Genomic DNA, 72,089 nt, shown 5'->3' on the forward strand with positions numbered 1-72,089 from the left:
GCACTTTTCATACATAAGTTTAGGCAGGATAATAGTAGGATGTGCAAATAGATTAACTCTGTGATTGCAGGCTCCAACTATTATGGCCTATTGTGATTATATGTGATTGGACCCTCAGACATGTCGAGGGCATTTTATATGTGTGCATGATTGTAATTATTAAATACAGTAGGAGCTGTATTAGTTATTAAGATTTTACATTCGATTCAATCTAGATTACATGTACATTCCTTCGTAGAATATAGGATCGATAAATGTAAAATTTTATTTTTATCGCGGATCGTATCCTTGCAAGGCGTGGTACTGATTGAGCACCGGAGGTGCAGTGGAAAAGTATGATGGACGCAACGACGTAAACCCTTTGGCGGTGGCTAGGGTTGGCGGCATACGGAGGACAGCTATGGATGAGGCCATAATAGTTGGAAAATTAGTTTTCATATTTATTGTCTTTTATGCTGTGTGTGCTTGTGTTTGTGTGCTTGTGTGCATGTTAAAATTTCTTGTCTCTAAATAACTAAGTGTGAGAGGAATTTTATTTAAATTCCACGGTCTCCATTACTAGTTTGTAAGTGATGCATTCAAACTTGCGTGTTGGCTCTGAGTGCCTTCCTCCACAATGGATGAGTTTGTTTGTGGATCACTAGATCAAACTTCCTTACTGGATGGTAATAGGAAATTATTTAGGAGCATGTGATCTTCTCCAACTGAAGGGGCACAATCCTATTTAATGGACTAAGTATCAAGTATGATATACACTTAGGCACATTTAATAGTATCCTCCCCATCGGAGTCACTACTATTATTTGTGTGATCGAAGAAAAATCAACTATTAATTTGTCATAAAGTTAGGTTGACAAGATAATAAAATTAATGGGTAAAACCTCCTCTTACAAATGTTTGAATTTGTGTACGTCCACACTAACGTAGCATACAAAATTCACGGTGTTTGAGGTAATTTTATTTATCATAAAGTTAGGTTGACAAGATAATTAATGGGTAAAACCCTCCTCTTACAAATGTTTGATTTTGTATATGTCCACACTATCATGGCATATAAAATTCACGGTGTTTGAGGTAATTTTATTTGTCATAAAGTTAGCTTGATAAGATAATTAATGGGTAAAACCCTCCTCTTACAAATGTTCAAATTTGTATACGTCCACACTATCGTGGCATACAAAATTCATGGTGTTTGAGGTGTTGGTGAATTTAAATGATATTGTTTGAGAAATCAATATTATTTTAAATTCTAAGGTTTTGACCAAATATTTGATCGAAGACAGACCAACTATTAATTTCATTTGTCATAAAGTTAGGATGACAAGATAATAAAATTAATGGGTAAAATATCCTCTTACAAATGTTTGAATTTGTATACTTCCACACTAACGTGGCATACAAAATTCACGTTGTTTTGAGGTGTTGGTAAATGATATTGAGGAATCAATATTATTTTAAGGTCTTAACCAAATATTTTGTGATTCTTAGGATTTCAAATGTTTTTCAATCCCCTAGCTGTTATATTAGAGAATACACTTACAAAGTCCCAATTTGATTGGAAAAAAAAAAGTAGACTGTCCTCGTAAAATCGAGAACAATAAATGTGTATTCTATTCATTAGTTGTTGAAACATGTTTAGTGGTGTTATCTACCGATACCTGGTGTGTAGATATGGGAGCCACTTATCATGTCTGCAATTCATTGCAGGGGTTCCAGGAAACCCGACGATTAAATGAAAGGGAAATCACCGTCTACATGGGCACTGCTACAAAAGTAGCAGCTATTGCAGTGGGAGATGTTTATAGGAATAAAACATTGATTTTGAGAAATTGTCTTTACGTACCAAGTTTTAGAAAGAACTTGATTTCAGTTTCTAAACTATTCAAGGATGGATATTATCTCTCTTTTGATAACAAAGTTGTTATCAAGAAAAATAGGGAAGTTATCTGTTCTGGTACGTTGGTTGGTAATTTATATAAATCTAATATCTCCCATAATGTAACAAATGGAAATGAATAACACATCTTCGAACTCTAATAAGAGAAAGCAACCTTTGGAAATGAACCAAGCATATCTTTGACATTTAAGGCTAGGTCATATTAACTTGAGTAGAATTCAAAGGTTAATAGCCGATGGACTTTTGGGTTCATTGGTGGTGGAAAACTTTCCAACCTGCGAGTCTTGCTTGGAAGGAAAAATGACCAAGAGACCTTTTAAGGCTAAGGGGTATAGATCCAAAGATGTGTTAGAATTGGTTAATTCTGATTTGTGTGGACCTATGACTATCCAGGCAAGATGTGGTTTCGAATATTTCATCTCTTTTATAGACAACTATTTGAGATACGGGTACATTTACTTAATGCGCCGTAAGTCTGAGTGCTTTGATAAGTTCAAAGAGTACAAGGCTGATGTGTAGAAACGTCATGGTAAAAGTATCAAGACACTATGGTCTGATCATGGTGGCGAGTACCTCTTAGGAGAGTTTAGGAGTTACTTATCAGAGGTTGAGATTCAATCCCAACTGTCTTCATCTGGTACACCCCAACAGAATGGTGTGGCAGAATGAAGGAATAGGACTCTTATGGAAATGGTTAGATCAATGATGAGTTATTTAAAATTACCAAATTCATTTTGGGGATATGCTCTGGAAATAGCAATGTACATTCTGAATATGGTGCCTTCTAAGTCAGTACTCTCTACTCTCATAGAATTATGAAATGAGTGTAAGCCTAGTCTGAAGCATATTCGGATTTGGGATAGTCCAGCACATGTGTTGAAGGGAGACATTGATAAGTTGGAATCACATACAGAAGTTTGCTTGTTTGTGGGTTATCCTAAAGGAATGAAAGGTGGTTTATTTTATAGTCCTAAAGATCATAAGGTCATTGTTAGCACCAATACCCAATTTTTAGAAGAAGACTATGTAATGAACCATAATCCCATGAGTAAAATTATTCTTGAGGAAATTAGAGAAGACGCATCTAATTTAGTACCAACGGTACAAGATGAGATACCACAAGAAACTGCAACATGTGTCACAAATGATGTACGATTGCAAGAAGTGTCTCGTCGTAGTGGGAGGGTTGTTAGGCAACCTGATAGATTCATATTTTTGGGAGAGTCTTCCGACTTGATCCCTGGTGAACATAAACTTGATCCCAGGATATATGATGAAGCACTCCAAGATAAAGATGCAGCATCTTAGCAAAGTGCAATGAACTCTGAAATAGAATCTATGTATTCTAATCAGGTCTGGGAGCTTGTAGAACCACCAAATGATGTAAAAGTCATTGGGAATAAATGGGTCTACAAAAGAAAAGGAGGGACAAATGGGAAAGTGGAAACTTTCAAAGTAAGGCTTGCTGCAAAAAGGGGAATCGATTATGAGGAAACCTTTTCACCAGTAGTCATGCTTAAGTCTATCTGAATTTTATTTTTATCTATTATTGCTCATATGGATTATGAGATTTGGCAAATGGATGCCAAGACAACTTTCCTTAATGGAAGTTTTGAAGAAAACATCCATATGAAGCAACCAGAGGGATTCATTGCAAAGGGCAAAGAGCATCTTGTATGCAAGCTCAATCGGTCTATTTATGGACTAAAGTAAGCTTCGAGATCTTGGAACATCCAGTTTAATGAAGTTATCCAGTCTTATGGATTCATTCAGTGTCCGGATGAGTCTTGTGTATACAAGAAGAGTGGCGGAAATGTGGTGGTATTTCTTGTACTATACATTGATGATATTTTGCTCATTGGTAACAATGTCAAAGTATTATCAGACGTAAGGGTATGGTTGTCTAAACAGTTTGATATGAAAGACTTGGGAGAATATGGACATATTCTTGGGATCAAAGTAATAAAGGATCACAATAAAAGAATGTTGTCCTTATCCCAAGTTTCATACATCGATACTATCCTAGCTCGTTTTAGCATACAAAACTCCAATAAAGGTTTCTTACCTTTTTCAGCATGGAGTACCTTTATCTAAAAGAAATATCTCCTAAGACATCAAAGGAGATAGAGGATATGAAGGCAGTTCCTTATGCTTCGACTGTAGGGAGCCTAATGTAAGCAATGTTATGTATGAGACCGGATATCTGTTTTACCATGGGCATGGTTAGCAGATATCAAAGTAACCTAGGACAAGGACATTAGACTAACGTAAAACATATATTGAAGTACCTGAGAAGGACTAGAGATTATATGCTGGTTTACTAGGCAAATGATTTGCACCCTGTGGGTTACACGGATTCAAACTGATAGGGACAATAGTAAGTCGACATCGGGGTTTTGTGTTTATTTTAGGAGGTGGAGCCATAATAATGGAGAAGTGTTAAGCAGAAATGCATTTCAGACTCCGCCATATAATGCTGAGTATGTGGCAGCCTTTAAGGCAGCCATAGAAGATGTATGGCTCAGAAACTTCATTATGGACTTAGATGTGATTCCAGGTTTGCCCAAAATTATTATAGTTAATTTTGATAATAGTGGTGCAGTAGCAAACTTGAAGGAACCACGAGCCCATAAGGCAAGTAAACATATAGAGCGCAAGTACCACCTAATACGTGGAGAGGTTGTTGTCGCCAAGATTACATCAGTAGATAACCTGGCATAACCTTTCTCTAAGGCCTTTCAAGTGAGAGCTTTTGATGGGCATGTTGAGAGGATGGAAATCAGATGTATGGCAGTATATATGGCAACATAGTCTTTTAGTATAAGTGGGAGATTGTTAGGATGTATACTAAAAGCCTAGATTTTTGTAAACATTTATTTTAAAATAAGAATCAAATTGGTCAAATGTCTACATTTATGTTAAATGTAGTTGCCCATTTAATTTATATTATAGATAACATGGTGTGTAGTGCCACACAGAAGATCATGTTATCCGTTCCTTATAAATTATAAATAGTAGATCACAACTAAGATGGAATGGGACAAACCATTGGAATTGTTATAGTGTAATTTGATATTAGTCTATCTTAACTATAAAATTACACTAGTACACTATGTGTGTATTGAATAGGACCATTTGAGGTTGTTTCTTTTTATACTGACTACATAAAAGAACAAAACCTCTGTTATTATGGATGTGCGTACTCTTAATCCTGATATAATAACAAGCACGTATACTTAGTATTTATTTCTTTGATTTATCAATGGGTGAGATTTAGTTCGATAAATCAATAGTCCCGATAAGTTGGGAAATGATATTATTTATATGGTGTGTTGTTGATTATAGAAGAAAACTGTGTCCTAGTAATCTAGGTTGATGATGTCCCCTTGAGGAGCTCATAAGGATTATCATGTAAACCCTACAGGTGGACTTCGTCCAGCAAGATAATAAAGTTGAGTGGTACTACTCTTGGAGCTAGATATTAATTAAGTGAGTTGTCAGTAACTTATTTAATTAGTGGACATTCGATATCTTAAACACAGGGAGACTAATGCACTCATGATAAGAAGGAGCCCATAATGTAATTTGGGATTGGTGTGGTAGTTCAATAATAACTCTTTAGTGGTATGAGTTATTATTGATGAACTTGAGTTGGGTGTTTGGGGCAAACACAAGAAGCTCAAGCTCATCGGGAGACCAAAACTAATTTCTCCTCGCGGTCCCTGTTGTAGCCTCTATAAATCCTTGTATCCATAAAGTCCACTTCTTACCCAAGTAATGGGTCGAACGCATCCTTTCTTGGAGCAAGTGGGGTCGGCCAAGCATTATTTGGAGCCCAAGAGGTGGCCGGCCCCAAGCACATCTTGGTGTCCAAGATGTGGCCGGCCACATAAGTTAAAAGGAAGTTTTAATTTTTGTTTAAAACTTTCCTTTTTAGCGGCCACATGAATAATAAAAGGAGTTTTTAATTTTATGTAAAAATTTACTTTTATAGTCATCCTCATGGTTTTAAAAGAGAGTTTTATATTTTTAAAATCTTTCCTTTTATAGCTATCTACAAAGGATTAAAGAGAGATTTTAATTTTGTTAAAGCTTTCCTTATTTGTAGTTATCTAAAAGAGAGATTTTAATTTTTGATAAAACTTTTATTTTTTGTAACCATGACTTAAAAAGAGAAGTTTTAATTAATCTTTCCTTTTTTTATAGTTGTCTACATGTTTTAAAAGGGAGAGATTAATTTTAAAACTTTCCTTTTGTTGCCATGTACAATAGGAAATTTAAAAGAGAGAGATTTTAATTGTTGTTAAAATTTGCTTTTTTAAAGGGAGCCCATAAATAAGGAAGTTTTAATTATGTTTAAAACTTTCCTTTTTTTTGCCATGACCAAGGATTATAAAAGAAAAGGAGAGGGTGCCTCATGAGATAGACAACCTAAGCCTTGCCTCCTCTCTTCCTTGTGGCCGGACCTCTCCCTTCCTCTTCTCACTTTGTTTCTTCTCTTAGGCTGGCGGCACCATCTTCTTCTCTTCCCTTTCTTCTTTCTAAGGTTGGCACCTATCTCATCTTGGTGGCCGAAACTTGAAAAGAAAAGAAGAGATCCATGGTGGCCGGTTGTTTAGAGGGGAAGAAGAAGAAGAAGGAAATTTCCTATTTTGTCTTTCCTTGGTGGCTCGATTTTCTTGGAGGAGAAGAAGTGGTTTGGGTGGATTTCATCTTGGTAGATCGTCGCCCACACGACATCCAAGAGGAGGAGAGGAATACAACAGAAGATCAAGAGGTTATTAGCTACAAAGAAAGGTATAACTAATTAATGGTTTTCGCTTCGAATTAATTAGTTACTTTTCTTTGCATGAATTCTGAAACACCAACACAAGAGGCCAACGATTTTATTTTTTGATTTCGTGCTATCAATTTTGTATTTCGATTTGTGTTTCAATCTTGTGTTTCTATTATGGTCTCTGTAGTTAAACCTAGGGTTATTGTAAGAAGTTAAATATCCAATTTCTTTGAAAGGCTTTGTCTATGAAGTGGTGGATGATCCCATAACCAAGAAGGCCTAATATCTCACCATGTTTAACCTGGAAGCCAATCTTTGAAATAGATATTTAATTAACTTTTGTAATGTGGTTTAACTTAGGAAGATCACATCGATTAAACTTGGAGTAAAAATGTTAAGTATCGTTTTCAATCCAAGTTTAACTTCTGAAGAGCAACTTGGATTAATAATATTATGCATCGTTTGCAATCCAAGTCTAACTTCAGTAGAGCATATGGGTAGCTAGGTTAAGTTCTGTGCTTGTACAAATTTTTGTACAAGGGAAATAGAACGGTGTTCCGAGTAGCAACCAACAAAACTCTCCTCCCAATCGATCCACTGATCGATTGGGATGCTGGGTTTTTCGCGCAGAAGCCCTCCCAATCGATCACCCGATCGATTGGAAGCCTCCAATAAATCGAGCGATCGATTGGAGCGCTGGAGAATTGAGACACATGTTGAATCGATTGAACAATCAATTCAAATGATTTCTAAGAGCTTAGAGGCACTCTAGATCGATCGACCAATCTATCCAAAGCCTCCCCAATCGATTGGGATCCGATCGTTAGCGCTGGATAAAGCTATTGCGAGCGTTTTCTTCAACAGTCTTCTTCGCCCGATTCTTCTCCGATTCACAGCAATTTCTCCACAAAGCTCACCGCTAGATCTTGAAGCTTCTTGGAGCAAGGTGTTCTTGCAGTTCCAAGGTCAAGAGGCATTCCAAACAAGAAGGGGAAGCTAGCTAGTATTTACTGTGTAAAATCTTGTAAGGTTTACTTGTATTTTGCTTCTTCTTTTCTTCATATTTTTTGTGAGTTTGTGCGAGGTTTCTCCACCTTCTGCTGTGATCGAGAAGGAGTGTTTTCGTAGTGGAGAGTGTGTGTCATGTGTGGATCCTTGGATTAGTCACCTCTTCTTGAGGTGGATACCAAGTAAATCCTTGAGTTAGCGTTGTAATTTTGTTTCTTGTATTTTCTGCTGCATATCATCACCAAGAAGTAAGCAACGACGAGCTATTCACCCCCCACCCCCTCTAGCATATTTCAACCCTAACAATTGGTATCAGAGCGAGGTCGCTTTTCACCGGAATCATCGTCGGAAGGGGCAACAAGGCTAGAGGATGAAGAAGTTTGAGCAAATTTCGTCAAGCAAAAGATTCTATCAAGAGCTCAACTTTAAATGGAATTCAGAGATGGATTCGGAATTGACACGAGGGTGCCTCCACCATTTACAATGGCGAGCTTCAATTCTTAGAAATCAAGGATCGAAAATTTTCTTATGATGGAGATAGAGCAATGGTTTGCTCTAAGGAAGGTTTTAAAGCTCCAAAGAATTCAAAAGGCAAGATCCTCAAGAAGAGCAAATGGAGTCAAGAGCAAATCCAAAGGTGCGAGGCAAATGACAAGGTAACCAAATTATTGGTTAGTTTATTACCTAGCACAATTCTATGTAAAATTGGAGAATTTAAAGATGCAAAAGAATTGTGGAACAAATTGGCAAAGATTCATGAAGTCCCCTCTACTGTACCAAATCAAGAAGAATCCAAACAGGGTGGTTCAGTGGATCAAGACCAAGAGGACTTGGAAGTTGAGAGATGCTCAATTTCCAAAGAAGAGGTCCAAGAAGCTTCGTCTTCAATGGAATGCAACGAAAAGGGCAAAGAGAGAGCATACTCTTTGTTCCATGTACAAGATGAAGATGAAGAAGTCTCCACCTCTAGGATTGAGGGGGAGCAACCCTTGTTGACATCAGATCAAGAAGAAGGAAAAGCTTCTACATCCGAGTCAAGTGGAGAAGAAGATGATGCATCCTCCAAAAATCAAGAGACATCAAATGGAGGATCAAGTGTCATCCCTACATGCGAAAGTAAAAATATTTCAATTAAAAATAAAAATCATATTATATGTTTTTAGTGTAGGGAACATGTGCACTACAAGAGTAAGTGCCCTAAGTTGGCCAAGAAGAAGGGTCAAGTGGCACCTAAGGGCAAGGAGAAGCCCAAAGAGACCGTTCCCACAATAAAGAAGAGCAAGGAGCAGATTGTGTGCTTCTCGTGTCATCAAAAAGGACATTATCAGAGTCAATGTCCGAAGGGGAAGAAAGTGGTCAAAGCTAAAGGAGGAAGCACAAGTCAAGGGGGAGCTTCCAAGGTAAAACCGAAGGTATCATTTATTGAGTCTACCCCTTTAAATAATGGTAAAAATCATGCTAGCTCTAATTTATTTCATTTTAATGCTATTTACCATAAAAATAGAAAGCAAGATAGCATTAAGGAAAAACATGTAGCTCTTCATGCTAAAACTACCACACTGAAGGTTAGGAAGGTAGATAAAATTTTAGGCAAAAACTCTAAGGATTTTAGTTATAAGCCTAAAAATAAAAATGCTCAAGGACACAATGAAAAACCAAAATCTAGGGATTTATGGAAAGAAAATCAAGTCTTGAGGTCAAGGCTTGATAAAATAGAAAAGACCCTAAAAATGATGGAAAATATCCTAAAAGGGCAAAAAGAGCATAAAATAGGTCTAGGAGCACATAAGCCATCCAATGGCCATAGGGGTTTGGGATAAAAACCTAAACCAAGAAGGATGTGCCTTCTTATCATAGGGTTCCATATAGCTATGGAACCAACCCTAGGTCTAGCGGTCAAGTCAAGGATACAAGGGAAGTTATCCCTAGGAGTATCTTTGCAACAACAAATGTGACTAAGACTTCTAAGAGGTCTAAGAAAGTCACTAAGAAGGTCACAAGGGAAGCAATCCCTAGAGTTGACCTAGAAAAGGTGACCAAGGCTTCTAAGAAGCCTAACAAGGTCATTAGGAAGGTATCTAGGGAAGTTATCCCTAGTGAGTACCTAGAGCATCCAAGGAGCATGAATAGTTTTTGGGTTCCTAGGAGCATTTTCTCTACCCCTTAGATGGGTTAAAGAGTATCAACTCTAATTGGAAGGATAGTTAATCCAACCTTGATGAAGTTGACACTCGAAGAGCATTTTCAAGGTTTTTATTAACCTTTGAAAATGAAATAGATTACTCATTTACTCTTTAAAAGAGTAAAATGTGCCATAATTTGAAAATATTAATTTTATCTTAAATTGGCACAAATTGGGAAAACACAAGAAATACCAAGTTGGAGTTTTAGTATTTTCTTAGGGATTTAAAGGCAAATCTAAGCCTTAATTTAAAGTGATTACTCCTTGAAAGAGTAAAGTGTGCCAAACCTTGAGAAATTATGTGTAATTTTAATTGGCACAACAAATTAAGAGTAAAAAAAAATGCCAAGTTGGGCTTGGGCATTTTCTTAAGAAAATATGAGCAATCTAGGATTACTCTTAGGTTTAGCTAAGGAATTAAGGACACTTAGATAGGAAATCTAGGTATTTTATTTATGCTAACTTGCCATGATTGTTTTCCCATCATATATCATGACATCATTTTTGGCATTCATGCTTTATTATGAAAAACAACAAAAATACCATATCATGTCATACATACATCATGTAGTTATAGCAAATTTTCTTTTGAAAATTATTCATTTTGATGTATGCCATAACTCATCATGCATCACTTTTAATTCCTTGCAATTAAGGACAAATGACATTTATTAACAAGTAACATCCTTGGTGGATGTTCAAAATTCTTAAAATGCCTAGATAGAAATGCATGATCCCTAGTTTAGGGCAAAACCAAACTTTACATCTTATAACGACTTATAAGGTGACTTGTATGTATTTTAGTGCACATTAGATACAAGTGAGATGCTAGGATGATGAGCAAAACTCAAGATGTTGATTTAGTGCATTCTTTTGAGTTAGAGGTTCATCAAAACACAGAGTTATGTGTTTTCCAATCATTGAGAAAGCTAATGTACAAGTCATGTGCATTGAGCCCAAAGAACATGGTTGGATATTGGTTTTGAAAATGATTTTAAAAACACTTTTGAAAACCTTGGTGAAGACTATCTTTTGATAGTAATCATCATTGAAAAGTTAGACACAAACTTGAAGAAAACACTAAAGTTTTTACAAGTTTTCAAGTTTGTGTCAATCTTTGAAAATAGGAAGTATTCTCTTAGAAAAATATTTTTCCTTGATAGTGTATACCCTAAGTAATGTTTACACAAATTTTCATAATTTTTAGAATTTTGTAGAATTTTTGGAGAGTTTCTGAAGTTCACTAAAATTAACCTTCAAAAAATTAGGGCTTCAATCGATCACCCAATCGATTGGAGTGCCTCAATCGATCGAGTGATTGATTGAGAAGGTGTTTATCGTGGACAAAAACTTATTGGATTGATCCACTGATCGATCCACACCTATTGAATCAATCCATGGATCGATTGAACCTGCCTCAATCGATTCAAACCCCAACTTCAATCGATTGAAGCACTGATTTTGGCTGGGAAAGCTTGTTTTCAGCATTTTAGGTCATGTTGAGTCTAGGTAACCATTCCTAACCCCTTGAAACACATTTTTATACATTTAGGGGAAGTTTCCATGATGAAAACAAGGATGGATTGGTTAAGGGGGACTAAGTAGAAGTTTAGATTGAGGTTTGGTTTCATTATTGAATTTTTGAACCTCAAAACCTCTAAATGTGGGGTTCCTAAAGATTTAGGGATTCCAAGTTATTGTTGGTGCAATGACAAAAGTTTGAAGCATATCTTTAGGGGGAGTCACTCATTAAGGACATGGAAATTATTTTCCGAAACCTTTGAAGGTGGTTAACCTTCGTTTAGAAAGACAATTGCTCAAGGTTGAGCGTTGAAAAGCAATGGAGAGTGGATATCTTCATTGAGGGATTATGAATGCTCTAGGATGAGCATCATAACGTGGAGTAATGCTCTAGGGTGAGCATTTAATACAGTGAAGGGTATGGGACCTTCATTGTTGAATTAGTTAATGCTCGAGGGTGAGCATTGGAGATAATGAAGGGTATGGGACCTTCATTATCGTGTTGAACACAACGAGTGAAGTTGTGAACAACGGTGAGTAACTCTTCAGGGGGAGAGTTTTTTATGTGTACCAATAGGGAGAGAATGTAGGGTTTAAGTTAGACCTTCATTACCTAAAGAGGGAGTTTGCCCTCTAGGAAAGGGGGAGAATGAAGGAAACCCTCATTCATACTTTAGCAGGAAAGGAAGTTGAGGCTATGGGATTAGCTTAACTTAAAGATATTGTCAAACATCAAAAAGGGAGAGATTGTTGGTGTAATATTCCCTAGGTCAAGGTTTACCTATTGACTAAGCTTAAGATGGCTCAAGCTTGAGTCTTGATGTTTGGGTTTCGATGTTTGATAATACATGGAGACTGATAATACATGGAGATTGAAGATATAATCGTTCATTTGGGGAGATTGTTGATACAATTCTCCTCTGGTCAAGGTTGGCCAATTAGATGTAAAGAAGAGTCAAGTAGGTCAAGACTGACTAGATACTTGACTGAGAAGTCTTGGTGAGTGAAGCTAAGCAGTTGGAAAATTCTGGTGAGTGAAGCCAGGTGAAAGACTTAGTGAGTGAAGCTAGGCAGAGGAGAAGTCCTGGTGAGTGAAGCCAGGCAGAAAGGAAGTCCTGGTGAATGAAGCAAGGCAGTTGGGAAGTCCTGATGAGTGAAGCTAGGTGAAAGACCTAGTGAGTGAAGCTAGGCAGTATGCAAATCCTAGTGAGTGAAGGTAGGTGAAAATCCTGGTGAGTGAAGCTAGGCAGAAGGGAAGTCCTGGTGAGTGAAGCCAGGCACGTGGAAATCCAGGTGGGTCAAGGTTGACCGAACACCTGGTATTAAGAAGTCCAAATAGGTCAAAGGGTTAACCGGATACTTAGCACGAGGAGAAAAGTCCAAGTGAGTCAAAGGGATTGACCAAACACTTGGTGAGGAAGTCCTAGCAGGTTGAGGGTGACCAGATGCTAGGCATGATGTCCCAACAGGTCATGGTTGACCAGATGTTAGGTTTTAGGGGCTTGGGACTTGATTAGGGCAAATCAAGTTGAAATCAATCGATCAACCGATCGATTGAATCATGCCCAATCGATCAGTTGATCGATTGGGTGTGTCCTGTGACAAACTCTCCTCCCAATCGATCCACTGATCGATTAGGAAGCTGGGTTTGTCTCACAGAAGCCCTCCCAATCGATCACTGATGTGCGTAAATATTATGATCGTTTATGCATGTTTTAAAGCACATTCACTTGCTTTATACGTATATATTCTTTACATGATCACTTCTGTTGGTGCAATATTCCCTAGGTCAAGGTTGACCTGGTTGACTGAGCTTGAATTCGGTCAAGCTCAAGTCTTGATGTTTGGGTTTTGATGTTTGACAAGACATGGAGATTGCAAGTGCAATTGTTCATGTAGTGAGATTGTGAAGGAGAGTCAAGTAGGTCAAGGGATTGACCGGATACTTGACTGGAAAAACCTTGGTGAATGAAGCCAGGCAGTTGTGGAAATCCTGGAGAGTGAAGTCAGGTGAAAGTCATAGTGAGTGAAGCTAGGCAGAAGGGAAGTCCTGGTGAGTGAAGCCAAGCAGATGTGAAGTCCTAGTGAGTGAAGCTAGGTAGAAGGAAAGTCCTGGTGAGTGAAGTCAGGCAAAGGAAATCCAGATGGGTCTAGGTTGACCAGACATCTGGTGAAAGTCCAAGTAGGTCAAAGAGACTGACCGGATACTTGGCACGAGGAGAAAAGTCCAAGTGGGTCAAAGGGATTGGTCGAACACTTGGTGAGGGAGTCCTAGCAAGTCAAGGGTGATCGGATGCTAGACATGATTTACCAACAGGATATGGTTGACTGGATGTTAGTTTGGGGGACTTTGGACTTGGTTTTTGGCAAAAACCATGAGCTAGATCGATCAGCCGATCGATTGGCTCATGCCCAATCAATTGGCTGATCGATTGGGTGAGTCCCTGCGATAAGCTTCCTCCTAATCGATCATTGGATTGATTGGGAAAATCGCCGATCGCACAGAAATCCTCCCAATCGATCGGCCGATCGATTGGTTGATCGATTGGGAGCTGCGATTCTGTGCGATGAGGCTTGGATCGATCAGCCGATCGATCCAGGCAATTCCCAGGAGCACAGAGGCGCTCTGGATCGATCGATCGATCGATCCAAAGCCTCCCCAATCGATTGGGAGCAATCCAATCGATTGGGATTCGACCGTTGGCGTCGTATTTAGCTGTTGGCGAGCGTTTCTCTTAGCAGCACTTCCACAGCTTTCTTCTCCAGCGAACACAGATCTTCACAGCAGTTCTCCACAGATCTCACGCCAGATCTTGAAGGTTCTTGGAGGCTTGTGCTGGTGCACGTCCAAGTCAAGAGGCGAGAAAGAAGCTAGGGTTAGGGTTCCTTGTGCATATCTTGTAAGATTTTGCTTGTATTGTATCTCCCTTCCCTTTCTTCTTGTACTGTGAGCTTGTAGGGCTTCTCCGCCTTTGGTAGTTACCGTAAAGGAGTATTTTTCATAGTGGAGGATGCGTGAGTGTGTGGATCCTTGGATTAGTCACCTCTTCTTGAGGTGGATACCAAGTAAATCCCTAGTGTTAGCGTTGAGTGTTGTTTCTTTGTATTTTTCGCTGCATTTCCTTGAAGAAACAAACAACGACGAGCACGAGATCGCGCCGAGCTATTCACCCCCCCTCTAGCTCCATTTTTGGTCCCAACAAGTGGTATCAGAGCGAGGTCGCTCTTCACCGGAATCATCGCCGAAAGGGGCAACAAAGCTAGAGGGTGAAGAAGTTGGAGAAAATTTGTCAAAGTCAAAGAATTCAAGAAGCCCAACTTCAAGATGGAATTCCGAGATGGACTCGGATTTGACACGAGGGTGCCTCCACCATTCGCAATGATGTGCTTCAATCTTTGGAGATCAAGGATCAAAAATTTCTTGATGGTGGAGATAGAGCAATGGTTTGCTCTAATGGAAGGCTTCGAAGCTCCAAAGAATTCAAATGGCAAAATCCTCAAGAGGAGCAAGTGGAGCCAAGAACAAATTCAAAGGTGTGAGGCTAATGACAAAGTGACCAAGCTTTTGGTCAATCTATTGCCGAGCAACATCTTGGAGAAAATTGTAGAATTTGAAGATGTCAAAGAGCTTTGGAGCAAATTGGCCAAGCTTCATGAAAACCCCTCCACTGTACAAAACCAAGACAAATCCAAAGAGGGTGACTCATTGGAGCAAAACCAAGAGGAGGAGAACTCCAAAGTTGAGAGATGCTCAACTTCCAAAGAAAGAGTCCAAGAAGATTCATCCTCAAAGGAATATAATGAAAAGGGAAAAGAGGGAGCATACTCTTTGTTCTATGTACAAGATGAAGATGATGAAGCCTCCACCTCTAGGATTGAGGGGGAGCGATCTTCGTTGACACCGGATCAAGAAGAAGGAGAAGCTTCTACATCCGGGTCTAATGGAGAAGAAGACAATGCATCCTCCACAAGTCAAGTCAAATCTATTGGAGGAGCATCATTGTCAGATCAAGAGGAAGTTTCTACCTCCGGATCAAAAGGAGAAGATGACATCCCTACACATGAAGGTATAAATGCTTCAACTAAAAATAAAAATCATATTATATGTTTTGAATGTAGCGAACATGGGCATTATAAAAGCAAATGCCCCAAATTGGCCAAGAAGAAGGGCCAAGTGACACTAAAGGGAAAGGAGAAGCCCAAGGAGATCGCTCCCACAACAAAGAAGAGCAAGGAGCACATTATGTGCTTCTTGTGCAATCGAAAAGGGCATTACCGGAGCCAATGTCCTAAAGGGAAGAAAGCGGTCAAGGCTCAAGGAGGAAGCACAACTCAAGGGGGAGTCTCCAAGGTAAAACGAAAGGTATCATTTATTGAGCCTACACCTTTAAATAATGGTAAAAAGCATGCTAGTTCTAATTTTTATCATTTTAATGTTATTTACCATAAAAATAGAAACCATGATGGCATTAAAGAAAAACATGTGGCTTTTCATGCTAAGACTACCACACCTAGGATTAGGCAGGTAGATAAATATTTAGGTAAGGATTGTGTTTACAAGCCTAAAAATAAAAATGCTCAAGGAATTAATGAAAAATCAAAATCTAAGGATTTAATGATGGAAAATCAAGTTTTGAGATCAAGACTTGATGAAATGGAAAAGACCCTAAAAAGGATGGAAAATATCCTGAAAGGGCAAAATGAGCAAAATCTAGGTTTAGGACAACAAGGGTCATCCAAGGGTCATAGAGGTTTGGGATATAAACCTAAAACCAAAAAGGATGTGCCTTCTTACCATAGGGTTCCATATAGCTATGGAACTAACCCTAGGCCTAGTGATCAAGTCAAAAATACAAAGGAAGTTATCCCTAGAAGTATTTTTGCAACAAAAAATATAACTAAGACTTCTAGGAAGTTTAAGAAAGTCACAAAGAAGGTCACAAGGGAAGAAATCCCTAGAGTTGACCTAGAGAAAGTGACAAAGGCCCCTAAGAAGCCTAACAAGGTCACTAGGAAGGTATCTAGGGAAGTTATCCCTAGTGAGTACCTAGAGCACCAATAGGTGTTAGGTTCCTAGGAGCATTTTCTCTACCCCTTAGATGGGTTAGAGAGTGTCAACTCTAAAATGAAAGGGTAGTTAACCAAATCATGATGAAGTTGGCACTCGAAGAGCATTTTCAAGGTTATTGTTAACCTCTGAAAATGAAAAGGGATTAAGGTTTACTCTTGGAAAGAGTAAAATGTGCCATAATGTGAGAAATTTAAATTTTACAATCAATTTGGCACATTTGAAAAAAAAAATCATAAGAACTACCAAGTTGGGATTGTGGTATGTTCTTAGGAAAGTAAAGGCAATTTAAGCCTTAACTTGTATTGGTTACTCTTGGAAGAGCAAATGGTGCAAAAATTTGAGGAATATACTTAATTTAAATTGGCACAAATTAGGAAAAGCAAAAGAAATGTCAAAATTGAGTTTTGGCATTTTCTTGGGAAATAGTGGGCAATCTAGGACTTAAATTTTTAAGTTTGCTAAGGTTAAGGATACTTGGATAAGTGATCTAGGTATTTTATGTGTGCTAATTTGCCATGCCTTGTTTGCCCATTATATGCCATGACATCATATTTGTTTTTGCATTCATGTTTTATTATGAAAAATACAAAAATACCATGTCATGTCATACATACATCATATAGTTATAGGAACTTTTTTTTCGAAAATTATTTCTTTTTAATGTATGCCATAACATCATCATGCATTATTTTTATTTCATTGTAAATTAAGGACTAATGACATTTATTAAGAAGAAACATCCTTGGTGGATGTTCACAACTCAAAATGCCTAGGTAGATATGCATGATCCCTAGATTAGGACAAAACCAAGTTCACATCTCACTAAAGACAGATAAGGTGCCTTGTATGTGGTTTCATACACATTAAATACAAGTGAGATGTTAGGATGATGAACAAAACTCAAGATGTTGATTTAGTGCATTCTTTTGAGTTTTAAGTTTATCAAAATACATAGTTATGTGTTTTCCAATCATTGGGAAAGCTAATGTACAAGTCATATGCATTGAGCCCAAAGAATATGGTTGGATATTGATTTTGAAAATGATTTTAAGATGCTTTTGGAAAACCTTGGTGAAGACTATCTTTTGATAGTAACCATCATTGAATAGTTGAGCACAAACTTGGAAGAAAACAGTAAACTTTTTACAAGTTTCCAAGTTTGTGTTAATCTTGGAAAATAGAAAGTATTTTCATAGAAAACTATTTTTCCTTGATAGTATATGCCCTAAGGAATATCTACATGAATTTGCATGATTTTTCAATTTTTGTAGAATTTTAGGGGAGTTTCTGAAATTCACTGAAATAAATTTTCAATTTTTCAGAACTCCAATCGATCCCGATCGATTGGAGTTCATCAATCGATTGGGCGATCGATTGAGAGGAATTCTCCCGTGCGCAGAAGCTCGCTGGATCGATCAGTCGATCGATCCAAGCAGTCTAAATCGATCAGTGGATCGATTCAGAAGGGTTCAATTGATTGGGATCCAACTCCAATCGATTGGGGATGCTGATTTTGGCTGGGAAAGCTTATTTTCAGCATTCTAAACCATGTGTGACTATAAAACCTTTCCTAACGCCTCAAAAAATATTTGTATACATTTTGGGGGAGTTTTCATGATGAAAACAAGGACGGATTGGTCAAGGAAGACTACGTAGAGGTTTAGGTTGAGGTTTGGTTTCAACATTGAATTTTTGAACCTAAAAACTTCTATATTTGGGTTTCCTAAAGGTTTAGGGATTCTAAGTCATTGTTGGTACAATGGCAGAAGTTACGTGCATGTCTTTAGGGGGAGTTACTCTTTAAGGACATGAAAATCTATTTTTCATACACCTTGGAAGGTTGTTAATCTTCTTTAGCGAAAATGCTCAAGGTTGGGCATTTGAATATAATGGAGAGTGGATATCTTCATTATTCAAGTGGTGTATGCTCACGGATGAGCATTTGATGACAATGAAGGGTATGGGACCTTCATTTGAATCATGTGTGAATATACCAGGTGGTATATGCTCAAGGATGAGCGTTGAGATTAATGAAAGGTATTAGACCTTCGTTATTGTGTTGTGAACAACGAGTGAAGTTGTAAACAACATTGGGTAACTCTTCAGGAGGAGAGTTTTTGATGTGTGCCAATAGGGGGAGAATGTATGGTTAAGTTAGGCCTTCATTACCTGAAGAGGGAGTTTGCCCTCTGGGAAAGGGGAAGAATGAAGGAAACCATCATTCATATATTGGCATGAAGGAAGTTGAGGCTATGGGATTAGCCTAACTTAAAAGTGGCATTATCAAACATCAAAAAGGGGGAGATTGTTGGTGCAATATTCCCTAGGTCAAGGTTGACCTGGTTGACTGAGCTTGAATTGGGTCAAGCTCGAGTCTTGATGTTTGGGTTTTGATGTTTGACAATACATGGAGACAAGACATGGAGATTGCAGTTACAATTGTTCATGTGGTGAGATTGTGAAGGAGAGTCAAGTAGGTCAAGGGATTGACCGGATACTTGACTGGAAAAGCCTTGGTGAGTGAAGCCAGGCAGTTGTGGAAATCCTGGTGAATGAAGCCAGGTGAAAGTCCTAGTGAGTAAAGCTAGGCAGAAGGGAAGCCTTGGTGAGTGAAGCCAAGCAGATGTGAAGTCCTAGTGAGTGAAGCTAGGCAGAAGGGAAGTCCTGGTGAGTGAAGCAAGGAAAAGGAAATCCAGATGGGTTTAGGTTGACCAGACATCTGGTGAAAGTCCAAGTAGGTCAAAGAGACTGACCGGATACTTGGCACAAGGAGAAAAGTCCAAGTGGTTCAAAGGGATTGGCCGGACACTTGGTGAGGGAGTCCTAGCAGGTTAAGGGTGATCGGATGCTAGACATGATTTACCAACAGGACATGGTTGACCAGATGTTGGTTTGGGGGACTTTGGACTTGGTTTTTGAAAAAAACCATGAGCTGGATCGATCAGCCGATCGATTGGCTCATGCCCAATCAATTGGCTGATCGATTGGGTGAGTCCCCGCGATAAGCTTCCTCCCAATCGATCAGTGGATCGATTGGGAGAATCGCCGATCGCACAGAAAGCCTCCCAATCGATCGGTCGATCGATTGGGAGCCTCCAATCGATTGGGAGCTGCGATTCTGCGCGATAAGACTTGGATCGATCAGCCGATCGATCCAGGCAATTCCCAGGAGCACAGAGGCGCTCTGGATCGATCGGTCGATCGATCCAAAGCCTCCCCAATCGATTGGGAGCAATCCAATCGATTGGGATTCGACCGTTGGCTTCGTATTTAGCTGTTGGCGAGCGTTTCTCTCGCAGCACTTCCACAGCTTTCTTCTCCAGCAAACACAGATCTTCACAGCAGTTCTCCACAGCTCTCACGCTACATCTTGAAGGTTCTTGGAGGCTTGTGCTGGTGCACGTCCAAGTCAAGAGGCAAGGAAGAAGCTAGGGTCAGTGTTTCTTGTGCATATCTTGTAAGCTTTTGCTTGTATTGTATCTCCCTTCCCTTTCTTCTTGTACTGTGAGCTTGTAGGGCTTCTCCGCCTTCGGTAGTTACCATAAAGGAGTGTTTTTCATAGTGGAGGGTGCGTGAGTGTGTGGATCCTGTACTGAGCAGAACCATTTAAGGTAAGTTCTTTTTATACTAACTTGATAAAAGAACAATACCTTAGTTATTATGAAAGTGTGTGCTCTTAATCCTAATATAATAACAAGCACATATATTTTGTATTCATTTCTTTGACTTATCAAAGGGTGAGATTTAGCTCGATAAATCAATAGGCCCGATAAGTTGGGAAATGATATTACTTATAGTGTGTGTTGTTGATTATAGAAGGAAACTGTGTCCTAGTAATCTAGGTTGATAATGTCCCCAAGAGGAGCTCATAAAGATTGTCATGTTAAACCCTGCAAGTGGACTTAGTCCGACATGACGATAAGGTTGAGTGGTACTACTCTTGAACTGAGATATTAATTAAAATGAGTTGTCAGTAATTCAATTAATCAGTGGGCATCCGACATCTTAAATACAGGGAGACTAACACACTCATAATAAGAAGGAGCCCAAAATGTAATTTGGGATTGGTGCGGTAGTTCAATAATAATTCTTTAGTGGTATGAATTATTATTGATGAAATTAAGTTGGGTGTTCAGGGCGAACACGAGAAGCTTAATTTCATTGGGAGACCAAAACCAATTCCTCCTCTCAGTCCCTATCTTAGCCTCTTGTATATAGAGAATTATACCCACCTATACCCACCTTTCTACCCACTTTAAGGTGGTCGGTCAAGCTAGCTTGGAGCCCAAGCTAGGGTCGGCCAAAGCTAATGGTGGAGCCAATTTTAGGTGGTCGGCCAAAGCTTGGGTCCCAAGCTTAGGTGGCCGGCCACTAGAAAATAAAAAGGTATTTTTATTTAAAATTATTTCTTATGTGGATATCATGGTTTTAAAAAAGAGTTTGAAATTCAAATCTTTCCTTTTATAGCTTTCTACAAATGATTAAGAAAAGATTTGAAATCTTTCCTTATTTGTAGATTGAAAGGTGGATTTTAATTTTAAGAAAACTTTCCTTTTTTGTAACCATGTTCATGATTTAAAAGAGAGTTTAAACATTAAATATTTCCTTTTATAAGTTTCTACAAAAGATTAAGAAAAGAATAGATATCTTTCCTTATTTGTAGATTGAAAGGAGATTTTAATTTTAGAGATAACTTTCCTTTTTGGAAATCATCCACATGTTTAAAAGAAAGATTTTAATTTATAAAATTTCCTTTTATAACCCACCATGAAGGGAAAAATTATTGAAGAAATTTTTTATAAATTTTCGGAAATAAATTAGGAAGTTTTAATTCTTGTGTTAATTAAAAATCTCCTTGTTTAGAGCTTATAGGTGGTCGACCATTATAATTAAAAAGAGGAAATTGTTTTTAATTAAAAAATTTTCCTTTTCATGGCAAAGGAATTAAGGAAGTTTTTATTTAAATTTCCTTATTTGCCAAACCAAGGATTATAAAAGAGAGGGTAGAGGTGCCTTCAAAGGGAACAACTCTATTCTATTTCTTCCTCTCTTTTCTTCCTTGGTTGTGGTCGGCCCTAGAGGTTCTCCCTCTCCTCTTCTCTTCTTCTTTAGTGGTCGGTTTCATCCTTCTCTTGGAGCTTTTTATGGTGGCCGGTTCTAGCTAGGAGAAGAAGGAGAGAAAGGAGGTTTTGTTTCTTGCATCCTTTGGAGTTTGGTGGTGGTGGTCGAAATTCTACATCCTTGGAGGATTCTTGGTTTGGCTGAAACTTGCAAGGAGAAAGGAGAAGGGCTTGGGTGGTTCTCATCTCGGTAGATCGTTGCCCACACAACGTCCGAGATAAGAAGAGGAATACGGTAGAAGATCAAGAGGTCATTGCATACAAAGGAAGGTATAACTAGTAATTATTTTCCGCATCATATTAGTTTTCCTTTTGTATGAATTCCAAACACAAGAGGCATTAGATTCTAGATTTTCAGATTAGATATTCGAAGTTGTGTTTCTTTTCTTTTATTTTTCAAATTTTTGATTCGATTGTTCTTTTTGGTTAAACCTAGAGTTATATAAGGAAATTAAATATTAGCTTTCCTTAAAAAGCTTTGTCTAGTCGGTGGTGGATGCTCCCATACCCAAGAAGGTCATGTACCTCGCCATGCAGTCCTGGAAGCTAATTTTGGAAATTAATATTTAATTGAATTTATAACATAGGTTGATTTGGATCAATAGTGTTAAGTTTCGCTTGCGATCCAAGTCTAAACCATTAAGAACAGATAAGTTAAATTTGGAATCAATAATGTTAAGTTCCGTTTGTGATTCCTAATTTAACTTCTAAAGAACACAATAGGTTGTTTAGGAAAAGGTTTGACACTTGTACAAAATTTTTGTACAGTGGAACCGGTACGATCCTCCTAGGACCAACCAACATCACTCACCAGGATTTTCATCTGCCTAGCTTCACTCACTAGGTCTTTTACCTGGCTTCACTCACTAGGATTTCACCTGGTTTCACTCACTAGGATTTCTAGCTACCTGGCTTCACTCACCAGGACTTTCAACACCAAGTGTCTGATTAACACTGGCCCACTTGGATTTTCCTCTTTTGCCAACCTCCCCATTGGACTTATCCTTGCCTAACTTCCAGTAAGGACTTTTCCAGTCAAGTATCTGGTCAACCTTGACCTACTTGACTCTTCTTACTGTCAACCTGGTCAAACATTGACTAAAGAAGAATTGTTCCAACAATCTTCCCAAATGAACGATTGCATCTACAATCTCTATATATTGTCAAACATCGAAAACCAAACATCAAGACTCAAACCTAAGCCAACTCAAGCTTAGTCAACTTGGTCAACCTTGATCCAAGGGATATTGCACCAACAATCTCCCCCTTTTTGATTTTTGACAATACCTTTAAGTTAGGCTAATCTCATAGCCTCACCTTCTTCTTCATGCCAAAGCATGATTGAGGGTTTTCTTCATTCTCTCCCTTTCCTAGAGGGCAAACTCCCCCTTTAGGTAATAAAGACCTAACTAAAACTCTTCTCCATAAGAGTTATCATACGTTGTTCACAACATCACTCATTATTCACAACACTACAATGAAGGTCTCATACCCTTCATTATTTCCAATGCTCACCCTTGAGCATTAACCACTTCATAATGCTCATCCTAGGGCATTCATCACTATGAAGGTTTTACTCACTTCCAAAGTTTTGTGAAAAATAATTTTCTTGTCTTTAAAGAGTGGCACCCCCTAAAAATATGCTTCTATCATTACACCAACAATGACTTGGAATTCCTAAGACTTTAGAAAACCTAAAAATTTAATGTTTTGAGGTTCAAATATCAATATTTGAATGTAAACCTCAACCTAAACTCTAACTTAGTCTTCCTTAATCAATTCATCCTTGTTTTCATCAAGAAAACCACCACTAAATATATATAAATATATTCCAAAGGGTTATGAATGGTTATCACGACTCAAAATGTCTTAGGGTGTTGACATCAGACATTTACAATCAAAATCAGCCTTTCCAATCAATTGAAGTTGGGATTCAATTGATTGAAGTTATTCAATTGATCCATTGATCAATTCCGCAAGCTTCTGTTCATGAAAAATACCCTTAAATCAATCATCTGATCAATCCAAGCAGGGTCAATCAATCGACTAATCGATTCAGTGAGCTTATGCTCACTAGAAAACCTAGTTCAATTGATCGACTGATCGATCGAACTCTTCTAATCGATCAACTAATCGATTGGGTTTCTGATTTCCTGAAATCAAATTTCAGCCAAAATTTAGAAATACCCCAATAATTCTATAAAATTATGAAAATTCTTGTAGACATTATCTAAGATATATACTATCAAGGAAAAATAATTTTCTAAGAAAATAATTCTTATTTTCAAAGATTGACACAAACTTGAAATTTTTAATGTTTTCTTCTAATTTGTGTCTAATTTTTCAATGGTGATTACTATCAAAAGGTAGCTTTCACTAAGTTTTTCTAAAGTATATTTAAAATGATTTTCAAAACCAATTTTCAACCATGTTCTTTAGGCTCAATGCGCATGACTTGTACATTAGCTTTCCCAATGATTGGATAACACATAACTATGTATTTTGATGAAACTAAAACTTACATAGATGCACTAAATCAACATCTTGAGTTTTGTTCATCATCCTAACATCTCACTTGTATCTAATATGCACTAAAACACATACAAGTCACCTTGTAGTCTTTGTGAGATGTAGATATTGGTTTTCCCTAAACTAAGAGATCATGTATATCTATCTAGACATTTTAATTTATGAACATCCACCTAGGATGTTACTTGTTGATCAAATCATTTACCATTTATTGGTAAATGTCATTGTCCTTAATTATAAGGAATTTAAAATAATGCATGATGAGTTATGGCATACATAAAAAAGAATAATTTTTAAAAGAAAATATACTATTGCTACATGATGTGTGTATGTCATGACATGATATTTTTATTTTTATTTTTATAATAAGAATGAATACAAGATATGATATCATGGCATATAATGGACAAACAATCATGGTAAATTAGCATAAATAAATCTACCTAGATTATCCATCTAAGTATCTCTAGATCTTTGCTTAACTTAAAATTAATCCTAGATTGCCCTCATTTTCCTAAGAAAATGTCAAAATCCCAAATTGGCATTTATTGACTCTTTTCTATTTGTGCCAATTTAAATTAAGTTCAATTTTTCAAAGTTTGACACATTTTACTCTCTCAAGGAGTAATTATTTAATTCTTTTCATTTTCAAGGTGTACCAATTATCTTGAAAATGCCCTCCAAGTGTCAACTTCTTCAAGGTTGGGTTAACTACCTTTCCCATTAAAGTTTACACTCTCTAATATCTAGGGTGTAGAGAACACACTCTTAGAAACCCAAAATCAATTGGTGCTCCTTAGGTGTGCTAGGTATTCACTAGGGATAACTTCCCTAGTTACCTTCCTAATGACCTTCCTAGGCTTCTTAGGAGCCTTGGTCATTCTTCTCTCCTCTAGATCAACTCTAGGGATAGCTTCCCTTGTGACCTTCTTAGTGACTTTCTTAGTCTTCTTAGAAGCCTTAGTCACATTCGTCTTCTCAAGGTTAGTTCTAGGGATGGCCTCCCTTATAACCTTGGCTTGACTCCTAGACCTAGGGTTAGTTCCATAACTATATGAAACTCTATGATAAGAAGACACATCCTTCTTGGCTTTAGATTTGTATCCCAAACCTCTATGTCCATAGGATAACTCTTGCATTCCTAAACCTAGGTTTCTATTCTTGGACCCTTGTTTTTCATTTATGTTTTCCTAAGAGTCCTCTCTAATTTGTCAATTCTTGATCTCAAGACTTGATTTTCTTTCCATAATTCCTCAACCTTAGATCTTTCATTAAAACTTTGATTTTTATTTTTCTTAGGCATGTATCTAAAATCCTTAGAGTTATTGCCTAAGTTGTTATCTACCTTCCTAACCTTAGGTGAGGTGGTCCTAGCATGAAATACTACATAGTTTTCCTTAATTTTATCATGCCTCCTATTTTCATGATAAATAGCATTAAAATGATATAAATTAGACCTAGCATGCTTTTTATCACGTGTCAAAGGAATTGGTTCAATAAATGATACCTTGAGTTTCCTTTTAGAAGCTTCTCCTTGACTTGAGCTTCCTCCTTTGACTTTGGCCAAGTTCTTCCCCTTTGGACATTAGCTCTGGTAATGACCATTTTACTTACACAATAAGCACACAATGTGCTCCTTGCCCTTGCATACAATGGGGCTGATCTCCTTGGGCTTCTCCTTGCCCTTTGGTGACACTTAGCCCTTCTTCATGGCCAATTTAGGATACTTACTCTTGTAGTGCCCTTTTTCCCTACACTCGAAATAAATGATATGATATTTATTATTTACAATTAAAATTTCTATACCTTTACTTGTAGGGGTGTCACTTTCTTTATTTGATCCAGATGAAGAGACTTCTTCTTGATCCATTATTGATGCTTTATGTTCCCCCTCAATCCTTGAGGTGGAGGCTTCTTTATCTTCATCCTCTTGTACATGAAACAAAGAGTATGCTCCCTCTTTGCCTTTTTCGTTACACTCCTTTGAGGATGAAACTTCTTGGACTTCTTCTTCTTCCAATGTTGAGCATCACTCAACCTTGGAGTCCTCTTCTTGTTGATCCAATGAGTTACCTTCTTTGGATTTTTCTTGACTTGGTGTAGTGGAGGGTTCTTCATGGATCTTCACCAAATTGCTCCAAAGCTCCTTAACGTCTTTACATTCCCCTATCTTGCTCAAGATGTTGTTTGGCAATAAATTGACCAATAGCTTGGTCACTTTGTCATTGACCTCACAACTTTGAACTTTCTCCTTGCCTCATTTGTCTTTTTTGATGATTTTGCCTTGGCTATCCTTTGGAGCTTCAAAACCTTCCATTAGAACAAACTATTGATATATCTCCATCATGAAGAAGTTTTTTATTCTTGATTTCCAAGAATCAAAGCTTGTCATTGTGAAGGTAGAGGGACCCTTGTGTCAAATCTGAGTTCATCTTGGAATTTCATTTTGAAGTTGAGCTCCTCTTGATGAAGTCTTTGACTTGTTGAAATTTGGCTTCAACTTCTTTTTCCTCTAGCTCGTTACCCTTGTTGGGGCAATTTCCCTAAGTCAAGTTTGACCAGTTTGACTAAGCTTGAGTTAGGATTTGAGTTTTGATATTTGACAATATAAGAAGATTGCTGGAGCAATCATCCGGTTATGGAGATGGTCAAAAAGGGATGACCAGGTTGATGAGAATACAAGTCAAGTAGGTCAAGGTTGACAGGAGACTTGACTGGGAAAGTCCTAACTGGATGCTAGGCATTTGAGAAAGTCCTGGTGAGGAGTCAAGCAACGAGAAAGTCCTAGTGAGGAGCTAGGCAGGAGAAAGTCCTGGTGAGGAGCCAGGCAGTTGGAAAGTCCAAGTGTGATCTTGGCAAAGGAGAAAGTCCTGGTGAGGAGCCAGGCAGTTGGAAAGTCCAAGTGTGATCTTGGCAAAGGAGAAAGTCTTGGTGAGGAGCCAGGCAATTAGAAAGTCCAAGCATGTAGTCTTAGCAAGGTAAGTCCTGGTATGACTTGGCAAGGAAGACCCGACAACTAGGATGAGGCCGAAGGAAGCTCCTGAAGGCAAGACGTGAAGGATGAGAAGATATCCGAGGGACGCAAGGCTGATGGAAGAGGCTAGAAGGCTAGTTCGAGGTTGGTCGGGTGTGGCCAAATGCTAGGCATGGAGACCCAATAGGTCACGATTGGCCAGAAGTTGGGTTTGGGACTTTGGACTTGAGTTTGAGTCAAGTTAAGAGTGTTTAATCAATAGGGCGATCGATTGAACAGGGTCCAAATTGATCGGTCGATCGATTTGGACTGTGCTGCGATTGTGGGAAGGCCCAATCAATCGGTCGATCGATTGGGATGTAAAATCGCGAGCACAGAGGCTTTCCCAATCGATCGTGCGAGCGATTGGGAGTTGCTAATCGATCAGTCGATCGATTGGGCAGTAGAAGCTATTGGTGCGGGAAGCATCCGACGATCGAACCTTAGTTTTGATAATGGCAAAGGATTCAAAGTTAAGTTAGTCTGTGATCTAACATTTTTTGAATGAGTATTTCAGGAAAGTCCTAGCTGCGGTTAGGCAGGTAAAAAACCTAAGGGGTGGTAACCTTAGGTCCTAGGGGGCGGTAACCCTAGGTGGAGGAAAATCCTAAGGGGCGGTAACCTTAGGTCCTAGGGGGTGGTAACCCTAGGTGGAGAAAAACCCTAGGGGGCGGTAACCCTAGGTCCTAGGGGGTGGTAACCCTAGGCGGAAAGTCCAGTCGATCTGGAGGACCGGACTAGCATCAGGTAATCTCTCCTGAGGGGAGTAGGTGAGGACGCGTTCCCCGTAGAGGGAACAGTAGGCGTCGGGTCGACCTAGGGTTTCCGGTTGGAAATCCGAAGTCAGACTCGGACAGCCCGAAGACTGTCGTTTATTGTTTACAATGTTTTATCATATTCTAACGCTATCTTGCAGGGTATTTGCTCGGACTAACCTTGTTTTGATGGTGGAGAACCTGCTGAAAAAAGGTGGTCCGGGCGCCCGGAACAAGTCCGGGCGCCCGGGACCAAACTTTATCCCCTGCGCGACTTTGCCAGGTGGAGCATCCTGGTTGGTTGCCCACGTCACACTCCAGGCGCCCGGAAGGGATCTAGGCGCCCGGAAGGTCATATAAAAAGAGGGTCGAGGGTGCAGCCAAAGTACAACGATTTGACAAGCTTTCCTTCTGCTATGTGCTGCTCAAGAAACGACTCTAAAGTGTTGTTACAGTCGCCGACGACCCAAAGCTTCAGTTATTATTTTGTTGTCGGTATTATTTCAATTCCAGTTGTACTTATTTCCTTGTACTTATTCACGATATTATAGTTGTTGCCCACCGGAAGCGATCAAGGATTGCGAGCCTTCGAGTAGGAGTCGCCTTAGGCTCCGAACGAAGTAATTCCCTGTGTCTCTGTGTTTGACCGTCTTTATTCCGCTGCTTATTGCTCTATTAGTTTCACATACGATTTACGGATTTCGAAAAACGAAATAGCCACGAGCGCTATTCACCCCCCCCTCTAGCGCTTTCGATCCATCAATTGGTATCAGAGCGGGGTCATTTTGAATCGGTGCAACCACTATTCAAAATATTTTTTTCGTGGTATTTATTTTTTTCGGAGTCGATTAGAATTTAGCCTCATAGCTATATTCTAATTCTTTTTCGCTCGAATCGTTTTTTCTCGGAATTGGTGCAACACCACCCGAGTTCGTGGTCCATTTTTTTTCATACCGCACTACTAAGCCAGGACCAAGTCCTGGGACATTTTTTGGTTGTTTTTCGCTTTAGGTAAAACTGAAATGGCTCTTCAAGAAGGCTACAGTACTGCCCGCCCTCCGTTGTTCACCAGAGACGACTTCGGGTACTGGAAGGGTCGAATGGAGGCATATCTCCAGACTCACTTTGAAGTCTGGATGATTGTCAAAACCGGATTCGAACTACCATCTGACAGTGCCTGCAAACCACTACCGTACGAGGACTGGGATGCATCTTTAATCAAGAAAGTGGAAGCTAATGCCAAGGCAACCTGCACCCTCCAGTGTGGCCTATCAAAAGAAGAACTCAACCGCGTCGGCCCCTTCAACAGTGCCAAAGAATTGTGGGAGAAACTAATTGAACTTCACGAAGGGACATCCGACACCAAGGTAAGTAAAAGAGACCTAATTTTTAATAAATTATTTAACATCAAATTACAGGAAGGTGAAACAGCTGCCCAACTCCAAGCCCGGATTCAAGACCTACTCAATGGGCTTCATGCAATTGGACAAAAGGTAGACAACCGGGACATCATAAGGTATTCTCTAAACGCCTTCCCAAGGAACACCTTGTGGGCATCCATGGTAGATGCCTACAAGGTTTCCAAGGATTTATCTTGTAACGCCCGCCCTCCCTGCTAACCCTAAGGGACGGGGCTACGATACTCTATGTACAAATTTTTCTTTTTAAAACAGCGGAAGACTTAAAATAATTCTCTTAGTTTAATAAAAACTTTTCTTTTGTTTTCCCTTTCATCAAATCCGAACTACACTATCATGGCCTCAATAACATGATATCAAAATTAGTAGAAACATAACATCAAGTCACATATACGGTACTACAATTCATGATACCAAAGCATAGTTCTTTAAAAGTTTTTAAAGCAGGTTCTTATTTGATTGCCTAGCCACTGCCACACATATCTCCTTGCCTCTCCTGCTGCTCCTCTATCTCATCCAGCTTTTTCCTTTATCTGTGGTACAAGGACAGTAAGCTGTGAGCACTCATGGCTCAGTAAGTTCCTTTCCTACTCACTAAAACCGAAAATCATAGTATAATCAAAGAATGTCTCAACATGGCATCATTTCAACTAGTCATGACATAATGTAACATACTCTTTTAAGCATATCATGCAACATGAAGAAATCATAACTAGTCATGGCATATCATAGCGTAAAGCATAGCATGAAGCATAACATAATCGTATCTAATCATGGCATATCGTCATAAGGAGTCATGGCATATCATACACATGGATATATCATGGAACATAACATAATCATATCTAACCATGGCATATCATAAATCATCATAAGGTATATGCAATATGATTTTGAAAAACATGTATCCGAAAAAAAAATGTGTATGTCTCATGATCTTTAAAACCATTTCTTCTTACATATATACTTGAACATAATCTCAACTTAAAGGGGATCCCGGCTATGTACCACTTACATATTGCGCGCAACCTATGTAGGTCCAAGGTAGCAAGTCTTGAACCCTACAAGGCAAACATACTAGACCCGAGTCTTACTCCATCGACCTAGGGGCACTTAGGAGTCCATCCCTAACGAGGCCCGAGTCTTATTCCATCGACCCCGGGGCGCTTATGGAGCCCACCCTTGGTACAAGCCATATAAAGTAAAGTACATGTCATACTTATACATATCATACATCATAAAAGCATGCATCACTTAGGCACACATCATATCATAAAAGTATGCATCACTTAGGCATACATCATGTCATAAAAGTATGCATCACTTAGGCATACATCATATCATAAAGGTATGCATCACTTAGGCATACATCATGTCATAAAGGTATGCATCACTTAGGCATACATCATATCATAACAATATGCATCACTTAGGCATAGATCATAAAAATATGCATATCTTAAGCATAAAGCATATCATCAAGCATGCATAATTTAACCACATAGCATATCATGAAAGCATGCATATTTTAAGCACTAAACATAGCATCAAAGCATGCATAATTTAACCACATATCATAACATAAGCATGCATATTTTCAGCTCATATCATATCATCAAAGCATGTAAAATTTACCCACATATCATAACATAAAACATGCATATTTTGAACTCATAACATATCGTAGAAATTCTCATCTTGTATAGCTCACAAGCATACATGTCTAAGCATAAAAGTGTATCATGTGCTCATCCAATCATAAGGAACAATGTAACATGATTAATTTGGGTACTAAGCTTCCTAATCCCTTGGGTTCTTATCTTGGCCGAAACCCTCTTAGGTGCCAATTTAGGTTTTAAACAACGTCCCAGCATGTAGAACCTAATTCATCCACATATCATTCTCATAGGAAGTATTATAAACAAGATTTACTTGGACTCTAAGTTCTCCAAGTCCTTAAACCTCATTTGGCCTAACCTTAATAAGTGTGAAACAAGGTTCTAAATGACATAAAGCATGGAAACCTTAACCATATTTATAGCATTTATTTCAAGGAATATGGTAAGCACAATTGAGTTAGTTCCTAAATTCTTTAAGCCCTTAAAATTATGTCTTGGCCGAAACTTACGAGTACTCATTTAGGTTTTCAAGCAAGCATACAAGCATGTGAACTTACTCTAACATCATGTATAAATTTATAAATGGCATCATACAAGTGGTCATGGCTGAAACTTCTCTTAGCATCAATTTAGGTCACTAACAACATATAGCATGTGAATTTTTAGCTTTCTACATTTCATATTTCATGGAGAGTGACATGAGCATGTTCAATGTAAGTTCTAGGGTTTCTAAGGCATGTATCCCTTCATGGCCGAGACTTTAAGGTGTCCATTTGAATCATAGTTAAATATATAAGCATGTGAACACAATCAACATGTTATCTCAATTTCATAAGAAGCATCTTTAACACATGAGGTCTAAATTTTAAGGTTTCTAGGTCTTTAAACCCTACATGGCCGAACCTCATCAAGCATGGAATTTGTTCAAATGGCATAAAATCATAGAAAGTCATAACACATTTCATAACATGTATAAAAGTCAAGCACTATAAGCATACATTTAAATTGTGTCTTAGGTTTCCTAGGTTTTTCCTTTCTTTATCTCATAGCATATGTTTGGCCGAAACCTTCCAAGTCTTTAAACTAGGTTTTAGGTGGCCTAAAGTATGGAAAACCTAAACAAGTTTTATGGCAAAAATATCAAAGAAACTATACATATAAGTTTGGTTCACAAACAAGCTAGGACCCTTGTGGTCATAATTATCATATATCATGCAACCAATTTTCCTATACTCTAATTAAGCATGGGAGCATCAAACAACTTTCATATCTTATTTTCATGGAGGTTTTGAGCATGTTAAAAATCTGTTTAAGCTATTCTAAAGCATCCACCTTACCATGGCCGAAACATTAAAAGTGATGTTCATGAGTTTCTATCAACATACAAGCATGTAACTCTTTAAGAAACTCTATATTCTATCATATAAACATGGTGAGTTTAAATTCAAAGTCTTCCTAACCCTAAACCCTTCCTTGGCCGAAACTTGTGAGTGGGGTACTTTTGGTTCCAAGTAACCTTCAAGTATGAAAACAATAATGGATCCTTAACCATTTATTTAGAGGGTTTTGTGCAAGTTAGGTAAACAAATAAATTCCCTAGCCCTTATAAAACCTTTTGGCCGAAACCCTAGGGTTAGGTACATCTCTAATCCAGCATCACATATATATAAAAATATGAGAGAAAACCTTCTTACAAAGCATAGAAAAATTATCATGAATCAAGGCTTATATTAAACATTCCTAGGATCAACAAGTCCTTTCTTTGGCCGAATTTTCACAACTTTGTTTCTAGGTTTTAAAATCCTCATAAAATCCAAAAACACATTAAAACCACTTGTACCACAGGTGAGGGGATACTTACATCCTTTTCGCTTGTGGTTCTAAAGTGTGGTGATGGAAGAAAGGGTCTCTTCTTCTTGTTCTCCTCCTTTGATTTCCCTTGGTAGCCTTCCTTGTATCCTAGGAGGAACCTTGTTTTGGGGCCGAAAATGGAGGAGAGGGGGCTGAGGCTCTCGGTGGTGGAGAGGAGAGAATGAGAGAAATGAGAGAAAAATAAAATCTTCTCTTTACATGCTCCCTTTTATGTTAAGGGGGAAGAGGTAGCAAAATTGGCTTTTGCTTTCCTTCTCCCTTAGCCCCTTTTTTTTTCATTTTCTTTTTATTTTATTTATTTATTTGTTCTCATCATTCATGATGAAACAAGGGGGAATGAATCCCCTTAATTGTCCTCTTTAAGTCACGGCAAAGGGAGAGGAAGAGGGAGAGAAAAGAAGGAAGGCAAGTTGCCTTTCTCTTGCTCTTTTCTTGCTTTCTTTTGGCTAGCTTTTACTCTCATCCTTATCATGAGTTTCCCTCCTTCGCTATCAATATTTCATTCCTATCCCAATTGGTTATTACCCATTAATCCTATCATTTACATCATGAGAGGTTCAAGGTTCAATCCTTGACCACTCCCTATTTTTATTTCTTTTTATTTCTTTTTGGTTCAACATTCTACTAATATTTTTCTAAGGTAAATTCATCATTCTCATATTTATCTTAAAAGCTTAGTGGGTGTTACATATCTACCATTAAATTAGATGAACTGTTTGCAGAATTCGAACTTCATGAACAGACTAATGCACGCCCGACCGAGAAAGGGTTGGCTTTGGTTGCAGGAACAGGGAGATCGCGTGAGTCAAAAATCAAGCGAAGAACCGAACTTGAGTCAGAAGAAGAACCAGACTCAGAAGACGACGATGAACTTACAACCGAGATAGTCAACTTAGTAAAAAAAGCTCTGCAAAAAGAAGGGCTTCAACAAAAAAGATCTCAGAAAAGCCGTCCAGTCTAAAGAAGCCCAGCCAAGCTCGAAGGTCAAATTCGAGGTGGCCTGCTACGGATGCAATCAGAAGGGTCACATCAAGGCAAATTGCTCGAACCAGAAGGACCCAAAGAAATCCAAAAGAAAGAAGGCATTGAAGGCAACATGGGACGAGTCTTCCTCCGAGGAATCCGACGACGAAGAACAAGAACAGACGAACTTTCTTGCCTTGACAGCCCGGGACTTCACCAACGGATCCGGAAGTGAGGATGAATCGGAAGCCGAGTCCGAGAGAAGCCACGGATCCGCTTCCGTTTCCGAAGGACCGACCCCCTCTGTAAGTAAAAGTCATTTATATAGTTTAATTAATTATTTAATGCATAAAGTAGCTAAGTCCAAGATTCGAATCAAAGCGCTTCTAAAGAAGGTAACACTCCTTAAAGAAACGCCTAACAACGAATCCTTAACTGATCAAGTTCAGATTGGAACCTCAACTCAAGTTCAAAAACTTGAGGAAGAGAATTCCAATCTGAAAAGTCAAGTCAAGGATTTGAAAACAACCCTAGAGCGATTTTCCTTGGGATCAAAGAATCTTGACTTGATTCTTGGAACTCAAAGGGCAATCTACAATCGAACTGGACTAGGATATAAAAAGAAATATAAATCTTACCTATCCTTAATAAACAAACCAAATAGAAAAGTGGTCCAAGCATGGGTTGACAAGTCCAACCTGATCAATCAACTTGGACTTGGACATTATTGGGTTCCTAAGGATCAAATACATTACCTCAATAAACCTTATCGAGGCTATGATCCAGGGGGAGCCAAAACAATTAAAATTCGAAATTAATCTAAAAACTCAAATTTAAAAAATTCAAAATTAATCTAAAAACTCAAATTTAAAAAAAAAATCGAAATTAATCTAAAAACTCAAATTTAAAAAAAAAATCGAAATTAATCTAAAAACTCAAATTTAAAAATTCGAAACAAATCTAAAATTCAAAATCCAAAATTCAAATCTAAAATTCAAAATTCGAAATAAATTCAAAATTCACATCTAAATTCAAAATTCAAACCTAAAACTCAAAATTCAAAATTCAAATCTAAAATTCAAAATCCAAAATTCAAATCTAAAATTCAAAATTCGAAATAAATTCAAAATTCAAATCTAAATTCAAAATTCAAACCTAAAACTCAAAATTCAAAATTCAAATCTAAAATCCAAAATCCAAAATCCAAAACAATAAAAATTCGAAATTAAAATTCAAATAAAAGGAGGGTCCAGAATAGCTGGCAACTCCGAAATCTATTTTACCCGACAGGGTAACCAAACTTAATCAACCCGAAATGGGTAAACAAAAGTAGATTACCCGGATGGGTAAATAAGGATAGATTAAAAAGGGTTAAATTTTAACTTGAAGCACAGTACTGGTGAAGTTTTTTGATGATAGTACGTTGGGAAAACTTGGGCATCGCATGTCTAGGAAGATATGGCTTCGACCTGGTGCATTTGGCCAAGTGGAACTAACCGAAGCTACCTTTAAATGGATCCTAACTAGTTAGACCAAGGTTTAGTATTAAGCTCAATGGGTAGGACTATTTGGGAAACCTCGAAGGCATGGTTACTTTAATGAGCTCCTTGTGACTCACCATAGCCCAGAAGTTTATCCAAAGAACGCTTACTTGTTGAACCCAAAGCTAAACCCGAATCTAACATAAAGCTAAACAAAACCCTATAAATTAAACTAATTCATCTCACAGAATGATAGGAGCCCCTGATTGAAAACATAGATCGGGTGAGATGACTAAGCAAACTAAATTTTAAATCTTACTTAAAGTTAAGTTAAACATCTTTCAAAATTAAATTAACTCAAATATCTCCAAACTACTTAACTTAAACATTTTTAAAATCAAATTAAATTAAACATTTTTTTAATTAAAAAAAAATTTGAACAAAACAAGGTCAAAAATCTAACATAAAGCTAAACAAAACCCTATAAATTAAACTAATTCATCTCACAGAATGATAGGAACCCCTGATTGAAAACATAGATCGGGTGAGATGACTAAGCAAACTAAATTTTAAATCTTACTTAAAGTTAAGTTAAACATCTTTCAAAATTAAATTAACTCAAATATCTCCAAACTACTTAACTTAAACATTTTTAAAATCAAATTAAATTAAACATTTTTTTAATTAAAAAAAAAATTTGAACAAAACAAGGTCAAAAACCGGGGGCAGGCGCCCCCTGTATTCGGACTCAGGGCGCCCGGAACAGGTCCGGGCGCCCGGACTCCCCTATATATAGGGGGCAGGGGGCGCCCCCTACTCTTGCACCCAAGTCTTCCTTAATGCTTCTTAGCTTCCCCGCGAAGACTTTCAAAATTTAAATTTTTCGCGGTTGATACGGAGTCGTGACTCAACCGAGGTCGTCAGTTCTAAAATTTCTTACAATGGCTCCTCGGTAAAATGTCTATCCCCTCCTAAACTTTATTTCTTGTTATGCTTGTTTATTTCTTAGTATAATATTTTGAAATTTAGGAAGCGGTCAAAATCTGGTGCTGGGCCCTCTACACCTAGCATTGACCCTTGGTTTCCCACCGAAGAACTTAGGATTAAGTTTATGTCCACAAATTACATGCCCATTAGAACCAAATGTATAGATAGCGCGTTCTTTCTACGCTCTTATATTCCAGTCTCTGAGGCTATAAACCACTATAGGTTGCGGAACCTTGTTGAGTGCACCAGCCCAATAAACATAAGCTTATGTGCCGAATTTTACAACAACCTAGTAAAAGTAGACGACTTCACCTATACCACTAGGGCAGCTGGCACAGATATCACATTATCTCCCACTACCATTCGTGAGTTTCTAGGGTTACGAGAGTCATCCTGCACCTTTTTATGCTATCCTCCCAGGGAGCTAACTTTTGGAGATCCCTACTCACACATTACCCTCGATACGATCTATTCGTATTTCTTTGAGGACCAGCGTGATCCGACTGAAACCCAGTTTAGGTCAGTTACTCTTAGAATTCAGGACTACGCCCTTTATAGGGTTCTAGTGCTTTGCATTCTACCGCTGACCACTCACGACATTGCGGTGATGCGTCCATTTCACTCCTTTCTTCTCTATGCCATGTGGCATAGGTTAGACATAGACATTAGCCTACACATCTTTTCCACTATTGTTTACACAGCTGGATACGTGACTAGCAGACGAGTACATATGCCTTACTATCACATTCTGACAGCCTACATGTCCTCATTGCACATTGATGTCACCGAAGGTGATATCCGCCACATGACCGAGTTTGACATCATAGGAGCTAGGAACTTTTCCCTAGCAAATATCCATATAGACGATGAGGGTACCATGTCCTGGCGTAGGGGGGCACAGCACTAGCAGGCAGGGGAGGCAGAGCAAGATGAGTTCATGTTGGCACTATTTCCTGAGGATGCTGCTCCTGCCCCACCACCACCTCGAGCACCACACCCACCTCCCCGCACTCTAGCTGATCGAGTTTCCAGACTAGAGCGGGCTATGTTGAGTCTCCAGAACGAGAGCTCCAAGTTTCATCAGGCCATGAGGCGAGAGGTCTCCGATCTTCGACGAGAGGTCCGACAGGAGGTCTCAGACTTACGACGAGACGTACGGCAGGAGCTCACCGACCTGCGCCGAGATCTACGAGAGGATGATCGGGCTCGTCACACTGAGCTCCTGACACTACTCCGGTCGCTGGGTTCCGGACCACCTCCCTCATCATCTCAGTAGCTCCGACTGTAGCTTTATTATGACTCTAGTACAGCATATAGCAGCTCTATTATGACTCTTTTACCTATGTCGACTGTTTTAATCTAATAGACTGTTTTACTTCAGACTTGATTGACTATACCTTAATCTAATAGATCAGTCCTTTTTATGTTTCTTTTACATTTTTATAACTTCTAGGCAAACTTTGATTTTTCAAATCCCTACTTTACTAGACTTTCAAAAGTTGGATTTAGCCTAGGATTTCCCCCTAGATATAATGTTCCCCCAAGACTCAGCCAGAGCATCTCACAAACACCTAGGTTTACCTTGATTGTGTTTGTAAAACATAGAACGGTGTGAGATGCATAGGGTATAGCCTGGACTCGAGAATGCTTATTTTTGTGCATCAATATGAGTCTGGGCGTTAAATACGTGATTAAAAGTAATCAAATCAACTCTTCCAGCCCTAGTCAAATCTAACTGGATCTATTGACTTGACTTGACTAACTAAGTGAACATTGTTGCCCTCTAGGCAATCAGCAAGTAGCTAAACGGTTAGACAGTTGGTGAAGGAAATAATAAGTTTAAGCATGTCTGTACTTAAAAGATCTGATACCTGATCAAAACAAATCTTGACTCATGCTTGGACTTTAGGGCTCTGATACCTTACTAAAACAAATGGCAAGCTATTTAAAAATAAGGTCATCGCTTCTCCTTTGCCTTAAGTATTCTTGAAATACATTTCAAAAACATGCCTTAAGCAGCTTTCTCAAAAACTTTCTCCAAATTTAAAACTTTCAAGTGCTCTCTACTTTAAAACTTTAAAAAAAAATTTAAGTATTACTTTCTTTAAAACTTTTAAAAACTTTTAAGTTAAAAATTTTTTTTTAAAAAGCAGTATTACTTAAAACTTTGAAATTTTTAAGCTAAAAATTTTTCCTTGGAAATTTTCTTTAAACACCTGAATATTTTTCTTGAAAATTTTTGAAGTTGAAAATCTTGGTTGAAAACTTCTGAAGCTGAAAATTTTGTTAGAAAATTTCTGAAGTTGAAAATTTTGTTAGAAATTTCTGAAGTTGAAAATTTTGTTAGAAATTTCTGAAGTTGAAAAATTTTGATTGAAAATTTTTGTTTGAAAATTTCTGAAGTTGAAGATTTTTGTTGAAAATTTTTGAAGTTAAAAATTTTTTTGAAAACTTTTCTGTGCAAATTTTGAAAGCTCCTCAAAATACACTAAGTTAAAAAGAGCTCCTTGTTGCTAATCTCTTCAAACAAAATCAATTGACAAAATTTTGAAAAATATTGCTATTTTAAGGTGTTGCCTTTCACTTGAAAAATTAAGTTTTTCAAAACTAGCTCATTTTTTATATATGGCAAAGGGGGAGAGTAGAGAAATTCAAAGAAAGAAATAGAAATTCAAATTCAAAGAAAGAGTAGAGAAATTCAAAGAAAATAGTTTAAAGGGAGCTTGTATTAAGGGGGAGCTATGTTTATCTTGCTATCATGCTTATCCTGTTTTTTTCGTGCTTATACATAACTGTATGTTTTTACTTAACATTGAATTTCGGTTGCCATTATCAAAAAGGGGGAGATTGTTGGTGCGGGAAGCATCCGACGATCGAACCTTAGTTTTGATAATGGTAAAGGATTCAAAGTTAAGTTAGTCTGTGATCTAACATGTTTTGAATGAGTGTTTCAGGAAAGTCCTAGCTGCGGTTAGACAGGTAAAAAACCTAAGGGGTGGTAACCTTAGGTCCTAGGGGGCGGTAACCCTAGGTGGAGGAAAATCCTAAGGGGCGGTAACCTTAGGTCCTAGGGGGTGGTAACCCTAGGTGGAGAAAAACCCTAGGGGGCGGTAACCCTAGGTCCTAGGGGGTGGTAACCCTAGGCGGAAAGTCCAGTCGGTCTGGAGGACCGGACTGGCATCAGGTAATCTCTCCTGAGGGGAGTAGGTGAGGACGCGTTCCCCGTAGAGGGAACAATAGGCGTCGGGTCGACCTAGGGTTTTCGGTTGGAAATCCGAAGTCAGACTCGGACAGTCCGAAGACTGTCGTTTATTCTTTACAATGTTTTATCAGATTCTAACGTTGTCTTGCAGGGTATTTGCTCGGACTAACCTTGTTTTGCAGGTGGAGAACCTGCTGAAAAAATGTGGTCCGGGCGCCCGGGACCAAACTTTATCCCCTGCGCGACTTCGCCACGTGGAGCATCCTGGTTGGTTGGCCACGTCACACTCCAGGCACCCGGAAGGGATCCAGGTGCCCGGTAGGTCATATAAAAAGAGGGTCGAGGGTGCAGCCAAAGTACAACGATTTGACAAGCTTTCTTTCTGCTGTGTGCTGCTCAAGAAACGACTCTAAAGTGCTGTTACAGTCGCCGACGACCCAAAGCTTCAGTTATTATTTTGTTGTCGATATTATTTCAATTCCAGTTGTACTTATTTCCTTGTACTTATTCATGATATTATAGTTGTTGCCCACCGGAAGCGATCAAGGATCATGGGCCTTCGAGTAGGAGTCGCCTTAGGCTCCGAACGAAGTAATTCCCTGTGTCTCTGTGTTTGACTGTCTTTATTCCGCTGCTTATTGCTCTATTAGTTTCACGTACGATTTACGGATTTCGAAAAACGAAATAGCCACGAGCGCTATTCACCCCCCCCCCCCCTCTAGCGCTTTCGATCCATCAAAAGCTCTCACGCGGATGCGAGAGCACAGAAAGGTTCTGAATCGATCGGGCGATCGATTCAGGAAGTCCCAATCGATTGGTTGATTGATTGGAAAGTGATCATTGTACAGGATGCAGGTGATGGATGGCTACGATGCAACGGTGCTCACGTGGCAATCGATTGGGGATGAATTCGATCGATTGGTAGCACTGTTTAAAGCCTGGGTGGAGCGTTTTCTTCGTTAGAACTTTGAGTTCTTCTCCTACAATTTTTTGCGATTTTCACCAGCAATCTCCTCCAAGATTCTTGCCAGTTCTTGAGGGTTCTTGGAGTGCATCTCCAAGATTCAATAGGCAACAACAACAAGCAACAAGTAAGCAAGAAGAAGGGTGTATTCAATTATATTCTTGTATTTTCTTCTTGAGTCAGTGTTGTAGTGTTGTGTGTGTTTGTACGAGTCTTCTCCACCTTCGGCTGTGACCGAGAAGGAGTATTTCATAGTGGAGGAGTGAGTTGGTGTGTAGATCCTTGGATTAGTCACCTCTTCTTGAGGTGGATACCAAGTAAACCCTAGGTGTTAGCGTTTTGATTTGTTGTGTCTTTCTTTCCGCTGCATATCATCAAGACGCAACCGACGAGCGCACGACGAGATGTTATTCCCCCCCCCCCCCCCCCGCCACTCTAGCAGCCACATCGGTCCCAACAATTGGTATTAGAGCGAGGTCTCTCTTCTATAGACTAACCGCCAAGAGAGCAAGATGCTAGAGAAAGAAGAAGATGGAGTCTGAAGGACCGTTCGGATGAGACATCCGGATTCCACCTCCATACGACAAAGAGGACTTCAATTTTTGGAGAACTCGGTTGAAGACATGGTTCCAAATGGATTGGAACCAATGGGTTGTTTTGGAGGACCCATTTAAAGCTCCAACGGACAAGAAGGGTAAGCACCTCCAACCTCGACATTGGACCGAGGAACAAAGGAAGCAAGCGGAGGCGGATAAGGAGGTAACAAAAATTTTGTTAAATCTATTACCCTTTAACATAATTTTGAGTGTAGGTGAATGCACGAGTGAAAGTGATCTTTGGAAAAAGATCATTACCTATCATGAGAACCCCACTCAATGTCAAGGAGTGGATGAGCCTAAGGAGAATGGCTCATTGGTCCAAGAAGAGAAGGGCCAATCCAATGTTGACACAAGGGCAACATTCGAGGAGGAAAAGGAAGAGGAGGAGAAGGAAGAAGATGAGAGATCTTCTATATCTTCAAGAGAGGAAGAGGTGGAAGCATTCACATCCTCATGGGTTGAAGAGGTGGAAGCACCCACATCCTCAAAAGGAGGAGAAGAAGAAGATGATGCAACCTCCACAACTCAAGCTACATCAAATGGAGAATCATGCATCATCCCTACAAGAAAAGGTATAGAAACTTCAATTGTGAAAAATAAAAATTATATCATTTTCTTTGAGTATAGGGAGCATGGGCACTACAAGAGCAAGTGTCCCAAATTGGCCAAGAAGAAGAGTCAAGTAATACCCAAGGGCAAGGAGAAGTCCAAGGAGACAATCCTCACGACAAAGAAGAGCAAGGAACACATTGTATGTTTCTTGTGCAACCAAAATGGATATTATCTAAGCCAATGTCCAAAGGGGAAGAAAACAACCAAAGTCAAAGGAGAAAGCACAAGTCAAGGGGGAGTTTTTAAGAGAAAACCCAAGGTAAACTTTAATAGTGCAATTCCTTTTAGTCATAATAAAATGCATGTTAAAAATAATCCTTATCATCTTAATGCTATTTATCATGAGAATAGGAGGTGTGATAGCCTTAAGGATAAATATATTCCTCCTCATGCTAGATTTACCACACCTAAGGTTAGGAAGGTAAATAACAACTTAGGCAATAACACCAAGGACTTTAGATATATGCCTAAAAATAGAAATACTCATAGGGGTCAAGAAAAATATAAATCTATGGATTTAATAACGAAGAACCAAGTCTTGAGGTCAAGACTTGCTAATTTAGAAAGAACACTAGAAAGAATGGAAAACATGCTTAGGGGTCAAAATGAGCATAACATAGGAAAAGCTAGACAAGAGCCATCCAATGGCTATAGGGGTTTGGGATACAAACCTAAAGTCAAGAAGTATGTGACTTCCTTTCATAGCGTTCCATATAGCTATGGGACCAACCCTAGATGTAGAGGTCAAGTCAAAGATACTAGGGAAGGAATCCCTAAGAGTACTTTTGACAAGACCAATGTGACTAAGACTTCTAAGAAGTCTAATAAAGTCACAAAGAAGGTCACAAGGGAGGTCATCCCTAAAGTTGATATAGTAAAGGTGACTAAGGCTCCAAAAAAGTCACAAAGACTTTTTGGGTTCACAAAGAAGGTTACAAGGGAAGTTATCCCTAGGAGTGACCTAGTAGAAGTGACCAAGGCTTCTAAGAAGCCTAGAAAGGTCCTTAGGAAGGTATCTAGGGAAGTCATCCCTAGTGAGTACCTAGAGCATCCAAGGAGTACCAATAGGTTTTGGGTTCCTAGGAGCATATTCTCTACACCCTAGATGGGTTTAGAGAGTGTCAACTTCAATTGGAAAGGTAGTTAACCCAACCTTGGTAAAGTTGACACTTGAGAGCATTTTCAAGGTTTCACTAACCTTTGAAAATGAAAAAGGATTATTAGTGTTACTCTTTGAAAGAGTAATATATGTGTCAAAATTTGAGGAGTTGAATCTAATTTAAATTGACACACTTGAGAAAAGCAAAAGTAATGCCAAATTTGGAATTCGGCATTTTCTTATGGAATTAAGGGAAATGTAAACCTTAATCCAAAGTTTCACTCTTGGAAAGAGTAACATGTGCCAAAGCTTAGGGAATTATGTCTAAATTAAATTGGCACAATTTGGAGAATCATATGAACTACCAAGTTGGGATTTTGGTATGTTCTTAGGGAGTCAAGGGCAAATCCGGGCTTAAAATATAAGGTGATTACTCCTTTGGAAGGGTAAATATGCCAAAATTTGAGGAATGTGTTTAATTTTAATTGGTATAAATAAATCAAGAGATTAAAGAAATGTCAAGTTGGGGTTTGGCACCTTCTTAATGAAATTGGGCAATCTAGGAGTTAATTTTAAGGTCTAGCTAAGAATTAAGGATACTTGATAGATTATCTAGGTATATTTTACTTATGCTAAAGTGCCATGATTGATTTTCTATCATATGTCATGATATCATATTTATTTTTGCATTCATGATCATTATGAAAAATACAAAAATACCATGTCATATCATACATACATCATGTAGTTATATGAAATTTTCTTTTGAAAATTATTTCTTTTTGATGTATGTCATAACATATCATGCATCATGTTTAATTCCTTGCAATTAAGAACCAATGGTATTCACTAACAAGTAACATCCTTGGTGGATGTTCATAACCATCAAAATGCCTAGGTAGATTGCATGATCCCTTAGTTTAGGGCAAAACCAAATATACATCTCACAAAGAACCATAAGGTGACTTGTATGTGTTTTAGTACACATTAGATACAAGTGAGATGTTAGGATGGTAAACAAAACTCAAGATGTTGATTTAATGCATCTCGTTGAATTTTAGGTTCATCAAAACACATAGTTATGTGTTTTCCAATCATTGGGAAAGCTAATGTACAAGTCATGTGCATTGAGCCCAAAGAACATGGTTGGATATTGGTTTTGAAAATGTTTTGAAAATATTTTTAAAATGCTTTTGAAAATCTTGTTGAAGACTATCTTTTGATAGTATTCATCATTGAAAAGTTAGACACAAACTAGGAGAAAAGATTGAAGTTTTCATGAGTTTTTAAATTTGTGTTAATCTTTGAAAATAGGAAGTATTTTTATAGAAAACTATTTTTCCTTGATAGAATATACCCTAAATAATGTCTACATGAGTTTTCATGATTTTTAGAGGTTTGTAGAATTTTTGGGGAGTTTTTAAATTTCGTTGAAACTAAATTTCAAGAAATCAGAAACCCAATTTATCAGCCGATTGATTGGGATGGTTTTAATCAATCAGTTGATCGATTGGGAAGCCAATTCCCACGAACAAAAAGTCAGTGAATCGATCAGCCGACCGATTGATCCAGAATGGATCGATCAGTCGATCGATTCAGAGGAAATTTCTGTAAGCAGAAGCTTGCGGAATCGATCCATGGATCGATTAAAGTGATTTCAATCGATTGAGTCCCAACTTCAATCGATTGGGAAGTCTGATTTTGGATTGAAAAGCCTGATTTCAGCACTTTAAGCCACTTCAAGTTCCAATAACCATTCCTAACCCTTTGGAATACACATGTATATATTTAGGGGGAGTTTTCATGATGAAAATAAGTATGGATTGGTTAAGGTAGACTTAGGTGAAGTTTAGGTTGGGGTTTAGTTTCATTATTAAATTTTGAACCTCAAAACTTCAAGTTTTGGTTTTCCTAATTGTTTAGGAACTCTAAGTTATTGTTGGTGCAATGACAAAAGTTTGACCATATTTTTAGGGGGAGTTACTCCTTGACTGCATGAAAATGTATCTTCAAGGATCTTGAAAGGGGGCTAAACCTTCGTGATGGATAATACTCAGGGACGAGTATTGGGGGGCAATGGAAGATTGGTTATCTTCGTTGCTAGGATGATAAATTCTTTCGGATGAGCATTGTAGAGTAGGTTAATGCCCAAGGGGGAGCATTGGGTTAATGAAGGGGATCGGACCTTCATTGGTAAAGTGAAAAATGCTCTTGGATGAGCATTAAGAAGAAGATTACTGCTCCAGGGGGAGCATTGAATACAATGAATGGGAGTTTCATTGGGAAGTTGATGCATGCTCTAGGATGAGCATTGTGAAGTAAAGTAGAGCTCAAGGGGGAGCTTAGGCGGCAATGAAGAATATGAGATCTTCATTGTGGGGTTGTTAACAACATATGAGGTTATACACAATGTAGAGTTAACTCTTATGGAGAAGAGTTTATTTTTAATTTTTGATGTGTGACAAAGGGGGAGAATGGAAGGTTAAGTTAGGTCTTCATCCCAAGCAGGGGGACTTTGCTCTCTAGGAAAGGGAGAGAATGAAGGAAACCTTCATTCATGCCTTGTCATGAAAGGGTTAAGGCTATGGGATTTAGCTTTTTGATAAAGAAGAGGTTAAGGCTATGGGATTTAACCTTGGTATAAATAAGAGGTTAAGGCTATGGGATTTAGCCTTGTAATAAAGAAGATGTTAAGGCTATGGGATTTAGCCTTGTAATAAAGAAGATGTTAAGGCTATGGGATTTAACCTTGGTATAAAGAAGAGGTTAAGGCTATGGGATTTAGCATTGTGATAAAGAAGAGGTTAAAGCTCTAGGATTTAGCCTTGTGATAAAGAAGAGGTTAAGGCTATGGGATTTAATCTTGGTATAAAGAAGAGGTTAAGGCTATGGGATTTAGTCTTGTGATAAAAAAGAGGTTAAGGCTATGGGAATTAGCCTTGTTATAAAGAAGAGGTTAAGGCTATGGGATTTAGCCTAACTTAGAGATATTGTCAAACATCAAAAAGGGGGAGATTGTTGGGGCAATTTCCCTAAGTCAAGTTTGACCAGTTTGACTCAGTTTGAGTTGAGTCAAGCTTGAGTCGGGATTTGAGTTTTGATGTTTCACAATATAAGGAGATTGCTGGAGCAATCGTCCGGTTATGGAGATGGTCAAAGGGTTGACCAGGTTGATGAGAATACAAGTCAAGTAGGTCAAGGTTGACAGGAGACTTGACTGGAAAAGTCCTAACTGGATGCTAGGCATTTGAGAAAGTCCTAGTGAGGAGTCAGGCAGCGGGAAAGTCCTAGTGAGGAGCTAGGCAGGAGAAAGTCCTGGTGAGGAGCCAGCCAGTTGGAAAGTTCAAGTGTGATCTTGGCAAAGGAGAAAGTCCTGGTGAGGAGCCAGCCAGTTGGAAAGGCCAAGTGTGATCTTGGCAAAGGAGAAAGTCCTGGTGAGGAGCTAGGCGGTTGGAAAGTCCAAGTGTGATCTTGGCAAAGGAGAAAGTCCTGGTGAGGAGCCAGCCAGTTGGAAAGTCCAAGTGTGATCTTGGAAAAGGAGAAAGTCCTGGTGAGGAGCCAGGCATTTGGAAAGTCCAAGTGTGATCTTGGCAAAGGAGAAAGTCCTGGTGAGGAGCCAGGCAGTTGGAAAGTATAAGCATGTAGTCTTGGCAAGGTAAGTCCTGGTATGACATGGCAAGGAAGACCCGACAACTAGGATGAGGCCGAAGGAAGCTCCTGAAGGCAAGGCATGAAGGATGGGGAGATATCCGAGGGGTGCAAGTCTGATGGAAGAGGCTAGAAGGCTAGTTCGAGGTTGGTCGGGTGTGGCCAAATGCTAGGCATGGAGACCCAACAGGTCACGGTTGATCAGAAGTTGGGTTTGGGACTTTCGACTTAAGTTTGAGTCAAGTTCAGAGTGTTCAATCTATCGGGTGATTGATTGAACAGGGTCCAAATCGATTGGTAGATCGATTTGGACTGTGCTGCGATTGTGGGAAGGCCCAATCGATCGATCGATCGATTGGGATGTGAAATCATGAGTACAGAGGCTTTCTCAATCGATCGGACAATCGATTGGGAGCTGTTAATCGATCGGTCGATCGATTGGGCAGCAGAAGCTCTCATGCAGATGTGAGAGTACAGAAAGGTTCTGAATCGATCGGGCGATCGATTCAGGAAGTCCCAATCGATCGATTGATCGATTGGGAAGTGACCGTTATGCAGGTTGCAAGTGATGGACGGTTGCGATGGAGTGGTGATGATGTGGCAAACGATTGGGGATGAATTCGATCGATTGGGAGCACTGTTTAAAGCCTGGGCGGAGTGTTTTCTTCGTTAGAACTTTGCGTTCTTCTCCTGCGGTTTTTTGCAATTTTCACCAGCAATCTCCTCCAAGATTCTTTCCAGTTCTTGAGAGTTCTTGGAGTGCATATCCAAGATTCAAGAGGCAACAACAATAAGCAACAAGTAAGCAAGAAGAAGGGTGTATTTCAGTTGTATTCTTGTATTTTCTTCTTGTGTTAGTGTTGTAGTGTTGTGTGTGTTTGTACGAAGCTTCTCCGCCTCCGGCTGTGACCGAGAAGGAGTATTTCATAGTGGAGGAGTGAGTCGGTGTGTGGATCCTTGGATTAGTCACCTCTTCTTGAGGTGGATACCAAGTAAACCGTAGGTGTTAGCGTTTTGGTTTGTTGTGTCTTTCTTTCCTTTGCATATCATCAAGACGCAACCGACGAGCGCACGATGAGACGCTATTCACCCCCCCCCCTCTAGCGGCCACATCAGTCCCAACAACCCTTCCGATGATGAGTCCGGTGTAGAGTAGTCTTACTCTGATACCACTTGTTGGGATACTTCGAAGCTAGAGGGGGGAGGGTGAATATCTCGTCATGCTTGTTTGCTTGCTTTGAAGATGATGATGATGCAGTGAAAAACCTCACAGCAAGCTCACGATGCTAACATCAGGCTTTACTTAGTATCCTCCTCGAGAAGATGTGACTAATCCAAGGATCCACACACACACAAGCACTCCCCACTAAGAAAAACACTCCTTCTCAAAATAATCCGGAGGTGGAGAAACCTCGTACAAACTCACACAAGCATACAACTCGAAACAAGAAGTAAATGTAAACAATACAATGAATAACCTCTCTTGTTCAATCTCATGTAGCTTGTCAATGCCTCTTGAATCATAGAAGTATAGCAACACTTGTCCTGAAGATGCTCCAAGAATTGGCGGAAGAATCATGAGCTTGGTGGAGAAGATCTTAGTGTAAGCACTATCAAGTTTGAATCTCACTGTCACCTTTATACTTCACGATCTAGAGCTCCCAATCGTTTGGGCATGCTCCCTGTTGGATCGAGACGCGCTAGAGGGGGGGTGAATAGCGATCGCGGCTAATTCGTTCATTTCAGAATCGTAAAATGTTCGAAGAGTTAAAAACACAGCGGAAATTAAAAGCACACAGAAAGACGCAAGAGATTTACTTCGTTCGGAGCCTAGATCGACTCCTACTCGAAGGCCCGCGATCCTTGATCATTTTCCGTGGGTAACAACTATAAGCTCGTAAAAACTATTACAAACTAATTACAATTCAAAGCAGTAAAAAAAGATTATACCGACAACAAAAGACTAAATCTGAAGCTCCGGGTTGTCGGGGTGTCGTTGCAGCACTTCGGGATTGTCTGGTAGGCAGCTTGTAGCAGAAAGTTCGCTTGGAAGAAGATATCTTGAGCTGCTGGTCGAAACCCTCTTATAAAGGGTGTTCAAGGCGCCTCCATCAGGCTCCAAGGCGCCTTGAATCCCTAAGTATTATCCCGTAAATAATTCTGCGATGAAGCTTTGACCGCTGCCTCTTATCCAACTTAAGGCGCCTTCATCAGTGCCCAAGGTGCCTTAAACCACCTGTTCAAGGCGCCTTGAACTTCCTTCAAGGTGCCTCCAACCCTTCTGGACAGCTGGCTTCGGCTCGCACCCGAGGCGCCTCCAAGCTCCATGGAGGCGCCTCGGACACTGTTCATCCGAGGTTAACTTGTGCTCCTTTGGTTCTGCAAAAGTGTTAGTCCCAAACACTTACCCTACAAAACAAAGTTAGCACAAAACAACAGTAAATAAGATAACAGAATATAATGACAGTCTCCGGACTGTCCGGGTCTGACTTCAGATTTCCAACCGAAAACCCTAGGTCGACCCGACACCTACTGTTCCCTCTATGGGGAACGCGTCCTCACCTACTCCACTCAGGAGATTTACCTGATGCCAGTGCGATCCTCCAGATCGACTGGACTTTTGCTCGGTGCTCGATGCTTCCGGACTTTCTGCTGGACTTCCGCTTCCCGGCTGGTCCAGTCTTTCACCTAGTTCGCGACACCAGGACTTTCCACCTAGGGTTACCCCCCCCCCCCTAGGACTTTTGCCTGAAGCACTCGACCCACCAAGACTTTCCGCATAGGGTTACCATCCCCTATGACCTAGGGTTACCACCCCCTAGGGTTTTCACCTACCTAACCACAGTTAGGACTTTCCTGAAACACTTAGTCAAGCACGTTAGATCACAACACACCTTAACTTTGAATCCTTTGCCATTATCAAAACTCAGGTTCGATCGTCGGATGCTTCCCGCACCAACAATCTCCCCCTTTTTTATTATGGCAATCCAAATTCAAAGTTAAGTAAAACAAATGCATGAATATATTAAAAGATTTTAAGTGAGCAAGCTTAAGTATATAAATTCAAATAAAAGCATAACTTAAGCTAACAGTTAAACTTTGTGAAGCTCCCCCTTAATACAGGGCTTCCTTTTACTTTAGATAGATTTTTACTTTTTGAATTTCCTACTCTCCCCCTTTTCCATTTATCAAAAAAATAAGCCAGTTGTAGTCATTTACCAAAAAATAAGCCAGTTGTAGGAATTTTTTCTTATTGAAAAATAGATTAGTCTTATAAATGGTAAATTGACTTTGGGAAAAAATTCTCACCTAAGTTTAAAAGGCTAATATTTAGTAGACTGTTAAGAATGATTTTAGCCACTTTTGAAACTTAGTTGTTTTTGAAATATACTTAGTTAAATTTTGAAAATCTTAAAGAAATTTGAAGTCTCTTTTTACTAAGCAAAAAATATTTTGAAAGCAATGATTTTTAATACTTTTAGGTAAGTAAAAATAGCTTAGCAAGAATTTATAAAATGTTAGATTTTAGGGTTGTCTAAGTTTGAAGGTTTCTATATGAACTACTTAGCTTAGTCTTTTGCAAACAAGGAATTTTGAAAATAGAGCTTAAGTTAAAAAGTCACTTAGCTTAATTTGAATAAAACAATACTTAATGTTGAAAACATAGGAGTAAAAACTTTTTAATTTTTAGGACGAAGAGGGAGAAACTAAAATTTAATTTAATTAAATTGGTTGGTCCTTAAGTCCAAGCATGAGTCTAGTGAAATAATTGTTAATTTATTAATTTGTTTTGATCAGGTATCAGAGCCCTAAAGTACAAACATGCTTAAACTTAATATTTCCTTCACCAATTGTCTAACCTTTATCTACTTGCTGATTGCCTAGAAGGCAGCAGCTTTCACTTGGTTAGTCGAGTTAAGTCATTTAGTCCAGTTAGATTTGACTAGAGCTGGAAGACTTGACTTGATTACTGTTAATAAAGTATTTAATGCACAGACTCATATTGATGCACAGAAATAAGCATTCTTGAGTCCAGGCTGTACCCTATGCATCTCACACCATTTTATGTTTTTCAAACACAAGCAAGGTATACCTAGGTGTTTGTGAGATGCTCATGCTTAAATCTAGGGGAACAGGATCTCTAGGGTAGAAGCCTAGGCTAAATTTAAATTTTGAAAATTCTAAGAAAAAAGGGGATTTTTAAATCATTATTTTTCCTATATTTTAAAAAGAATAAGAGAATGAGTTTTGAAGTAAGACAATGAATTTTGAAAATTAATATCTATTCTACCCAACACATCCCTATTTGTCTTCTAAGTGCACTGAACTCAAGTTCAGGTAAGGGTTTTGTGAAAATGTCAGCTAGGTTTGATTTGGACTCAACATAGTTGAGTGCAAGTTCACCTTTAGCTACATGATCCCTTACAAAGTGGTGTTTTACCTCTATGTGTTTAGTCCTAGAGTGGTGGATTGGATTTTTAGTTAGATTAATTGAACTTATATTGTCAATTAAGATTTTTGTATTTTTGTATTATAATTCATAGTCTTTTAAGGTATGCATCATCCACAAAAGTTGAGAGGCACACTCTCCTAGGGCTATGTATTCAGCTTCAGTGGTGGATAGAGCAACACAATGTTGCTTTCTGCTTGACCAACTTACTAGGCACTGACCTAGGATTTGGCAGCTACCACTTGTACTTTTTCTGTCTAATTTGCACCCAGCATAGTCTGAGTCAGAATAGCCAAACAGGTCAAAGGTGCTAGTTCTAGAGTACCAAAGTCCTATATTGAGGGTGCCCTTTATATATCTAAGTATTCTTTTAACATATGTTAAATGTGATTCTTTTGCACAAGATTGGTATCTTGCGCACATACCCACTGCAAATATTATATCTGGTTGACTTGCAGTTAGGTAGAGTAGGCTTCCTATTATACTTCTATAGTATTTTGGGTCTACTGATTTTCCTTCTGGGTCCGAGTCAATGTTGATGTTAGTGGCCATTGGAGTATTTATGATTTTAGACTGCTCCATGCCAAACTTCTTAATTAGTTTTTTAGCATATTTAGTTTGGTAAATGTAGATTTTATCTTTTGTTTGTTTAATTTGTAAACCTAAGAAGAAATTTAGTTCTCCAACCATACTCATTTCAAACTCATTTTCCATTAATTTAACGAATTCTTTTAGAAATTTAGAGTTAGTTGAGCCGAAAATTATATCATCAACATAGATTTGGGCTATAAAGATGTCATTTTCTATAATTTTTACAAATAGGGTTGGATCTATGTGACCTTGATTAAAACCTTTGGATGTTAAGTAATTGGATAATCGTTCATACCATGCTCTAGGAGCTTATTTAAGTCCATATACGGCCTTTTTCAATTTAAATACATGATTAGGGTAGTCTAAGTCCTCGAATCCTGGGGGTTGGTTTACATAGACCTCTTCTTTAATGAACCCATTTAGGAATGCAGATTTTACATCCATTTGGTATAATTTAAACCCTTTATGTGCTGCATAGGCTAGCAGCATCCTAATGGATTCAAGTCTAGCTACTGGTGCATAGGTTTCGTCATAATCTAAACCTTCAACCTGACTAAAACCTTTGGCTACTAGTCTGGCCTTGTTTCTAACTATTTCACCATGATCATCCAATTTGTTCCTAAATACCCATTTGGTGTCAATTATGGACTTATCTATGGGTTTAGGTACAAGTTCCCAGACTTGGTTTCTTTCGAATTGTGCTAGCTCTTCCTGCATAGCAATGATCCAGTCTGGGTCGGGTAGGGCCTCTTCTATAGTCTTAGGCTCAATATTTGAAATAAGGGCAATCTGACTTAGGTTCCTATATGAGGATCTGGTTCTGGCTCCTAGGTTTGGATCACCCAAAATTTGGTCAGGTGGGTGAGAGGTACTAGCTCTAGTTGGTCTTATATTTGGTTCAGAAATTGGTTCCTCTGGTTTATTAGTTTTGGGATGAATTTCATCATCTTCATCAGTTTTTGGATTAATGTCAATACTTTCATCTATATTTGGTAGATTATTTTCTTCATCAAATATTACATTAGTTGTTTCTTCAACTTTTAGGGTATTTTGATTATAGACTCCATATGCCCTACTTGTTGTAGAGTACCCTAAAAAGATTCCTTGGTTTGATTTGGATGTAAATTTTCCTAAATAATCTTTAGTGTTTAAAATGTAAACTTTACACCCAAAAACTTTTAAATAGTTTAAGTTAGGAATTTTATTGTAATATATTTCATAAGAGGTTTTATTGTGAAGTTTGTTAATTAGAATTCGGTTTTGGATATAGTTTGCAGTATTTACTGCTTCAGCCCAAAATTGATGATTTAGATTATATTCATTTAACATAGTCCTAGCGGCTTCTTGTAGGATTCGGTTTTTACGTTCTACTAGGCCGTTTTGTTGGGGGGTCCTAGGGTAAGAATATTCATGTTTATACCCATTAATTCTACAGAATTGGATAAATCTATGATTTTCAAATTCCCCCCCCCCCCCCCGTGATCACTTCTTATTCTTTTAATTTTAGTATCTTTCTCATTTTCTATTAAATTACAAAAATTACTAAATACTTCAAAGGTTTCATCTTTTGTTTTTAGAAATTTTATCCAAGTGAACCTAGAGTAGTCATCAATTATAACTAAGCAATACTGGTTCTTGCTTAGTGACTTAACTCCATGTGAATCAAATAGGTCTAGATGTAGGAGCTCAAGTAAGGAGTTTGTTCTATCTAGATTAGTTGACTTGTGGGTTGACTTGGTTTGTTTTCCTTGTTGACAAGTATTACAGATTGAGTTTTCAATAAATTTTAGTTTGGGTAAACCTCTAACTAGACCATTTTGACTAATTTTTGAAATGAGTCTAGTGTAAGTGTGGCCCAATCTTCTGTGCCACAGATCAGTTTCCTCTTGTTGTGTTAGAAAACACTTTGTAGAGGATGTGGGTAGGTCAATTGTGTAGATGTTATTTTTCCTTAGCCCCTTAAGAGTGATTTCAGGGTTTTCAATATTTTTAACTACACACCTAGATTTGTCAAAGGTAACTAAGTATCCACTATCACACAATTGACTTATACTTAGAAGATTAAAATTGAAATTTTCAACTAGTAGAACTTTTGAATAATAAAATCAGAACTAAGTTCGATATTACCTTTTCCGATTACCTTAAGTTTACCGTTGTTGCCGAATGCAACTGATCCTAGGTTCTTTAGTTTGAGTTTAGTAAACTTCAATCTATCTCCAGTCATATGTCTGGAGCATCCATTATCCAACATCCATTGATCCAATTCCTACACATAAAGTAGTTGAATTAGTTTCTTTTTAACGGATTGATAGATAGCCCAATTGAAGAAGGCTCCCTAGTTTTCCACCTCACTCAATCTAAGTTGACAATCAGTTAATCCTATGGGTGATTGTGAGATGGTTGAATAAAAGTCTTTTAGGTTAATTCATCGTGAAGATAATTTTAAGTTAATTAAGTTTAAAACGAATTTTAAGTTAATTTTGAAATATTTTGAAAAGATTATTAAAGGATTTTGAAGGTAATTTTGAAATCGTTTTTTAATAGATTTTTCAAATAATTTTGAAATTAAGATTTTTTTAAAAGATTTTTTAAAATTATTTTTTAAAAGATTTTTCAAATAATTTTGAAATTAAGTTTTTTTTTTAAATGATTTTTGAAATATTTTGAAAATATTTTTAAAGAAGTTTTGAAATTAAGTTTAAAAGATGATTTTTGAAATATTTTGAAAAGATTTTGAAAGTAATTTTGAAATTGATTTTGAAAAGATTTTTGAAATTAATTTTTTAAAAGATTTTTAAAATGATTTTTAAAAGATTTTTCAAATAATTTTGAAATTAAGTTTTTAAAAGATTTTTAAAATGATTTTTAAAAGATTTTTCAAATAATTTTGAAATTAAGTTTTTTTTTAAATGTTTTTTGAAATATTTTGAAAAGATTTTTAAAGAAGTTTTGAAATTAAGTTTAAAAGATGATTTTTGAAATATTTTGAAAAGATTTTTAAAGGATTTTGAAATTGATTAATTGATTATAGAATTTGAATTAATTATAGTTATGAGTTTAATTTTGAATTTGAATTATAAATTCCTTAATCATCTCACCCGATCTAAATTTTCAATCAGGGAATCCTATAATTTTTGTGAGATGAATTGAGGTTCAATTTAAGGGTTTGGTTTAACTTTGTGTTAGATTTAGGTTTAGCTTTGGGTTCAACAAGTAAGCATTCTTTGGATAAACTTCTGGGCTATGGTGAGTCACAAGGAACTCATTAAAGTAACTATGCCTTCGAGGTTTCCCAAATAGTCCTACCCATTGAACTTAATACTAAACCTTGGTCTAACTAGTTAGGATCCTTTTAAGGGTAGCTTCGGTCAGTTCCACTTGGCCAAATACACCAGGTCGAAGTCATATCTTCCTAGACATGCGATGCCCAAGCTTCCCTAACAAACTATAATCCAAAAACTTCATCAGTACCGTGGGTCAAGTTAAATCTAGCTCATTTCTTCTAACCTTAATTACCCTGCCTGGTAGTCTACTCTTATTTACCCATTTCGGGTAGATTAAGTTCGGTTACCCAGGCGAGTAGTTTAGTTAGGGGTGCCAGCTATTCTGGATCATCCTTCTATATTTTTATTTGGTTTAAATTAAATTTTAATTTTTAATTTAATTTCGAATTTTTAAGTTAATTTCGAATTTTTAATTTAATTTTGAATTTTTAATTAAATTTTAATTTAATTTCGAATTTTGAATTTAATTTCGAATTTTGAATTTAATTTCAAATTTTGAATTTAATTTCGAATTTTTAATTTAATTTCAAATTTTGAATTTAATTTCGAATTTTGAATTTAATTTTGAATTTTGAAATTAATTTTGAATTTAATTTCGAATTTTTAATTTAATTTCGAATTTAGAATTTTAATTTATTTTCGAATTTTTAATTTAATTTTGAATTTTTAATTTAATTTCGAATTTAGAATTTAGAATTTTAATTTAATTTCGAATTTTTAATTTAATTTTTAATTTTTAATTTAATTTTAAATTTTTTATTTAATTTTTTATTTTAAATTTAATTTCGAATTTCGAATTTAGAATTTTAATTTAATTTCAAATTTTTAATTTAATTTTTATTTTTAATTTAATTTTGAATTTTTAATTTAATTTCGAATTTAGAATTTTAATTTAATTTTGAATTTTTAATTTAATTTTGAATTTTAAATTTAATTTCAAATTTAGAATTTAGAATTTTAATTTAATTTCGAATTTTTAATTTAATTTTTAATTTTTAATTTAATTTTGAATTTTTAATTTAATTTCACATTTTTTATTTTGAATTAATTTTGTTTTAGTAGTATCGTTTTTCTTTTTGCTCCCTATGGATCATAGCCTCGATATGGTCTATCGAGGTAGTGTATTTGATCCTTCGGGATCCAATATTGACCAAGTCCAACTTGATTGATCAATTTGGACTTAGGGACTCATGCTTGGACTGTTTTTCTATTTGTTCTTTCTACAAGCGATAAGTAGGATTTATATTTTCTTTTTGGTTTAAATCCTAGACCAGTTCTATTGTAAACGGCTCTTTGTGTCCCAAGAATTAGGTCAAGATTCTTGGAACCTAAAGAAAATTGTTCTAGTGTTTTCTCCAGATCCTTGACTTGAGTTTTCAGACTGGAGTTCTCTTGTTCAAGTTTTTGGACTTGAATTGAGTTTCCAGTCTGAACTGGTTCAGTCAGAGATTTGGAGTTAGTCGCTTCTTTAAGGACTTCTACTTCCTTTAGAAAGGACTTAACTCTAAGGTTCGACTTAGCTAATTTTTGCAATAAGTAATTAACTAAGTTATTGAGTCGAGGGATACTTATAGAGGGATCGGGCCCTTCGGAAACGGATACGGATCCGTGGCTTCGCTCGGACTCGGCCTCCGACTCGATCTCGCTTTCGGATTCGTCGATCTGGTCCCGGGCCATCAGCACAAGTAAACTCGTCTGATTGAGTTCGTCGTCATCGTCTTCTGAGGAAGATTCATCCCATGTTGCCTTTAAGGCCTTCTTCCTTCTCTGCTTCTTTGCATCCTTTTGATTCGGGCAGTTGGCCTTGATGTGCCCCTTCTGGTTGCAACCGTAGCAGATCACTTCAAACTTTACCTTAGAACATGGTTGGGCCTCCTTAGATTGGACTGCCTTCTTTAGGTCCTTCTTGTTGAAGCCTTTCTTCTTCTTGTAGAGTCTCTTCATAAGATTCATGAGCTCCGTTGTTAGTTCTTCATCTTCATCATCTGAGTCGGGTTCTTCTTCTGACTCTGGTTCAGTTCTTCGTCGTGATCTCAGTTCGCGCGTTCGACTGGTACCTGCAACCAAAGCAACCCCCTTCTCGATTGGCTGTGCATTAGTCTGCTCATGTAATTCAAACTCACAGAATAATTCATCTAATTTTATTGAAGATAAATCCTTGGAGACTTTGTAGGCATCTACCATTGATGCCCACAATGTACTCCTCGGAAACGAATTTAGTGTGTACCTTATAACGTCCCGATTCTCTATCTTTTGACCTATTCCGTGGAGAGAGTTGAGGATGTCTTGAATTCTTGCGTGTAGAGAACTCACCGTCTCACCTTCCTGCATTTTCAGATTATATAGTTTATTAAGTAAAAGATCTCTTTTACTTACCTTGGTGTCGGAGGTGCCTTCGTGGAGTTCTATTAGTTTCTCCCACAGCTCCTTTGTAGTTGAAAAGGGACTAACTCTATTGAGCTCCTCCTTGGAAAGACCACACTGGAGGGTGCAGGTAGCTTTGGCGTCGGCTTCCACCTTCTTGATTAGGGATGGCTCCCAGTCCTCGCAGGGTGTAGGCTTGCCATCTTTATCAGTTGGCATATCCAAACCAGTCTTGATTATCATCTAGGTTTCGAATTGGATTTTCAGGTAGGTTTCCATTCGTCCCTTCCAGTACCCGAAATCTTCTCCGGAGAAGAGGGGGGGACGAATGGTGCTGAAACCCTCTTGTTGGGCCATTGAAAGAATATGCAAAAGAAATAAAAAAAAAATATGTCCCAAGACTAAGTCTTGGATTAGTAGTGCGGGAGTCAAAAATTGAAAAAGAACTAACTCGAGTGGTGTTGCAACAACTTCGAGCCAGATCGATACGAACGAAAAAAAACTGGAATATAGTAATGATACTAATTTCAGTTGACTCCGAAAAATTTAAAACACCGTGAAAAAATTACGTGATTGGTGGTTGCACCAAATCAACGCGACCCCGCTCTGATACCAATTGTTGGATCGAGACGCGCTAGAGGGGGGTGAATAGCGATCGCGGCTAATTCGTTCGTTTCGGAATCGTAAAACGTTCGAAGAGTTAAAAACGCAGCGGAAATTAAAAGCACACAGAAAGATGCAAGAGATTTACTTCGTTCGGAGCCTAGATCGACTCCTACTCGAAGGCCCACGATCCTTGATCGCTTTCCGTGGGCAACAACTATAAGCTCGTAAAAACTATTACAAACTAATTACAATTCAAAGCAGTAAAAAAAGATTATACCGACAACAAAAGACTAAATCTGAAGCTCCGGGTTGTCGGGGTGTCATTGTAGCACTTCGGGATTGTCTCATAGGCAGCTTGTAGCAGAAAGTTCGCTTGGAAGAAGATATCTTGAGCTGCTGGTCGAAACCCTTTTATAAAGGGTGTTCAAGGCGCCTCCATCAGGCTCCAAGGTGCCTTGAATCCATAAGCATTATCCCGTAAATAATTCTGCGATGAAGCTTTGACCGCTGCCTCTTATCCAACTTAAGGCGCCTTCATCAGTGTCCAAGGTGCCTTAAACCACCTGTTCAAGGCGCCTTGAGCTTCCTTCAAGGCGCCTCCAACCCTTCTGGACAGCTGGCTTCGGCTCGCACCCGAGGTGCCTCCAAGCTCCATGGAGGCGCCTCGGAAACTATTCATCCGAGGTTAACTTGTGCTCCTTTGGTCCTGCAAAAGTGTTAGTCCCAAACACTTACCTTGCAAAACAAAGTTAGCACTAAACAACAGTAAATAAGATAACAGAATATAATGACAGTCTCCGGACTGTCCGGGTCTGACTTCGGATTTCCAACCGAAAATCCTAGGTCGACCTGACGCCTACTGTTCCCTCTACGGGGAGCGTGTCCTCACCTACTTCACTCAGGAGATTTACCTGATGTCAGTGCGATCCTCCAGATCGACTGGACTTTTGCTCGGTGCTCGATGCTTCCGAACTTTCTGCTGGACTTTCACTTCCTAGATGGTCCAGTCTTTCACCTGGTTCGCGACACCAGGACTTTCCACCTAGGGTTACCCCCCCCCCTAGGACTTTTGCCTGAAGCACTCGACCCACCAAGACTTTCCGCATAGGGTTACCACCCCCTATGACCTAGGGTTACCACCCCCTAGGGTTTTCACCTACCTAACCACAGTTAGGACTTTCCTGAAACACTTAGTCAAGCACGTTAGATCACAACACACATTAACTTTGAATCCTTTGCCATTATCAAAACTCAGGTTCGATCGTCGGATGTTTCCCGCACCAACACTCCCAATCCATTGCCACGTCAGATCCCAGTAATCCTAGTTGTCCAAAGCTCATAACCTGTGCAACGGTCATATCTCAATCGATTGACCAATCGATTGGGGAGGCTTGAATCAATCGACCGATCGATTCAGAGTGCCTCTGTGCTCTTGCTGGAAAAAACCCTGAATCGATTAACCGACCGATTTAGGCTTCCTCGTATCTTTATGAGAAATTTAGCCCCAATCAATTGACTGATCGATTGGTGTTGCCCAATTGATTGGTTGATCGATTGGGAACCTTTCTGTGCTCGTGAGAAAATGTTTCCAATCGATCAGCTGATCGATTGGGCTGCCTTCACTCACATCACACTCCCAATCGATTAGCTGATCAATTAGGCTCTAGTTCAATCAATCACATGATCGATTGACCAATCCTAACTTGCCTAACTCAAGTCTAGGGTTCCCAAACCCAACATCTAGTTAACCTTGACCTATTGGGACTCCTCATTGCCTAGTATACGGTCAACCTTGACCTGCTGGGACTTCTTCACCAAATGTCAGGTCAATCCCTTGATCCACTTGAATTTTTCTCCTTGTGCCAAGTATCTGATCAATCATTTAACCTACTTGGACTTCCAATCACCAGATGTTCCGTCATCCTTAACCCACCTGGATTTCTATTGCCTGGTTTCACTCACCAGGATTTCCATATGCCTGGCTTCACTCACCAGGGCTTTCACATAGCTTCACTCACTAGGATTTTCATCTGCCTAGCTTCACTCACTAGGTCTTTCACCTGGCTTCACTCACCAAGATTTTCATCTGCCTAGTTTCACTCACTAGGTCTTTCACCTGGCTTCACTCACCATAATTTTCATCTGCCTAGCTTCACTCACTAGATTTTTTACCTAGCTTTACTCACCAGAATTTCACCTAGCTTCACTTACTATGATTTCTATTTATCTGGCTTTACTCACTAGGACTTCTAACACCAAGTGTCTGGTTAACACTGGCCCACTTCAATTTTCCTCTTCTGCCAACCTCCCCATTGGACTTATCATTGCCTAATCTCTAGTTAGGACTTTTCCAGTCAAGTATGCAGTATATCTTGATCTACTTGACTCTTCTTACTGTCAACCTGACAAACATTAACCAGAGGAGAATTGTTCCAACAATCTCCTTCAACAGACGATTGCACCTGTAATCTCTATATATGTTATCAAACATTGAAATATAAACATCAAGACCCAAACTTGAGCCAACTCAAGTTTAGTCAACTTGGTCAACCTTGCCCTAAGGGATATTGCACCAATAAAGTAGAGATTCTTCTACTATTTTGGGTTTGATTTTGGAAATTAGATATACTTGACTTAGGTTTCTGAAGGATGATCTAGTCTAAACTCTTAGGTCTAGGCCACCTATAATTTATTCAATTGGGTGATCTGAGCTGACTCTTATTGTTCTAGGTTCAGCTTGTGTTTGTTCATTTTCATGTGATTGATTTTGTTCATGTTTGTACTCATCTGTAGGATTTTCCCTTACTCCCCTAGATCTGTGCTAGCCCTAACAAAGTAAATAGGCTAGTATTGGGGTTGAGTTCAGTTAGATTCTTTAGAATTTGTAATTTCATCAAATTTTACATTGGTTGTTTCTTCAATTCTTAGTGTAGTTTTATTGTAAACTCTATATCCTCTACTAGTAAGGAGTACCCTGTGAAGATTTGATTTTTCTACTTTTGAGGTAAATTGTCCAAATTGCTTCTTGGAGAGTTCTATTTTTTTCCCTTTCTACTATCCCATTTTGTTGAGGTGTGTTGGGGCACGAGATTTCTTGGTAGTATCCATTTTCTAGGCATAATTTGGTGAACCTATGTTTTTTAAATTCACTGTTATGCACCGCAAGTGTACGATTACGTCGTCAGTAATAATAAAAGATATCGTATCCACAGGGATTAGTTATAAGCACTAAAAATGTCTCAAAGCGAATTAGCTAAACAAACAATTAAAAGATCATTTACAACTAAGATCAGAGGTAAGGGTTAAATGCAAAGATTTAGTTTTATAAAGATTCTAGGAGTCTTGGTTTCTTTGTGATAATCATTTATGTAATGTAATCTACCAAACCTTGCCCTCAATTGCAATGTATTCATAAGAAGTCATCGGTTGTTCTCTGCAGAAAACACCGGTTAAGGACTTATATCTAAACCCTAAGCAATCAAAGAGTAATGAATCCCTATGAGGTCTGTTAATGGTGCAGCCCTGTCACGACGCCCCTCGGTCATACGACATAGAAACGTATCCCTAATCAATTAGCATTAAGATATAGAATTAAGCGCGTCAATCCATCCTACTTCTTTGCAAGTTCTTGTTTTACGCCTAAAGGTAGTCCCCTAAAAGGTTCGTGAGCGGGCCAGCCCTGTCACGACGCCCCTCGATCATACGATTCAGCGAATTCCTCTACAAGATTCCACAAGAGATACAAACAACCAATCAAGAATGAGAGTTAGGCACAAAACACAACAATTCAATACAAGATTGATTGATACAAAACATAGCAATATCCTTAGATCAAGAAGATGGCAAATCTATTGACTCTTACATCAAATTACATCACAAATACTCCCTCCTTCCTAGAACAAGAAATCTACTCCATAAAGAATAGAGAAAGGACCGAAGACAAGAAAATCCAAGACATTCCAATCCAAGAACAAGAGAATAGAAAGGAACGCTTATCTCGTTACGATGAGTGATCTTTGGAACCAATCATCCGCTCTCCGAGTCGAATCTTGGACAGAAATCTCCCCTTGAATGGCTGGAAACCACCCCAAGAACATATCTCCCCCAAAGGGAGAGCCTCCCCTTTCGAAAGGGAAGAAGCTCTATATATAGAGGGGGTAAATTTGGGCGCCACACGGCCCAGGGCACGACCGTGTGAGATCCACACAGCCAGGGCAATCCTCCTCTCGGCTAGGGTCGCACGGCCATGTGATGGTCACACGGCCATGCCATGTACTGCCTCTGCTTGCTTGCACAGCTGTGTGAAACCACACGGCCTGGCCATTTCTCCTATCTGAAAGTGTTGCACAACCGTGTGGGACACACGGTTATGCCAATTTCTGGCTCTGGAAAGGTTGCACGGCCGTGTGAAACCACACGGCCTGGGCAGTCTTGGTCATTGGAGGGGCTACACGGCCATGTAATTATACACGGTCGTGTACTGGTTGGCTAAAGGAGGGTGGCATGGCCCCTCATCACCACACGGCCGGGATCATTTTTGTAAGGTCGTGTGGTAGTCATTGCCCAGGTCGTTCTTCTCCGTTTGGTTGTAGAATCATCCACGGACATCAATTCTTCTCCAAATTTAACTCCTGAAAGCATAAAATGCACAAGAACAGATCTTCGAATAAAGAGAAGTATTTATGCTAAAAGCAAAGCAAGAAGCATGAAAGTGCATAGACAAAGCATGTACAAAACATAAGAATGTGCGTCAAAATATGTTAAACAAGTGTATAAAATCAATGCATATCACTCACCACCATTATCACTTCTAATTCTCTTGATTTTTTGTTCTTTTTCATTTTCAATTTGTTTACAAAAGTTGCTAAATATTTCAAATATTTCATCTTTATTTTTAAGAATTTTACCCAAGTGAATCTTGAGTAATTATCGATTATTACTAGACAGTATAAATTTTCATTAATAGACTGTGAGTCAAATAAATCTAAATGTAGCATTTCCAAGATTAAATTAGTTTGAGTTTGATTGGTCGATTTGTGGTTTGACTTAGTCTATTTTCCCTGTTAATAAGCATTACAAATTATTGAGTTTAAGTTGGATAGTTTTGGTAGTCCTCTAATTAAGTCATTTAGTTTAGTGAGGTTTCTAAAGTTAGTGTGGGATAGTCTCCTATGCCATAGATAGGTTTCCTCTTTTTGTGTCAAGTGACACTTGAGTGAGGAGCTGACTAGGTTGATTGTATAAATGTTATTATTCCTCAGTCCTTTTAATTTTATTGTAGGGTCTTTTATATGCTTAATTATACATTCAGTGGTTGTAAACCTAACCTTATACTCTGAATCACATAGTTAACTAACACTGAGTAAATTGAATTTAAAATTTTCAATAAAGAGTACCTTATGAATAATGAAGTTAGATTCTAATTCAATGTTACCTATTTCAATTACCTTAAGTTTGTCGTTATTTTCAAAGGCAACTGTTCCTAATCTTTTGAGTGTCAGGATTGTGAACATTGTTTGATCCCTGGTAATGTGTCGAGAGCAACCACTATCCAATATCCACTTAGTTTCCTACAAAAAGTAGGAAGAAAGATTCAGTTTAAGTGTGACCTAAGTTTGAACTTGAATCATAATTTGCTTTTAATTTTAATTTTAATTTTAATTTTAATTTTAAGTTTAATTTAATTTTAATTTTAAAGTTTAGGTTCTGAATTTTGAATTAAGATCCTTAGTCATCTCACTCGATCTATATTTCCAATTAGGGAATCCTATAATTTAGTGAGATGAGTTAAGTTTAATTTTAGGGTTGGGTTTAACTTTGTGTTCGATTCAAGTTTAGCTTTGGGTTCAACAAATAGACATTTTTTGGATAAACTTCTGAGCTATGGTGAGTCACCTGGACATCATTATAGTAACCATGCCTTTGAAGTTTTTCAAATAGTCCTATCCACTGAACTTAGTACAAAACTTTGGTCTAACCAGTTAGGATTCATAAGGGGTAGCTTCAGTTAGTTCCACTAAGCCAAATGCATTAGGTCGAAGTCATATCTTCCTAGACATGCATAAACAGAGTTTCTCTAACTTACTATCATCCAAAACTTCACCAGTGTCGTTGGTCAAATTAAACTTTTGTCCCTATTTAGACTAGTTCTAATTACCCATCCAGGTAAGTCATTGATTTGGAGGTGTCAACTAGTTTGGAGCTTCCCCTTGAATTATTAGTCTTGGGTTTAAGTTTTGGGTTTGTGTTGATTTGTTTTATAATTGTAGTATACTTGGTTATAGCTTGTGTTTAGATTGTTTTTATTTAAGTTGGGTTTATTTAATTTAATTTTATTCTTTTGACTTGTACTTATTTTTGAAGGTTTAATTTTAGAAATTAAGGAAGAGTAATTTGATTTAATTTGATTTATGTAATGAATTTTATCTTTTGATATATAGTATTGATTGATTCTTACTTGCGTGGTTAAGCACGCTTTCAGAACCCAAGCCTTAGTTGATTTTGTATTTTGAGTTAAAGTTAAGAGTAATTTATATTTTATGTTGGGTTGGTATCTAAGTCTAGATTTTACACCTCTCTTTGAGATCCAAGCATCATGTTTAGATACTTGGTTCCCAAGGTAAACTTTTTCAACTTCCCTTTGAGCTCGTTGACTTGATTTTTCAGGACAGAGTTTTCTTCCTCAAGTTTTGCAACTTGAATTGAATCTTTATCTTGAACTTGGCTAGTCACTGAGCTTATGTGTAGTTGTTCCTTAAGGAGGTTATTTTCCTTTAGGAGTTGTTTAGTGTGTTCCTCGATTTTAACTAATCTTTTATTTAAGCAAGCAATTATTTTGAACGAAATTACACTTATAAAAGAATTTACCTTGGGTCAGTCTGACCCGGATGAAGAGCCATAACTCGACTCATTTTCTGACTCGTCGTCTTGATCCATTTCTCCTCCGGTTGCCATCAGTGTGAGGTAGCTTGCTTGCTCCGATTCATCTACTCCTGATCTGATTCAGTTTCTGCTTCAGGTTTAGTTCCCTTTGAAGTACCTGTAAGAAAAGTAATTCCTTTCTCGACCTTTGGACCGTTAGTCTGTTCGTGTAATTCAAGCTCACAAAACAATTCATCTAATTTTAACTTAGAGAGGTTCCTTGAAATCTTATAGGAATCTATGATCGATGCCCACAATGAGTTTCGAGGAAATGAGTTCAAAGCGTACCTGATAATGTCGCGATTCTTGATTTAGTGTCCTATCATGTGCAATCTGTTGAGGATATCCTTGATCCTTGCATGTAGTTGGCTAGTAGTTTCTCCGTCCTGTATTTTAATATTAAATAAAGAATTTAGGAGTAGGTTGCATTTTGTTACCTTTGAATCAGGAGTTCCTTTGTGTAGCTCGATGAGCTTGTCCCAAAGCTCCTTTCCATTCTCGTGCGGGCTGACTCAGTTGAGCTCTTCCTTTGTGAGTCCACACTAGATCATGTTTAAAGCTTTGGAATCGGTTTGAGCATTCTTTTTTTCTTCCAGACTCCATCTTTCAAGATTGAGTGGTACTTTTGTTACTTCATCTACAAGTGCACGGTACCCTCATCAGATGATAAATCATTGCTCGATGTCTATCTTACGATAAACCTCCATTCTTTTCTTCCGATACGGAAAGTTATTTCGGTTGAAAAGAGAAGAGCGAGTGGTGCTGAATCCCTCTAGTTGAGCCATTTGATTCTTGAAAAAGAAAACTAAAGAGAGGTACCAAGACTTGGTCTTGGATTAGCAGTGCTTGGAGAAAAAATATTGATGACTCGAGTGGTGTTGCACCAACTTCGAGTAACAACCGAATGCGAAAGAGTTACTTGAAGAGGTAAAAATTTACCAATTCAAATAAACTACGAAAAATTAAAATCTGAAAAGAAAGTAAAGCAATTCCCCCAGACTTGATTGGTGGTTGTACCAATTCAAGGCAGAACCTACTCTGATACCACTTGTTGGATCAAATCGCACGTGAGAGGGGGGTGAATCACTTGGTTTTAAAAATTTGTTCTTTTCAGTTTTGAAAACAAAGTGAGCACAGCGGAAATTAAGTAAGAAAATGAACACAAGAAAACACTATCGATTTTACTTGGTTCAGAGCCTTCGGCGACTCCTACTCCAAGACTCAGGTCCCGCGGACCTATCGATTGGTAAGTCGCTAAAATACCTCTTTCGGTACCTCCAGAAGAGGGAATCGAGTACAAGGAAAATTAAAACAAATGCAATACCCCGCACTTGTTCTTTAGCAGTAATTAATTACAAACAAATAATTTTGTTACCAACACATAGGGATCAAAGTGAGAGCGCTCATGTGTTGGTGTCGGTCTATCTACCATGATTGAAAGTTCTTGGAGCAGTAGTCAAGCACAGCAACTTCGCAGCAGAGTTACAGCAGGAAGTTGGAGTAGTATGAACCTCAAATGGACGCACAGTAGCTCGTATTTTAGTTCTGTCTTGAAGCTTGGCCAAGCCCCCTTTATAAAGGGTGTGAAAGTTGCCTCCAACATGACAAAGTTGATCCCGAACAAGTTGCGCCTTATCTGCGATGAGGTCCAAACTTTATCCTGTGGAAGACGCCTTCCATGCACTAAAGGCGCCTTCAGTGCTTGAAGGCGCCTTCCATCACTTGGAAGGCGCCTCCGATGAACAGTACTCGAAACCTTTTTTAATTATTTTCTTACCCTGTAAAATGTGTTAGTCTAATAAACTTGCAAGATAAATGTTAGCACAATAATAAAGAGTAGTAATTAGATTCTATCTCCCCAAAACCAAGATCTAGTCAAGGTCTCGATTTAAGTTTCCAAAATGGACCTAAATCGAACCGACACCTACTGTCCCTTTGAACGGGGGTGCGTCCTCACTTGATCACTCTCCTCCAGTGACTTACCTCTACTTATTAAGTGCAAAGTTACCTCTGGAATCATCCATTCGGACTTTGAGAATCGAACATCCTAACCTATTGGAATCGTACATCCGGTCTTCATCCATTGAGAATCACACATCTCGACTTACCAAAATCGAACATCCGGTCTACACCCATCAGGAATCACACATCCTGACTTGCCAGAATTGGACATTCGGTCTTCTCTAATCAGAATCACACATCCCAACTTGTCAGAATCGCATATTCGATCTTCTCCAATCGGGAATCGCACATCCCGATTTACCAGAATCACACATCCGGACTTCACTAATCGGGAATCAAACATCCCGACTGCCAATTAGGAATCGAACATCCTAAAACCTGCACACTCTATAAATGCATTAGATTACGATAGAATATAACTTAACTCACTTTGTCATTTATCAAAACCTGAGTTAGACCGTTAGTGCAAATTGCACCAACAGATAAAACATTGAATGTTTTTAAGGTTTTTGATTTTTTTATCAAAACGTGAAAAATATATTGACTTTTCATGAAAATATATTTTCCCCTATTAGATGAACTCAAAAGAAATATGTTTTCAAAATTTTATAATTTTTTGAATTTCTTATAATTTTTTATATATTTCTAAAGTTGACTTTAGAAATTAGAATTCGGACTGGCTTTGTGCCAATCGACTGCATCAGAGGGCAGTCGACCGGTGTCTATTTCCAACAACTCTAAATTGTATTGATTGTTGGTCAAATTTAGGTCAAAATTGATACCACATATTGTGCTTGGGACTTAAGTGCAATCTTTTTATTGGTGTCAAAGGGGGAGAAATGGTAAGGGTTAAGTTAGAACCTTGTAATTCTCCATATTTGTGTGAAAAACTTAAAAATTAAGTGATAGAGCATAAGTTAAGGAGGAGCTGATTTTATGCTTCATGTTTACACTATGCTTGTAATTTTTTAATTGTTATTTATGTAGGACCGTTAGATTCGATAGAGGGGGGGTGAATATCGATTCGAAAACTTAGAGTGTAAACGCAGCGGAAAAATAAAATAGACACAGATGTTTTTACTTCGTTCGGAGCCTGTGACGACTCCTACTCGAAGGCCCGTGGTCCTTGACCACTTTCGTTGGGCAATCACTAACAAGTCGAAATATGATTACAGAATAAGTACAGGAAATGCTAGTGAAAATAAAGCAATACCGACAAGGAAATTAAATAAAAACCGAAGGAGCACTTTGTCGGAGCGTTGTTGGCGTCGCACTGAACGTCGAGCAGCAAGACCAGCAGTAGAAGAGTTCTCAGTAAAAATTGATTCTGAAGCTCCTGCCTGGGGCTTCTTTTATATGCTGTTCCGGGCGCCTGGATCCCTTCCGGGCGCCTGGAATGTGACGTAGCTGCTCCACCCGAGATGCTCCACGTGGCGATGCCAATCAGGATAAAGTTTGCCTCCCGGGCGCCCGGACCTCCGGGCGCCTGGATTCCTTCCGGGCGCCTGGATTCCTTCCGGGCGCCCGGACCCTGTTTTCCCGCAGAATTCGTCCTGCACGACAAACGTTAGTCCGGAGGCAAATATATATCCTGTAAAATAGATTGTTAGCACAATTAAAGTTCAACAAAGTAATAGCAAAGAGTATGACTTAGATTCCGTCTTTCCGAGACCGGAATCTAGTCACGATCTCGACTTAGACATCCGAAATGGATCTAAGCCGGATCGACGCCTAATGTTCCCTTCCCGGGAACGCGTCCTCGCAGTCACTCCCCTCCAGTGACTTACCTCACTTACCTGCCAGACGTCCGGTCAGCCCGTCGACCCGTCTGGACTTCTCGCCAAGCGTCCGGTCAGCCCGTCGACCCGCTTGGACTTCTCGCCAGCTATCCGGTCAGCCCGTCGACCTAGCTGGACTTCTCGCCAAGCGTCCGGTCAGCCCGTCGACCCGCTTGGACTTCTCGCCAGCTATCCGGTCAGCCCGTCGACCTAGCTGGACTTCGTGCCAGACATCCGTTCAGCCCGTCGACCTGTTTGGACTTCTCCTGCACACTCGATCAAAGTGTCAGACAACAACAAAACTAACTTAACCTATTTGTCATTCATCAAAACCTGGGTTAAATCGTTAGTGCTAACTGCACTAACAATCTCCCCCTTTTTGATGGAATGACAACCTGGTTAAGTTAGTGAAAACATCTGCAACAAACAACATGCATTTATGTGGTTTTAAAGTTAGTTTGTATTTTTAAATTGGTTTAGCTAACTTAACCACCTAACCCTCCCCCTTTGGCATTCATCAAAAATAAGTAAGGGTAAACAATCATAGTGAAGAGTTACTGTAAAAGGTAATCAAATTTTGAAACATATCTAAGTTTGGTTAAAAATTGAAAGATAAAAGTACAATTTTTAACACCAAGTTAAAAAATAGTCAAGTTGACTTAGGGGAGACAAGTTGAATTTTGAAAAGTATAAATTTAAAGTTAATCAAGTTTAACTTTTCAAGTTGTTTTTCAAATTTACTTTTATGTTTAAGTAACATTTACTTTTCAAAGAGGTAAATTTTCAACTTCGATTTTTCAAAACAAAACAAAAATTAAATAAGTAAGAATAATTTTTCAAGAAGTAAAATTTTTCAAAATAAATTTTTAAGGCTAATTTGATAAAAGCTAAGTTTGGAAAGTTGAATTTTCAAGCATATGTTACAAAACTGAATAAGTTTAAATTTGCAATATTCAAAGTAATTTTTTTTTTAAATGAGGTAGAATTTTCTAGAGAGATTTTAAAAAGAAGATTAAAAAAATAACGCTTAAGGAGATAATTAAAAAATAAACCTCCCCCTGAATTGGTTACTCCCCTTAATTTAATATCTCCCCTTTAATACTAAGGTTTGGTTGTGTTAAATTTCAAAGCCCTAACACACTTGTCTAATTTAGTAATACATATATTATTATCTCTGTATCCTTGGTATAACTGTTTATTTGAATTTGATTAATTAATTATTAATTAATTTTAGATTCAGGTACTTAACTTTAGTTTAAGGTTAAATAAGATAAGATTTTATTAATTAAATAACAGTTAAGCATTATCAATAATTTATTGATTAGTTTTTTACTTGATTTAATAATTTAATACTTAGTGAAATAATTTAAATTTCATATTACTTGATTGAGTTGGTCAATGAAAGTGTTAGTTATAATAATTATTATTATTATTATTTATTTATTTAATTTTTTTTAAAGGGATTTCTAAAACAGCATTTAAAAGGAATTTAGAATGATTTTTATAATATGTTTTATGTCAATTAACATATGTTTGATTCAGTTTTGATTTTAGATTTAAATTAATATTAGTGGTTAATTTAAGTTTAAGTTTAAGTTAAAATTTTAAATTTTAATTGTAATTTCAATATTAAGTTTTAATTTAAGATTTAATTTTTAGTTAAGTTAAATTAAAAATTAATTTTAAGGTTAAAATGATGTTTAAGATTAAAAATGAGTTTAAAGTCAAAATAATAATTTTTAAAGTAAAAATAATCTATAGAAATAATTTATTATTACTCTTTTTAAGTTAATAAAATTTCATTATAGTGAAAAAATAAGAAGAATTTTTCAAAATGATAAATAATTTTTAGATAGTTTTAAAATGATTTTTAAAATATTTTTTAAATGATTTTTAAAAGTTTTTTTTTAAAATAATTTTGAAATAATTTTTAAGTTAAAATATTTTTAAAAATATAATTTTTATAATAAAATAATTTTAAGTTAAAATAATTTTTAAGTTAAAATTTTTAAGTTAAAATAATTTTTAAAATAACAATAATTTTTAAAAGGTTTTAAAAGAATTTTTTAAAAGAATTTTTAAAGTTTTTAAAATGATTTTTAAAAGAGTTTTTCAAATAATTTTTAAAAATGTCTTAAAATAATTTTTAAAAGAATTTTTTAAAGTTTTTAAAATGATTTTTAAAAGAGTTTTTAAAATAATTTTTAAAATGTTTTAAAACAATTTTTAAAAGAATTTTTTAAAGTTTTTAAAATGATTTTTAAAAGAGTTTTTAAAATAATTTTTAAAATGTTTTAAAAGAATTTTTAAAAAAAAATTTAAAGTTTTTAAAATTATTTTTAAAAGAGTTTTTAAAATGTTTTAAAAAAATTTTAAAAGAATTTTTAAAAGTTTTTAAAATGATTTTTAAAAGAGTTTTTTAAAGAATTTTTAAAAAAGCTTTTAAAGAATTTTAAAAAAAAAATTAAAGAATTTTTAAAAGAGTTTTTAAAGAATTTTTAAAAAAGTTTTTAAAGAATTTTAAAAATAGTTTTTAAAGAATTTTTAAAAGAGTTTTTAAAAAAGTTTTTAAAGAATTTTAAAAAAAAATAGTTTTTAAAGAATTTTTAAAATAGTTTTTAAAGAATTTTAAAAATAGTTTTTTAAAGAATTTTAAAAAATAGTTTTTAAAGAATTTAAAAAATAGTTTTTAAAGAATTTAAAAAATAGTTTTTAAATAATTTTAAAAATAGTTTTTAAAGAATTTTTCAAATATTTTTTAAAGAATTTTAAAAATAGTTTTTAAAGAATTTTTCAAATAATTTTTAAAGAATTTTAAAAAAATAGTTTTTAAAGAATTTTAAAAATAGTTTTTAAAGAATTTTAAAAATAGTTTTTAAAGAATTTTTAAAATAGTTTTTAAAGAATTTTAAAAATAGTTTTTTTAAAGAATTTTAAAAAATAGTTTTTAAAGAATTTAAAAGATAGTTTTTAAAGAGTTTTAAAAATAGTTTTTAAAGAATTTTAAAAATAGTTTTTAATGAATTTTTCAAATAATTTTTAAAGAATTTTAAAAATAGTTTTTAAAGAATTTTTAAAATAGTTTTTAAAAAATAGTTTTTAAAGAATTTTAAAATAGTTTTTTTTTAAATAATTAATTTAAAATAATTTTTAGGTTAAAATAAATTTTTTAATTTAAAATAATTTTTAGGTTAAAATAAATTTTTTAATTTAAAATAATAAATTTTTAAGTTAAAAAAAATTAAGTTTAATCTTTAAAATATATATTTTTTAAAAAAAAATTTAATTTTAATTTAATTTAATTTTAATTAATTTTAATTTAATTTGAATTTGAAATTCCAAATTTAATTTTAATAAATTTTAATTTCGTTTGAAAATTAATTAATTTAATCCTTATTCATCTCACCCGATCTAGATTATCAATCAGGGAATCTTATAATTTTGTGAGATGAATTAGATTTAATTACAGAGTTTGATTTAACTTGTGTTAGATTCAGGTTTAGCTTTGGTCTCAACAAATAGGCATTCTTCGGATAAACTTCTAAGCTTGGTGAGTCACTTGGACGTCATTAGAAGTAACCAACCTTTCGAGGTTTTCCGAATAGTCCTATCCACGAAGCTTAGTATTAAACCTTGGTCTAACTAGTTAGGATCCATTTAAAGGTAGCTTCGGTCGGTTCCACTTGGCCAAATGCACCAGATTGAAGTCATATCTTTCTAGACATGCGATGCCCAATCTTCCCCAACGTACTATCATCAAAAAACTTCACCAGTACCATGATTCAAGTTAAACTTG

This window comes from Zingiber officinale, chromosome 8B (genome assembly GCF_018446385.1).
Source record: "Zingiber officinale cultivar Zhangliang chromosome 8B, Zo_v1.1, whole genome shotgun sequence".
Lineage (NCBI taxonomy): Eukaryota > Viridiplantae > Streptophyta > Magnoliopsida > Zingiberales > Zingiberaceae > Zingiber > Zingiber officinale.